The 72,089-nt window shown below is 35.2% G+C and overlaps 1 protein-coding gene and 1 pseudogene across 1 annotated transcript; one reads left to right on the top strand and one right to left on the bottom strand.

Moving 5' to 3' along the window:
• Positions 1–59,096: 59,096 nt before the first annotated feature.
• On the bottom strand, positions 59,097–60,110 carry LOC133834032 (uncharacterized). The gene is made up of 4 exons (XM_062263559.1): positions 60,032–60,110; positions 59,810–59,881; positions 59,439–59,704; positions 59,097–59,359 (listed from the first exon to the last, which is right to left on the bottom strand). The coding sequence occupies exons 1-4, from the start codon at positions 60,074–60,076 to the stop codon at positions 59,356–59,358; spliced, it is 387 nt and encodes a 128-aa protein (XP_062119543.1). The 5' UTR covers positions 60,077–60,110; the 3' UTR covers positions 59,097–59,355.
• Positions 60,111–67,647: 7,537 nt separating this feature from the next.
• Positions 67,648–70,967, top strand: LOC133780029 (uncharacterized protein At4g38062-like; annotated as a pseudogene).
• Positions 70,968–72,089: the final 1,122 nt, after the last annotated feature.

Raw genomic sequence — 72,089 nt, 5'->3', positions numbered from 1 at the left:
TTACAAAGAAACAATTTACCCAACTGGCAACGAGGATGATTGGGAAGTTCCCGAGAACATAGAGAAAATGCAAGTTGGGGTTCCCGTTGAAAAACAACCAGTTGGTCGACCGAAGAAGAATAAGGTGGGAAGAAGGAAGACAAACCGCACTCCATCGAATGGAGAAATCATTCGCAAAGAGCGCAAGTGTAGCATGTGTGGTGGTCTTGGCCACAATAGGGCTACATGCAAAGCTAGGCTTTAAACTCTTTTTCCCCATTTGAACTTGTTGTATTAATAAACTCTTTTTATTTGATTTTTCTTAAAAGTTATGTTAATGGTTCGATATGAAAATGATATTGCTCAATAACAATTCGATAACAGTTCGATATAGCTTGATATTAGCTCGATAACAGCCCATGAAAGTTATAAAAAAATGATAACAGTTCGAAACTGTACATGTAAAGACCCCGTATACAAGATCATCATGAAGGTAACAAATTTTGATAATTCGATAACAGTTCGATATAGCTTGATATTAGCTCGATAACAGCCCATGAAAGTTATAAAAAAATGTGAACAAGAAACTGTACATGTGAAGACCCTGTATATATGCAATCATCAAGGTAACAAATTTTGATACCACAAGTCTGTGGTCCACTTGTTCCTGAACACCTCCATATTTTCATCGCAGATAGTTTCCAATGGAAGACTGACCATTAGATGCTCAATATGCTTGACAGCATACACACCACAATCCCCATTGTAAAAAAAAAAGTAAACATTAAGTGCACATTACTATAATTTTAGTTAGAAACAAAATTAGTATGAAGATGATGTTTGTTACCTTCTCTTTGACTGAGTGAGCTCGTGATTCTGTTTGCGACTCCATGTGAACTGATGCGGCTTCTTTCCTGCTGATGGAATCTTCAACATCAAGCTATCAGTGAACAGTTTACTCTGCATTAACAGAGAAGGAAGCAAAAAGCACCATGGACTCATAATTTCCTTAAGCTTTGCGTCACTAATCACCGAGTTGTCCGAATCGTAAACAGTCAGAGTCCAACTAGAAATGGAAGCCTCAATGGAAAACCAATGTTGTTGTCCATAGTTTTGGCACCAATATACATCCTCAACTCCTCCCCAAGATGCCAGAAATTGCTGCTCGATGTCGGTCAACATGGACATAACGTCAGAATCCCAAGTATACTTTGTTTTGTCGGCTGCTTTCTTATACTGATCATATCGGGCAGGTATCACTTGTGAGAAATAACTGTTCATCACAACTGCATTCTGTCGATATAAATTGGGAAAATACTTGCAACGCATACGAAGCATGTGTTCTGCCGCATCAATATGCTACAAAGAGAGTACGATAAAAAAAATTAGCAAAGACCATCATAAATTGCTGCTATCGAGCTCCATCAAGCTCACATCGAACTACTATCGAGCTCCATCAAGCTCACATCGAGCTAATCTCAAACAGTAAATCCCAACCCTATTTTAACTCCACTATCGAACTACTATCGAGCTCCATCGAGCCAATCTGAAACTGTAACGCCCTGGATAAACAAGACCGTTACATTGTGTGTTTGAAATATTGCAATACTTGCTAATCAAGTCATTTAGTTCGACCTGTGTATCTAACGACACAAAAAGATTAGGTTAAAAAGGATTTTGGTTATAAACGGTTAAACTTTATTAAAACTGATGTTTGTTACATGGGATCCCAAATCAGGGTTTAAATAACGTAAATACAAAATTCTTAATTACAAATAAATGACCAAGCCACTATAATGGCAAAATATACGTTTTAGGTTCCCGTTCCTGTACAAATCCTCGACCGTGGTGGCCAAGCAGCTGACAATGTACACATCGCCCCTAGAGCTCTCCAACCCATGGCCAGCTTGCCTTACCTGCACCATGTAGCACCCGTGAGCCGAAGCCCAGCAAGAAAACATAATATCATAACATAACAGTATTAACAGCTAACAGTTCACAGAGCATAGTCCAATAACCACAAAGCACTATTTGGTACCATCGAGCCATAAAATTCACTCAAGGCAACACACTGATCAATAACCATTAATCCAGCTCCAGATACCCATTAAGTCACAGACAATAATTCACAATAAACACATATCAAGCAATAACTAGGGTCAATGCTCGTAGGCTGCACCCTCTATTTAATTCACTGCCTTTGGCTCGCTTAGGCCAACTCCAGTGACATGCCCACTGAATCCGGCCAGCTTAACCGAGCTCAGTGATTAATAAGCTGTCCTCGGATACTAGTGTTTGAGTCGTGCCATATGCGCAAGTGTGGATTTCGGCACCCTTAGGCCGTTACCACATGTCCCCGTGGCATAATACCACCTTATGACATTCATACGATTATAGGGAACTCTTAGTCCCAACATATTTACATGGTTTATTATAATCACATAACAATACATTCAAATATAGGGAACACTTAGTCCCATCCTATCGACATACACAAGTGCAGTTTTCTTACCTTGATTCCAGGTGCTTTAATTAGAAAGGACGACCCCCGAGCACGATCCATTTTTGAGCCCTAGCTTATTACCTAGTCACAACCAAGATAATGGATTCCATTAATATTCACATATAGGTTTTCATGTACAAAACTAGCTTCCGGGAAGTCGAATCCCACCAAGCACGGTGGTGAGATTGATCCCGAGCACCCTAGGCTCGATCCCCATACTTTAAAACCTTGAACGTTCAAGTATGCGTCTAAGGGCTGCGGCCCCTAAAGCTTAGCCGCGGCCCTGCCCTCAAAATAGAACCAAGGCCCTCCCTGAAAGAAGACACGCGCTGCGACCCTTGCTTTGGGTGCTGCGGCGCTCCCCCTTGGCCGAGCCTTCCTGGCTCATCTTCATCCTAGGGCCGCAGCGCTCTAGAACAGAGCCGCGGCCCTTCCCTTCGAACCCAGAATTTCCACCATTTCTAACACCCAAAACCTCATCCAAACCCATTATGAACAATCCCATTAACACAACTCAATTATCCCAACACTCTAGCATGCGTCCAATCAGTAAAACCCAGCAGAAATCTAGGCTAAAACCCCTCAACACCTCATTTTAATTTATGAAACTCTCACACCCAAGAACTTCAAAACCAGTCAGAAAATCTAAGAAATTCAAACATTAAAACCTTAATTCCAAACTCACCTTTGCTGCAGAATCAATCCCCCAAGTAAAACTGAGCTAACTCCCAAGTTCCAAGCCTCAATTCAACCCTTAAATGTCAAAATCCACAATCACTTCAAAACCCAACATAATCACAGAATTTAACTACAACAAACACACTCATAGCTTACCTTGGTGTTGATTCTATTCCTTGGATGATTCTTGAACTAAGCCCCAAAGATCCAGCCTCAATTTCTAGAAATTCCCAGCTTGTTTCCCTTTAGATTTCAGTGTTCCTTTGCCTTGTTTTTCCTTAAGAGAGAGAGAGAAGAGTATAGAGATAAAAAGAGTCGGTTTATTTTCCTCTAAGGGTTTCCTTAAGTTTATCTTATCTGCTAAGTTAATTCCCAAGGCTCGGGGTGCCGGAACCGTCCCCGAGGCCAAAACAGTAAAATTCCCCAATATTCCCGCCTAGACTTTCTAACCTCGAATATATCTCCATATATTTATTTTCATATCCTGATAGTCTAAATAACTACCCGATACCTACAATATCCCTGACTTATCCAAAGTCAACTATTAAGCCCCGTTGTGACTTTTCCCGCTACCTGCTCCCTAGGATCGCCTCGTGCCGATAGTTACAAATGCACACACCTGCACACGTATATATATTTATCAATCTACCCACATAATAATGGGGTCTCAAAAATTTATCACACACATTCACATTTATGCCCTAACGACCAAAATTATGATTAAGCCCTTACCAGCCAAACAGGGCCCGCATTACTTATCCAATACCCATATTCATGCTTTCTACCATTAATTCTCTTAACCTCCAATTATGCCCTCCCGACACACTAATCAAGGCCCTTAAGCCTTATTAGTAATTTTGGGTCGTTACAGAAACAATAAAGAACAACCCTATTTTAACTCCACTATCGAACTACTATCGAGCTCCATCGAGCTCATATCGAACTACTATCGAGCTCCATCGAGCTCACATCGAGCTAATCTCAAACAGTAAACAACAATCCTATTTTAACTCTGCTATCGAACTACTATCGAGCTCCATCGAGCTCATATCGAGCCAATCTGAAACAGTAAAGAACAACCCTATTTTAACTCCACTATCGAACTACTTGTTGGTTTTTATTGATCAAATCAGAGATTATACGCAGCGGAACAACAATCAAATTGTTAGATTAATCCCATAAGATTTCTAGATCTACTTCTTCACATGCATATATATATATTGAATCAAGGACATGAACAGAAAAATTACCTCAGGTCCTTCCTTACTACTATCTTTTCGTATGGCTAAATCCTCGAGATCTCACACCAAGATCTTCCAAAATGTTCTCAGGCACACAAAGAACGAGTGTGGGCTCGCTATACAAATAATAGGCAATAAACTATTTATCAGATGTTCTCAACACATGAGATCTGATAAAGTTTGGACCTAGGTTTTGTGAAGAACAGTGACTTTAGTTTTTGTCACTGTTCTCTTTCTCTGAGAGAGATTCCTAGATATTTTTCTATCCCTGAAAAGTTACGTTCTGTGAAAAACTGATATCCAATATTTAATAATATCCAATATATTAAAATATTTGTTATTGTAAACAAATTCAAAATAACTGATCAGTTATCAGATTTTTGTTTAAATAATAATATTTTAATCATATTAAAATATCTCATTATTTATTTAATATTTAAATAACTAAAATTGTGGAATCAAGAGACTGAGTACATCTCTTATGCGTGTAGCACAGTGCCTGTGCAATGTGCCTCACGTGTACCACATGCCTGTGATGGCATGTGATTTTTCCCAATTTTTATTATTATTTAAATATTAAAAATCCCAAAAATAAATTAATTCAAAATTAATTATATTTTTGTTAAATCAAATAATTAATTAATTCTTAATTAATTAATTACACATAATTAAACAGTAATTATGTTTGACACATAGAAAAATATTTTACTTATCACATAAGTCCTTTTTGCCCATTTTTTGTATTTTCCTTTGACAGTGTTTGTTTGAGCCATTTCGGAGACCATGGACCTATAACATTAAGCTCCAATAAATTGAAAATAAATAATTAAACTCTTTAATTATAATAGTTAATTTATTAATTATGATATTACTCTACTATAAATTCAGAATTGCACTCTTTATGTTATAGATATACTTTTACAGAAATATTTTTCTTAAGTCGTCCATTGATATAACCATCTTACAATAGTTCAACCCTCTAATTAATTAGTTCATAAATTAGAATGGAAGAATTACCATTTAACCTTTCTAATTTACTTCTTATTCCTTAAGTACCATTAATTCACTAGTGAATAATTAATCTATAATCTAATTATAGATTTGAGCTCAAAATCATTTAGTTCCAGAATTAACCCTTAAGGTAACTAATATACGATCCGTTAGGAAAGATTAGATTCCATATTGTTGATACATGTTCCCAGCCATCCATGATATTAAATCTCCAAAACAAAAGTCATTAGCCTCATTCTTTGAAGAGACCTTAACGAATGAATCAAAAGATTTAATAAACATGAACAGGAGTTCATGAACACTCAGGATTTAGGTTGATCTATAAATGATCATCAGTTATGATATGAATTACAAGTCTTTATTGTTAAATGGTTTTTGGATAAAGACTCTAATTCATATCGGTCCATGTCATATATAATCATATTATATAAAGCACATTTACCGAGATATCTTTCCACATCAATAATCTGAATCTAGATTATTTGTATCATTATGATACTTAGTAAACCGTACTTACAACTCCAATTAAAGAATTCCATAACTTTAATTTGTTGTTGTTGACTATTTTTATTCATTCATGTGATCTTAATTCTCTCGTACTAATACAAGATCACATCCACAATAATGAATATGGAATTTTTCTGATATTTTCAAAATTATTCAAACAATAATTTAACAATCTAAATATAACAATAATAATAAACTATTGCATTTATTTATTCACAGAAAAAACAAATGTCTTTACATGCTTTTAGGACACACTCCTAACACTACTATCGAGCTCCATCGAGCTCAAATCGAGCCAATCTGAAACAGTAAAGAACAACCCTATTTTAACATCCCTATCAAACTCCTATCGAGCTCACATCGAGCCAATCTGAAACAGTAAAGAACAACCCTGTTTTAACATCCCTATCGAGCTTCATCGAGATCACATCGATCCTGTAAACTCCCATCAAACTCCTATCGAACTCATATCGAGCTATCATCGAGCTCATATCGAGTCAGTAAAAACAAAACATGTAAAATTGAAAACAGTCCATAATTTCTACCACTATCGAGTCATTAGGTATAAATGGCTTACCCCATCATTGAGCCACGAATGGGGTGTCTTCAACGTCAGAAACCATGCTGGACCGTGACTCCCAGTCTTTACATCCCACAGGGTCTTGTTGGGCATGTCTCCAAGTAGCCACTTGCACATTGTCCTATACTGTTTGGGATCTGGCTTCTTGAGAGGGTCCAGCACCTGTGTAGCATCCTGTGTAGCCTCATCTGTTGGTGCAACTGCATCAGTGCGAGGTCTTTTCCTCGTGGGATCGATGTAGTCCTCAAACCAATCTGGCTTGCGTCTTTGACGTCTAGCCCTCTGAAACTGAACCCCAGCAACATCCTCAGGGTTGACAATAACGACTCCCAGAGTCCCAGCATCAGGTGTCACAATGATGGTAGGAGGCGTGGTTGGATCATCAACATAGTCTAGAGGAATATCCAATGACTCTGAGTCTGAATCTTCATTGGAGCCCCTCAGTTTCTCCTTAATAAATGTTAGGATCTGACTGACTACGTCCAAGATCACTGACTGGTTCTTCATGAAGGTCTCATGTCGACCCTCGACTCTGTCCAACCGCTCAATCAAGTCGGCGAGCTCAGGGGTTGAGGCTGAGGCTGATGTTGGGGTTGGTGTTGGGGCGAAGGCTGAGGCCGAGGCTGAGGTTGGGGCAATGGGAGGTGTGGGACCTGCAACCTCCTCCCCCAGGGCAGCATCAACAAATATCTTGGCTCCTTGAGAAACTATCTTCGCGGTTTTCTCAAAAGTCACATCCTCCTCCTCATCAGTCTCCGAGGGATCCTGGCCAAGCCCAGGATAAAGGGGAAGATCTCCCTCAGTCAAAGACAAATAATAGTCTTTTTCTGTTGGTCGAGGCTTCAACATTGAAAGGATAATCAACTGCAAACAACATAAAACATTTGGTTAACTCAAATAATGATAAAAGATAAGCATATAGATAAAAAAAAAAAGCATAACTTACATTCTTCTTCAATAATATCGGTGCGATGACGGACTTGGTGAAATCCTTGTTCCTCCGATGCGACCAACGAAGCATCCTCGGGAACATGTTTCCCGAGCTCACAACAAACTCCACCGCAAGCTGCTGGATAACCTCATATGCCCAGTACCGTAAGGCCGGGGCATAACCATACATACTGTACTTGGACTCTTTCTTGTAGAGTCCCAGGATTTACTTAGCTAGTTAGATAGTAGTAGTAGTAGTAATAGCTAATATTAGTTATAGTATGTTCATTACTATGGATTTTGGTTCAAGCCGGGACTTAGTTGGAAACTCCTAGCAATAATTATGGATTTTATAAGTTTAACCTATAGTTTAAGAATATTAATTATAACATAAGGTTTCATTAATATTGCTGGTTATTAATATGATGATTATTATAACCTAAGGTTTAGATAGAGCCAATAAGATTATGACACTTGTCATATGCATGATTATTAAGGAGTCATTATTTTAATAAGGGAAATATAAGACTTAGTCTTCACCAGAATCTGTTAGGAGCATGATATTTATTTAGATATTTAGACTCACAATTTTATTTATTTGTGATTTAGATAATTAAATAGATTTTTCGTAGCTTTAAGGTACTGTAGCTTCCAACCTATTTTTGACCCAGTTATGTTATGAATTTAGAAAAATAGTATTTCTAAAAAGTTGTAGATAATTTAATTAGCTTTCTAATGGTATAAAGATATTCTAAATCGGATTCCTGCAGCTCCAGATATGTTGATTTTACTGTAGGTTAGTTTAGAGTTACGGGATTTAGAAAGTTAGAAGATTTTTATTCCTTAGGATTCTATTTTAAATTTAAATTTGGATTATAATTAGAAGATTTTTATTCCTTAGGATTCTATTTTTAAATTTAAATTTGGATTATAATTAGAAGATTTTTATTCCTAGAACTCTATAAATAGGACCTAGCACCAAACATTTTTCATTCATTCATCAAACTAAGTTCAGAGGCTGCAAGTTGCTAGGTTATTGTGAGAGTGTAAACACTTGGGTTGGGGTTATAATCTTTGTCATTCTAAGCTTATTAGACACTTGGGAAGTAAGGTTCATAGAGTGTATTTCGGTTTCGAGGTGTAGTTCGGTCATAGCAATTCCAAAGGTATTCCTATTCTTAGTTCCTTTTCTGTATTGTTTCATTAGTTCTTATAGTTTTTTCTCTACTCAATTCCTAACCCAATCTTCTCTATTCTTGGTTAGGCATCTAAGTTCTTTGAACTTGAGATTTCTTGTTGGTAAGTATCTTCTCGATGGTTTAGTTCATTCCTCTTCATCTCTTTCTTTTAGAAAACCCACATCTCTATTAATGGTTTTTAGGAGTGTTCCAAAATCCTGACCTTGTTCTCATCATCCCGGTATTTTGGTAAGGAAAATAGGATAGTTTTATATGCTTATATGTTATGTTGATATGTTATGATAAGTTATGCTATAGTATGTTATGTTATGTTTCATGGTTATGATTTACCCTACCTCAGATATTAGACAGGGGACGTAGATGGGTTATCATAAACCTACCATGTGATCTAACTTACCTTAGATATTAGAAAGGGGACGTAGATGGTTTATCACATGTTTTAATGGCCATTATTAGTATAGTCTTATATAGTATATGTTATGATATGTTTTTAGCATATGTTATGATATGATTTTATATGTATGTTTATGTGGTTAGTAGTTTTTCCTTGCTGGGCATTAGGCTCATTCCTTTATGTTTATATGTGCAGGAAAATAGTTATGGCGGCAGAAATATTCTTGGCAGCTTGAGGATGTGTATTGAGGCAGGATGGAATCAGTGGATTGCGCGTTCGATTCGAGGATGAAGTTTTTAAGTCTTTTAGTTATGATTTCTATGTATTATTTTTCCGCACTTAATTTTGTAACCAATTTATTTAAGTTATGTTTTGTTTTCAAAACAATGGGATCCCATATCCTAAATGAATTTTTATGTATTTAACCTTTACTTTAAAGTTTTTAAATAAAGTTATGGTTATTTCATATGTGCGTTTTCTTAAGATTAGTATAGTAGTCATTAATGGTCCAAAGTCTAGAATAGTTGGGTCGTTACAGTTGGTATCAGAGCAACGGTCCATTCGCATGAAGTTCTCCTCGATACACACACTCAAAGCTCTGAATCTAACCGCCAATGTAAGTGTTTATGTTTTAGTTGTTTTGATTATGTGTTTAGTTAATGTTTTAGTCCTTATGTTTTCAGTTAATAATATTTGTAAATTAGTTTTTTTTTCATTTTTTATTTTATTTATTATCTTTGAATTTATGATTGTACATAGTGAAAACTTTTTTTTTTCCAAATAAATATCATTGTTATTTTTGAATGACATGTATGAGTTTGATTTTTTTTACAATCATAATAAATAATAAATTTAATAAATAATGACCAAGTTCGGTGAGGGTGGATACAAATCAATGGACCAGGTTCTATATTGAGAGTTTAGGGGGCCATAGTAGTGGGAACGATTTTACTGATCCCAGCCCTCCCTCAATATGGTTAACTTTGGAACAACGATGAGTTTTGAGCCTGAGAATTAAGTCATATAGGATGATTAGAAACAGACTTAGTAAATTATAAAGATGGCTTATTTTTCTAAGTTTAGAAACACACCCTAATTATAAAGAAGGCTCACATATTTTTTTTCATAAGAAGTCATAATTAATAGGTCCGAGTTATGTTTGCTTAGATTAAGTTTTGCCTTAGAGACTATTAGGATAAGTTCTAACATGTTCTCGACTGTTAGAACTTTTTTGAATATGTCGCTCAGAAGATTTGCTCGCACCAACAGAAACACCTCCAACACTGCTCCAATGAACAATGAAGCCCCTCCAGTTCGCAGAAGGGGAGTGCGTGCTACTGCCAGCCGCAACGCGCCGCCGCCAACAGTTGACAACACTGTGGAGATCGCCAGACTGCGACAACAAGTGGAGGAATTACTGCAGCAACAGCGACAACAGACTCAGACTCAGCCTCCACCTCAGCCGCAACCACTACCTCAGTAGATGGCTCAAGTACCCCATCAAGTAGGTCCTTATGGGGGATGGCCAATGGCGAACTATGCCCATACACAGCTCAGCACATGGAGCCAATCTATGAGCGATTTCATAAGTAACACGCTCCAAACTTTGAAGGGACAACAAAACCCTTTAAGGCAGAAGAATGGCTCAGAAATGTAGAGCCGATCCTAGCACATATGAATCTCGGCAACGCAGATCGCATATCCTGCGTTTCTTCTCTGCTTAAGAAGGATGCTAGAATATGGTGGGACTTAGTTCAGCAGACTAACGATGTCACCACCATGACATGGATAAGATTTGTGGAGCTGTTCCATAAGAAGTATTACAACTCGGTAGTCATCGCTACAAGGGTCGAGGAGTTCACTAGTTTGAAGCAGGGCAACTTAACGGTAGTAGAATATGCTCGGCAATTCAACAGATTAACCAAGTTTGCACCAGAGTTGGTTCCAACTGACTTTATGAGGGTGACCAAGTTCGTTAGAGGACTTAGACCAAAGATTGAATTAGGGGTTAAGCTAGCAAACCTGGGAAATACTACCTATGTCAATGTTCCAGAAACGACAATAGAAGTAGAAAGGCTTCAGGCGAATGTTAGTAGGGAGAAGGCTAGTAGGCCTGAGCCTAAACAGCAGGGTCAACCACAAAATGGTAAGAAAACAACAGCTGTCAGCATAGCAATAGTAATAGTAATGGTCAGAAGAGAAGGCATCCAAATGATAAGCAGCCCAATGGTGATAAAAGAGCACAGACAAACAATGGAGGCAATAAGTCGGGTTATGTAGAATACCCACAATGCTCTAAGGGCCAAAAGAAACATCTTGGGGAATGTCATGCAAACATCAAGGGATGCTTCAACTGTGGTTAGGAAAGTCATCGAAAGACGGAATGTCCACAGCTCAAGCATAAGGAGAAAATGGATTAAACGATGGTTCTAGACCAAAGTCTTTGACTTGACCCAGGGAGGAGCCAATGCTAGTAACAAGCACTTACAGGTCAGATTCCTACCCTCGATAGTATATGTTCTAGTATTGTTTGATTCGGGAACAACATACTCGTATATCTCGTTAGGAATGATAGAGAAATTAGACAAACCTTGTAGAACTAGGTTTGTGACATAGTTGCCTTCGGGTAAAATAGTCCTATCATCACGGATCGTACGAGGCGTACCGATCAAAATTGAGGACGTAAGAATTAGAAGGAGACCTGATAGAACTGGAGATTAAAGATTTCAACGTGATATTAGGAATGGACTGGCTAGCAAGGCATGGCGTAACCATCGATAGCAGACGTAAGCAAGTGATGTTCGAGACTCCTGACGGTCAGAAACAATGCTATATGGGAAAAATTTTAGGACTACATACGTCGCTTATTTCATCTTTCAAAGCTCATAGGATGATAGAAAAAGGATGTCACGCATTCTTAGCTAGCGTTACGGATGTAGTTTAGGGAACACCACTAAAGGTCGGAGATGTACATATTGTAAGAGAATTTCCAGAGGTATTTCCTGACGACTTGCCAGGATAGTCGCTGACGCGGGAAATGGACTTCACAATCGAATTAGTACTAGGCACCGAGCCTACTTCCAAGGCACCATACCGGATGGCTGCTACCGAACTCAAGGAGTTAAAGATGTAGTTAGAAGAACTCTTAGACTTGGGTTTCATTAGAACGAGTCATTCGCTATGGGGAGAACCGGTACTATTTGTGAAGAAGAAGGATGGAAGCATGCAGATATGTATAGATTATCGCGAGCTGAATAAGGTGACAAATAAGAATAAGTACCCACTACCCCGAATTGACGACTTGTTTAATCAACTCCGAGGGGTAACCATTTTTTTAGATTGATCTACGGTCCGGGAATCACCAGCTCAAGGTACGGGAAGAGGATATTCCCAAGACGTCTTTTAGAACTCGTTATGGACATTATGAGTTTCTAGTTATGTCTTTTGGTCTTACCAACGCTCCAATCGCGTTTATGGATTTAATGAATAGGGTCTTTAAGGACTACTTGGATAAATTCATCGTAGTTTTCATCGACAACATCTTGGTGTACTCAAAGGATAAAGTCGAGCATGAGAAACATTTAAGGTTAATCTTGCTACGACTGAAGGAGCATCAGCTTTACGCCAAGTTCAAGAAGTGCGAATTTTGGCTTTCACAAGTAGCATTTCTCGACCATATAGTATCCAAGGACGGGATTGTTGCAGACCCATCTAAAGTAGAGGCCGTGAAGTATTGGCCAAGACCAAAGAACGCATCCGAAGTAAGGAGCTTTCTGGGATTAGCAGGTTATTATAGGAGGTTCGTAGAGGGCTTTTCTAAGATAGCTACTCCATTCACCAACCTGACCCGGAAACAGCAAAGATTCAACTGGAATGATAGATGTGAAGAAAGCTTCCAGTTGCTTAAGGACAAGTTGTGCTCAGCACCAGTACTCTATGTACCGACACCCAACAATAAGTTCGCAGTCTACTGCGATGCATCGAAGCAAGGGTTGGGTTGCGTGCCGATGGAGAATGATAAGGTGATAGCCTACGCCTCACGGTAGCTAAAGGAGTACAAGCAATGCTATCTAATGCATGATATGGAGTTGGCAGCGGTGGTCTTTGCGTTGAAAATCTGGCGCCATTATTTTATTTAGAACGGTGCGAGATTTATACGGACCACAAAAGTTTAAAGTACTTCTTCACACAGAAGGAGGTCAACATGAGGCAGCGCAGGTGGTTAGAGCTAGTGCAGGATTACGACTGCGAAATCATATACCACCCAAGAAAGGCAAATGTAGTTGCCGATGCGCTAAGTAGGAAAAGTTATGGAAGTTTAGCAGCGCTAGCAGGAATAGAAAAGTCGCTACAACAGGAGCTGATCAATGCCGGAATGGAAATAGTTGTCGATAAGCTGGCTAATTTGTCTGTCCAGCCAAATCTGCTAGAAGATATACGGATTGGGCAAGGGCATGACGACACACTAGTGGCACAAATGGATGCAGTCAGAGAAGGCAAGGCCACAGATTTCTCAATATCAAGTCAAGGATTATTGAGATATAAGGATCGGGTATGCGTGCCAAATGACCAAATGATTAAGATGACGATTCTAGAATAAGCGCACAGTACCTCGTACTCAGTTCACCCAGGGTCGACTTAGATGGCACACGACATCAAGGCAATGTATTGGTGGCCAAGGATGAAGAAGGACATAGTAGAATTTGTGTCTAAGTGTCTAGTATGCCAGCAAGTGAAAGCAGAACATCAGTGGCCTACAGGCTTATTGCAACCACTTAGCATTCCAAAATGGAAATGGGATGATATAGCCATAGATTTCTTGACGAGTTTGCCACGAACAAGTAAGCAGCATGATTTGGCTTGGATAGTAATAGATAGATTAACCAAGTCAGCTCATTTCCTTCCTGTTAAGACTTCATACACAGCGGATCAATACACAAACGTTTAAGTCCAAGAAATAGTACGACTGCATAGAATCTCTAAGACAATAGTATTCGATGGAGGATCGGTGTTTACATCGAGATCTTGGAGTGAGTATTTGTTGTTGATAGAATTCTCCTACAACAATAGCTACCAGTCAACAATCGGGATGGCACTTTACAAGCTACTTTATGGAAGAAGGGTCGATCGCTGTTGCATTAGGACGAGGTAGGAGAAAGGCAACTACTTAGACCTGAAGCTGTTAGAGGAGCTCAGGATGTAGTAGCACTGATTACAAAGCGTATGCTCGCTACTCAAAGCCGTTAGAAAATATGTGGATGCCAAGCGGCGTGATGTGGAATTCAAAGTCGGAGATCAAGTTTTCTTAAGAATATCTCCTATGAAAGGTGTGAAGCGGTTTGGGAAGAAAGGCAAACTTAGTCCTTGATTTATAGGTCCTTTTGAAATATTGGACAAAGTGGGAGCAGTTGCATATAGATTAGCCCTACTGCCAGCTTTAGCAGATAGTCATAATGTATTTCACATCTCGATGCTGCATAGATATGTGTCAGACCCATCTCACATCCTCAAGTATGATACGATAGCACTCCAGAAAGACTTGAGTTACGAAGAACGACCAGTTAGCATCCTAGATAGAGGGATGAAATAGTTACGGTCCTAGAGTATTCCAATAGTCAAAGTCCTATGGAGTAATAGTTCTGAATAGCAGCCAACGTGGGAGTTGGAGGAGGACATGCAAGGCCGGTATCCGGAATTATTTGGTAAGTAAATTTCGGGGATGAAATTCTTTTTAGTAGGGGAGAATTGTAGAGTCCCAAGATTTACTTAGCTAGTTAGATAGTAGTAGTAGTAGTAATAGCTAATATTAGTTATAGTATGTTCATTACTATGGATTTTGGTTCAAGCCGGGACTTAGTTGGAAACTCCTAGCAATAATTATGGATTTTATAAGTTTAACCTATAGTTTAAGAATATTAATTATAACATAAGGTTTCATTAATATTGCTGGTTATTAATATGATGATTATTATAACCTAAGGTTTAGATAGAGCCAATAGGATTATGACACTTGTCATATGCATGATTATTAAGGAGTCATTATTTTAATAAGGGAAATATAAGACTTAGTCTTCACCAGAATCTGTTAGGAGCATGATATTTATTTAGATATTTAGACTCACAATTTTATTTATTTGTGATTTAGATAATTAAATAGATTTTTCGTAACTTTAGGGTACTGTAACTTCCGACCTATTTTTGACCCCGTTATGTTATGAATTTAGAAAAATAATATTTCTAAAAAGTTGTAGATAATTTAATTATCTTTCTAATGGTATAAAGATATTCTAAATCTGAGTCCTACAGCTCCAGATATGTTGATTTTACTGTAGATTAGTTTAGAGTTACGGGATTTAGAAAGTTAGAAGATTTTTATTCCTTAGGATTCTATTTTAAATTTAAATTTAAATTTGGATTATAATTAGAAGATTTTTATTCCTTAGGATTCTATTTTTAAATTTAAATTTGGATTATAATTAGAAGATTTTTATTCCTAGAACTCTATAAATAGGACCTAGCACCAAGCATTTTTCATTCATTCATCAAGCTAAGTTAAGAGGCCGCAAGTTGCTAGGTTATTGTGAGAGTGTAAACACTTGGGTTGGGGTTATAAGCTTTGTCATTCTAAGCTTATTAGACACTTGGGAAGTAAGGTTCATAGAGTGTATTTCAGTTTCGAGGTGTAGTTCGGTCATAGCAATTTCAAAGGTATTCCTATTCTTAGTTCATTTTCTGTATTGTTTCATTAGTTCTTATAGCTTTTTCTCTACTCAATTCCTAACTCAATCTTCTCTATTATTGGTTAGGCATCTAAGTTCTTTGAACTTGAGATTTCTTGTTGGTAAGTATCTTCTCAATGGTTTAGTTCATTCCTCTTCATCTCGTTCTTTTAGAAAACTCACATCTCTATTAATGGTTTTTAGGAGTGTTCCAAAATCCTGACCTTGTTCTCATCATCCCGGTATTTTGGTAAGGAAAATAGGATAGTTTTATATGCTTATATGTTATGTTGATATGTTATGATAAGTTATGCTATAGTATGTTATGTTATATTTTCTTATGTTTCATGGTTATGATTTACCCTACCTCAGATATTAGACAGGGGACATAGATGGGTTATCATAAACCTACCATGTGATCTAACCTACCTCAGATATTAGAAAGGGGACGTAGATGGTTTATCACATGTTTTAATGGCCATTATTAGTATAGTCTTATATAGTATATGTTATGATATGTTTTTAGCATATGTTATGATATGATTTTATGTGTATGTTTATGTGGTTAGTAGTTTTTCCTTGCTAGGCATTAGGCTCATTCCTTTATGTTTATATGTGCAGGAAAATAGTTATGGCGGCAGAAAGATTCTTGGCAGCTTGAGGATGTGTATTGAGGCAGGATGGAATCAGTGGATTGTGCGTTCGATTCGAGGATGAAGTTTTTAAGTCTTTTAGATATGATTTCTATGTATTATTTTTCCGCACTTAATTTTGTAACCAATTTATTTAAGTTATGTTTTGTTTTCAAAACAATGGGATCCCATATCCTAAATGAATTTTTATGTATTTAACCTTTACTTTACAGTTTTTAAATAAAGTAATGGTTATTTCATATGTGCATTTTCGTAAGATTAGTATAGTAGTCATTAATGGTCCAAAGTCTAGAATAGTTGGGTCGTTACATTGCTGCACCTTGGCGTCCTTCTTGGCATCATAGTTGGCCTTTTGCTTCACCATGTCCTTCTTACAAGAATGCAATATCCTCCTATAAGAGTACTTCCCCCATGGATAGCTGAAGAAGTACTCTACATTCTCAACAATTTTTAGAATATCTCGCCAAATGTGCAACTTGCCCTCAATGGCATTCAGAACCCCCTCAACAAACAAACATAGACCAAGCTTGTACACATCTTCCACAACCGTACAAGTCTTGAAAGCATGGTCCACCTGTGAGAGCTTTACTTTCTCAGCATCGTTGAAATACTCCTTTATCAACCGGTCGCTGAGATTACGCCCTTCCAACTCTTTTGGTGACGGGAAGGTACTGAAATCCAACCCCGTCACCAGGGCAAACTCTCCCATGCCGAATCTACAAGAATTCGACCCCAAGAAAAAATGCACATCATCTTCGTTGTTGCTGGCGATTTTCCTCAGCCACAGTTGATGCACCAAGACTCTGGAGAAATTAAACTCCAAAGCCAAAAAGAACTGCTTGAAAGGGGATTCCTTAGCCCTTTCAAGCAGCCCGAGCTCCAAAAACCTGGTCTTAATGTGATTTAAAGTACTACTACCCCGATATGTCACTCGACCAGGAAAGTGATCACTGAACGGAACAAGCAACTTAGGCATCTGCAACAACACATGAAAAAAATTTGGTAAGAAAACAGAATGTAAAACATAATCAGGAAAAAATTCAAAATAATTTCATCAAAAAACAGAAATAAGCTGTCATCGAGCTATAATCGAGCTGAAACATACACTATCGAGCCAGTGTCGAGCCTATCGAGCTAAGAAAAATATGTCTACATAAATAATCATCGAGCCTATTATCGAACCATTATCGAACCTGTCGAGCCCTATTTATTAATACCACATATCCATCGAGCCTACTGTCGAACCCTTATCGAACCTATCGAGCCCTTTTAACCTAATACCACAGATCCATCGAGCTCTTATCGATCCACCATCGAACCATTCAAACTACCCTATCGAACCATAATCGAGCCTATCGAGCTAGTTTCATATATTACCCATGGATAACATCGAGCTTCTATCGAACCTATCGAACCTTTTTAACCTAATACCACATATCCATCGAGCTCTTATCGATCCATCATTTAACTATTCATACTACCCTATCGAGCCTACTATCGAACCATAATCGAGCCTATCGAGCTAGTTTCATATATTACCATGGATAACATCGAGCTTCTATCGAACCTTCATCGAACCTATCGAGCTACTGGTTCAAACCCAGAAAAAACCATAGAAAAACCCCGACCAAAGAACTACCATACCCATTCCACACCACCAGATTCAAAGGAATCAAAACAACAAAAATAATCACGAGGGTTCAAGAATATACCTTAATGAGAAATGGGTTTGATTGATGGGTTCGACGACGATAGACTCGAGCTTCTTTGTCGCCGTTGGCTCGACGGGTTCGACAGGCCGATGCCAGCTAGGAGAAAGAGAGAGCCTGAGAGAATACCGGAGAAGATAAAGAGAGAGCCTTCGGATTGGGTTTGGGTTTCGGGATTAAGAGACTGAGAGAATGAGAGAGTTTGTGTGAGAAAAAATTTGAGTGGAAAAAAAATGAGAGGGGTATTTTTGGTACTTGGTGAAAGTTTAGCACCAATTTGAAAAATTTATTAGGGCTGGTATTATTTAGTAATTATACCCACTATTATGCATAAATAGTGAAATTTCCTTATTAAAAATAACTAATTTGTATCTTAAATGATTTTAAAAATAACGAAAATGTAGTTTTTAATAAATTATTCAAGGTAACTTGGAATTATTGGAGTAATTTTTTATACTATATGATAACTAGTTAATTTCTAAAATAGACTTGAATGTAAAGTAAAGATATCTTAAATCATAAAACAAATAAATTACATGAGTGATTAAAAAAGTCTATTAAAAGTTACCATGTAGTATACTAAATTAATTTTTAATAATAAACTATATGGTAACTTATTATACTATATGACAACTAATTAGTTTCTGAAATAAACTTGAATGTTACTAAAATGTATCTTAAATAATAAGTACCATAATATAACTTAAAAATAACTAATTAATATATTAAGATGTCTATAAATAAGTTTTGGAAATAACCAAAATGTACTAAAATAATATGATCTAAAAATAAAACTTTTAATAAAAAAAAGTGACTAATTAGTATCTTATCGACATTATAAGCAACAAAAATATAACTTTTTACAACTCAGAAAAAATAAAAAAATTTGGGAAGCGGGATTTTCCAGTTTTTTTTTTTTCAAAATCCGGTATGCTATGCTAACGTGACACCAGTATTTGTGTAAATAATTTAGTTGAAGGTATTTTTGTAAATATTTAAGATTCTATGTATATAATTGTAAATTTCCCATTGATATATAAGGTAATGAGCCGAGTCAATTTTATTACTGGATTCAACTAATTCGGCCCATATTCGAGCAATTCTGCATCTCGGCCTATGGCCTACTTTGTTTCCAACTTTGTAGAGTATTAAGTTTTTTGTTATTTAAATTTTTGTTTTTGAAAGAATTTCTTTAATCCAATTAATATATACGGTAAATATAATTTTTCTTTCTTCTAAATATTTAAAAATAATAATATGAATCACTCAAAAAAATAAAGATAAAACTTTAAATGATTTTAGGTAATTATTTCGAGAGCAATATAGTCTTTGATGATCATAGAATCTTATTAAAAAAAATTCACAAAAATTGATTATATAAAACAAATGATTTCTTACCATATTTCTTTTATTAAAATTAATATATAAACCAACTGATAACCACTTTCACTTGTTTGAATTGTGTAAACTAATAAATAATAATCAATAACATTTGTATATAATTTTCTCGCTGAAACTAGTAAACGAAACCAACTCACACATTCTTCAAGTCACTTAGTACCTTAATAAGTGATATGTATATACTAACGTATATCGTATAATATACGTTTGCTTAGTTTATAAAATTAAAAATTAATTAATATAAAAAGAATAATTATTATATGACATACAATGTGAAACTATCTTTATATGGAAGACTAAATAAAATGTGTTTAATAAATTAGCAAATTATTTATTTTGTGATAAAATAAAAATAAAATAGAAATTTTTTAAAAATTAGAATTGATAAAAATAAAAATGGCAAGTGTTCTTATTCATAATATGCTTGTATAATATTTCTTTTTATATGTGTAGTACATTATGGAAATCAACAGTAATTTTTCAATCCCATCATTTATAGAAAGTATAAAAATAAATTTTTTGATGATATCCCAGTTGTGTTAATCCATAAAAATTATATACACAAAAAGATCTTTATAATATGTATATAAAAAGAAAAAAAATACACATAGCACTTTAAATTTTAAAAAAATTGAAAAATATAGAATTTTATAAAAATTACAAAAGTACAGAAACAATTTGTAATTGACTGTTACAGTTTTTTATTGTGTCTGTAAATATTGTTTACAAAATTGTAACATATGGTTATAAATTTGTAAATGTTAATTACAAATTTGTAAACTTTGGTTAAAAAAAAACTGTACTGTTACAAATTTGTAAACTTTATTTAAAAAAAAAAACTCCGTATTTATGATTACGTCACTCTGTATTTTTGTAATCCGTATTTTTAGTATATTTTATAAATCTTAGATATTTTTATGAATTTTCCTATAAAAATAACAAAATAAAGAATATGTATATTTATATGTAATATTTCATATATGTTTGGACAAATAAAATATAAAATAAATAATTAATAAATGAAAGAAAAGAATGCAATTAAACACATAAATATTTTTCAATTATAGTTAATTTGAAAACATAATTTGATAGAGTGATTTTAGTACTTTAATATGAAATTTTAAAATACACTATTAGAAAAATTATTATGACTCATTTATTACTTTTCATTTTTAATATATTTATCTTATTTAAATGGCTTAAAAGCTAATGGTGTTAGAAAAATATAATAATAAAAAAATGTTAAATCTAACATAAAACAAGAATTTCACTAAATAAACACCTATAATATATAAGAGATACATAAAACACTTAGCAACCTAGAAATATATATATATATATTTATATAATTGTAGTCATTTCCTATAGTACATATAAAGTAAGGTACACAAAGAATAATATGATTAATATATAGAGAGTAATTTGAATAATTTTACGTAAATGCCTCATTTGGATGGTGAGATTGAATATGATTGAATTAGATCAATTTTATAATGTAATTTTGTTATCAAACTATAGAGGATGTTGAAAAAATAATCCAACGATCTAAATAATTCTCCTAGTTTGGGATAGCTTAATTTCATTGAAAAACTTAGGATAAGTTTATCCTATTCATTCATCATATGTATTTGCTTGGTAAGAAAAAAAATTGCTACATTTGCATCCAATATATTTTCTTTTAATTTAATGTTGGCAAATGATCAACTTATTAATTATTTTATATTTTTTCTCTTATTCTTTTTAATCCAATTCAACCCTATCCAAATTTAACCAAAGTGTAACTCAATTGACATGTAGAGTATAAGCCAATTGGAAAAAATGGAGTAACTTAGTTGATTGATAAAGTGTAACTCTATTGATATGTAGAGTGTGTTACCCAATTGATAAATATGGAGTAACTCAATAGATACATAAAGAGTAACCGGATTGAAATTGTTATCTGTTGACCATCATTTTGGGCAACGACCATATTACTAAATTACGATAAAAAGAAATTGTAAATCTTAAGAACAGAAAAAACATGTAGGAATTTTACGTGACTTGGCCAGAAGGAACAACACTTATGTACATGAGTCACTTATTAATTCTTTCTCAAACAATCAAGATTAGATGAACTATATTCGATTGAGTTTCTTAAGCATTGGGTTTCTTAAGTATTACTCATTTCATCGTTTCCATAGTTGTCATACTTATTACACATATAAATGGAGGAGAAAGACGAGAACATGGTATAGTGCCTCGAAATTTTACTTAGTTAGATAATAGTATCTTATGCTATAGTATTTTAATTTTCGTGATATTGGTTCAAGCCGGGAATTATTTGGAAACTCTTAAAGCTAGTTATGAATTTTATAAGTTTAGCCTATAGTATAGAAATATTAATTTTATCATAAGGTTTAATCATTGAAGCTGGTCTTAGAAATATTATTTATTATAACCTAATATTTAAATAGAATAACTAAGAATGTGACATTTATCCCATGTATGTTTATTAAGGATTTTAGATGAATAAAATAATCAAGGATAAGCCTAGGAAGTCTAGAACCTTCCCTCAGATGCTAGGATTTCGTATTACTCAGTCAAAGTGGTTTAAACAGCTTTAAGTGTGCTTAAAATGTGCAAAAATATGGCTTAGTACATAAGCGTAAGGCAATATATCACAGCTATAGGTGGCAATATATCACTTATGCTAATACGGAAAAACACGTCGACTTTGCATGAACGAAACCACGGACCCTCTGGAAAATAGGGCAGGCGATATATTGCCTATAGGGGGCGATATATTGACTCCATGAGCCATTTTTGAAATTCCGTGGAATCCGAAGCTAGAAACAGTCCTCAACAGCTTGTACTTGTTCTTGAACAATTTTGACCGAGTTCTGGGCATTTGTTGAGCAGAAAATGTCATTTTTATTCATTTATTTATTCATTTTAGTGGGAGTTAGTTTCACTCCTAAACTTTATAAATATGACCATTCACTCAGTCATTTGTATCATCTTTCAAACACTTCTCAGAGCCTCCAAGCTACCAATTTCGTTCTAGAGAGAAACACTATGATTTTGGGGTTAAAAGCTTTCAAATCTAAGCTTTTCTAAACACTTCGTAAAGTAAGCTATAGTGTGATTTTGGTGTTTGAGGTATAGATCGAAGCTCTAGCCATATAAGGTACTCTTAATTCTCAGGTCTAGCCTATTTCTATTCTTCTTATTCTTTTCTTTTAATTCAAATCTTAACTCGTTATAATGACTTTTGGTTAGGAACTCGATTTCTTTGAACTTAAGGATTTCGGTTAGTCTTTATTCCAATGGTTTAGATCTTCTCTTCATCTTCTTTTATTTAGGAAGCTTATGGTTTTAATGTTTGGTTTTAGGAGTTTCCGATCTTGCACTTGTCTCAAATATTTCGAATTTGGTAAGGAAAATAAGTTAGATTTTATGTGCTATGTGTTTGTATGTATGTTTTTTTTTATGTTTATTGTTAATTGGGAAATATGGTTGCTTAGATAGCAAATCCCAAGATTTTTATCGTTATCATAGACTATAATTGTGTCTAAACCTACCTCTAAAATAGTAGTTAAAAGGACTATAGAGGTTTTTATCACATACTATGATAATGAGTTAATGGTCATTAATATTCTAGTCCATTTTATGTTTTATGTTTTATGTTTTATGTTTTATGTTTTTTGTCTTATGTTTTATGTTTTAGTAGTTTTTCCTTACTGGGCATTATGCTCATTCCTTTTATTTAGACTGTGCAGGTAAATGAACATGGAAGACGGGACGGATTTGAGGTGGCTTTGGCATGTGTATTGGGCAAGGAACTAAAGGAATGAAGTGATGGGATCGATTGAGGATGACATTGATATTTTGAGTCTTTTAATTATGTCTTTATAATTTCCGCACTTAGTATTTTGAAATATCTTAAAGATTTTGTTTTCTTTCTTTTTATGTATGAACAATGAGATCCCGTACTTTTGGATTTTCTAAAATAATTTTTTATTATTTTATGTATGTATCCAAAAGATAGTAGTATGTCTTAGTAGTTTTAAAAGCCTGAGGTCTTTAAATTAGTTGGGTCTTTACAGTTGGTACCAGAGCCATGGTTCATATGCATAAAGTTCTCCTTGATACACATGCAAAAGGTATCAAAAGCTCCAGGACCTAACCGCCAATGTAAGTGTTTATGTTACGAATATTATACTTATGTTGAAACTAACATTTTAGTTAATATGTTTTCAGCCAAAATAAATGGAGCCATGACTTATCAAGATATTTGTGCCATTAAGGTATTAAAAAGGATTAGGGAGCCAAATGATACAATAGGTGTGCTAGAACGAATTACTCAAAGATTGGTCAGATTTCACAAGGAGATATCTCACTTTCAAATCACTAGGCAAATTATGATGAGAGTCATGGATCAATATGTCCTAGTAATTAGGCTTTTTGGAGATATGCCTTTTATAGTTTCAAATTTGAAATAATTATGGGAAGCTCTAGATTATGAGGATAACTTACCGGTAGCCACTAGATATTATTTTCTTATACTTAGGTTTACCTATAGGTTTGAGATTCAATTCACCAATGAACAAAAGAATAATATCCTAATGAATATTCCCCGTAGTAGATTCGAGGCTTATGATATTGATGATTATGAGGAAATAAATGATGATATTCTCGATGAAGGGTCAGATGCAGAAGATCCTGATTTTTAGAAATTTTACCCTAGTTATTATTAGTATTGTTTCTTTATTTATTTTGAATTATTATTGTAATAAGTGAATTTTTCTCCAAATAAATAAAGTTGTTATTATTATTTTTAATTGTATGTATGAAATTTGAATTATTTTTCATAATTAATTAAGAATAATTCAATAAATAATGGCTGAGTTCAGTGAGGGTGGATACAAATCAATGGACAGGGTTCTATATTAAGAGTTTAGGGGGCCATAGTAGTGGGAACGATTTCACTGATCCCAGCCTTCCCTCAACATGGTTAACTTCGGAAAAGTGACAAGTTTCGAGCCTGAGATTAAGTCATATAGGGTGGTTAGAAACAAACTTAGAAAATAATAAAGATGGCCTAATAACCTAAGTATAGAAACACACCTTAATTTATAAAGATGACTTACATAAATTTTTCATAAGAAATCATAACTAGTAGGTCCGAGTTATGTTTGCTTAGACTAATTTTTTGCATTAGGGTAAGTTCTAACGTGTTTCTCTAGACTGTTAGAACTCTGCTGAAGATGTCGCTCAGAAGGTCTGCATGCACTAACGACAATGCCCCCAGCACCACCAACGAGACATTCGAGACCCCTCCAGTCCGAAGAAGGGAAATACGTACTGCCACTATTGCTGCTAATGAGAACGCACCATCTCCGATTAACAATGATGTTGAAGTTATCCGGTTACGACGACAAGTGGAAGACCTATTGCAGCAACAACGACAACCTCAGCCGCAGCCGTAGCCTCAGCCACAACCTCAACTAGCGGCTCAAGCACCCCAGCCAGAGTAAAACGGAGGATATCATAATGGCGGTTATCCAAATGGAGGATATCCATACGGGGGACGGACAATGGCAAATTTTTGCACCCTATCCATCTCAGTACATGGAGCCAGTCTAGAGGCATTTCTGAAAGCGACACACTCGTATATCTCGTGAGGAATGATAGAGAAACTAGACAAATCTTGTGAAAGATTTAGAAATAGGTTTGTTACGGAACTACCTTTGGGAAAAATTGTTCTATCATCACGGATAGTACGAGGAGTACCAATCAAAGTTGACGCCACGAAGCTAGAAGGAGACCTGATAGAGCTAAAGATCAAGGATTTTGACGTAATACTGGGCATGAACTGGTTAGCAAGACATGGCGCAACCATCGAATGTTGACGCAAGCAAGTGACATTCGAAACCCCTGAGGGTCAGAAACTGTGTTTTATGGGCAAGGTTTCAGGTCTACAAACACCGCTTATCTCATCTCTCAAGGCCCAAAGGATGATAGAGAAAGGATGTCACTCACTCTTAGCAAGCATCACAGATATTGCACGGGAAACACCATTAAAGGTTGGAGACGTCCCCATTATAAATGAATTTCTAGAGATGTTTCCTGATGACTTACCAGGGTCACCCCTAACCGAGAAATTGACTTCACAATTGAACTAGTACCGGGAACCGAGCCTGTCTCAAAGGCACCATACAGGATGGCACCTACCGAACTTGAAAACACAGTTACAAGAGCTCTTAGACTTGGGTTTTATCAGACCAATCAATTCGCCATGGGGGGCACCGATTCTATTTGTGAAGAAGAAGGATGGAAGCATACAGATGTGTATCAATTACCGTGAGCTGAACAAATTAAAAATTAAGAACAAGTACTCACTGTTGGAAAAACAATCAAAGTGCACATCGAAATTGGCGTGGTGGGCCCAGTTTTATTAATACAAAAAATTTCCATCTCTCTTATAAACATTTTATATGTTCAAGAAAACATCCGGACAGAAACATTAATATGCAATATCATTAATCATGCAACATATATATAATTATACACATACTTATTGTAACGCCCTACTACCTTAATCGAGGTTTTTAAAGCAAAAGTGTAATTAAGTCATAATCAGAGTAAAAACTTTAGAATTAACTCTATACCATTGAAAATCATAAAAGTTTAACACTTGAGATCCCAAAATACTGTTTAGAAATATTTACAACATATAAATACAACCAAGTCGGCTAAACGACAAAATCTAGGTTTTATTACAATCATCTCCCAAAATCCACTAGTTGTGGCAGCCAGGCAGACCAAACATGTGCACACCGCTTCATGCCTGCTACACTCATGGTTGGTTGGCTTTCTCCTTACCCTTACCTGCATCACAAAGCATCTGTGAGCCGAAGCCCAGCAAGAAAACCCACAAACAGATAACATATGAAAAACATACACTAGGTGTATAAACTGGCCATCAATAGGCTAAACACATACGGCCTAGCCGTCCCAGGCACTTTACCAGGCCCTGGGTTCGCGGTCCACACCGTGAGGATATCCCAAGTATCCTTTAGGGACTCGCCCTGACAACTTGCACTCCACGTGCTCAACGCTGCTCCCGGCCCCTTGCCGTACTCGGCCTTGCACTCAACGTACCTAACGCCATTTCCGGCCCTTTGCCGTTCCCGGCCCCTGCCGAGCTCGGCCTACACCGTTTCCGACTCTTGCTGATCATTCACATAATTGCATTCATAGCATAATAAACAAGTACAGAATACTAGCAAATTCAATCAAAGGGCTACGCCCTGCAATTCAAACAAATTGGGCTCAGCCCTGCATACAAGCTCTATGGGAACAAGGGTTTTCTTACCTGAGTCCTAAGCTCTCTGAGCACCGCTATCCCGAGCATAGTCCTCTAACTTGAGCCTCGCCGAAACCCTAGTCACAACACATTAACAATATCCATCCATCAACTTCTAATCCATTAAATAACTTTGAGCCATATCTCTAACCTCCGGGACCTTGAATTCTATCAATCCGGGTGATAAAATTCATCTCGGGCCTTAACCATTGAGTTCCCAATGCCTAAACACACTTAAAAACTCAGATTGGCACTAAGAGTCGCGACCCTACCCACAAGCGTCGCGGCTAGCCTCGAAACAAAGGCTAGCACCACTCTGAAACCCACACGGGCCGCGGCGCGCATCACCAAACGCCGCGGGGCGCCTCAAGCATCTCGGGCTCCCATGGTCGCGCGCGCACACGGGCCGCGGCATGCCCTCCTAGAGTCGCGGCCCTCACCTCCAAACCCAGAAATCTTCATCTTTTTCCTTGCATTTTCTTCAAACCAATTCTCCCAAAACCAAACTAACAACTCTAGATAATCATCACAAGATTCTAGCCCAGTTTTAACATCAAAACCTATCAAGAACCAGCCCCCCAAAACTCATCCTGATAATCAAATCCCAATTCAAACTAAGCCTACATGCAACCTCAAAATACAACCTTAAACCAGCTGCAAAATTGACTCAAATCAACATATTAAGAACTTACATTGAAGAATTATACTTCTGTGCAAAATCTCTAAATCCCAAGCTTAGCTTCAATCCTTAGTTCTTGACTAATGGCCACCCAAAGCTTAATTCCCTTGAGTTTGTCTTAGAGAGTGAAAGAGAGAGGGAGATGAGAAGCTATCTATAGCTGGGAATGAAAGTGAATGTCGGTTTCTCCTAGTTTCTCAACAATTCCTTTACTTTGTTTTATTTAACTTAAGCTTTAAGGTTACCTCAAGGCTCGGGGTACCAAAACATCCCTGAGGGCAAAATGGTAAATTTCCCCGGTATTCCCTCCTAAACATTCTATCATCAAATATATCTCCAAATATTTATTTCCACAACCCGATAACCCCATAACACATCTAATACCCAAATTACCCCTTGACTCGCCCCGAGTTGGAATCTCAACCCTGTTGTGACTTTCTGGCTAACCGCTCCCCAAGACTGTCTCAGATTGTGCTGCACAGACATATCACATATATATAGCATTTATCACATTTATACTCCTAATATCCAGACGGGGCCCACATGCATATTTAACTCAACTAAATATGCATCACTATCATATATTCACATAAATTCACGTATCAACATATTAATTCATTTATTGCCCTCCAGGCACACTAATCAAGGCCTTAAGCCCTATTAGCAAATTTGGGTCGTTACACTTATATATATCATATGCACATTTATACAATATTCAAGAACATAAATATTTACCTCTTGAAGTCTATTATCAATGTCCTTGTGTCTTTTTGTATATTTATATCGATCTTCCTATCCAACGCTTTGAGTACGCAAACCATGATCTTCTAGAGTGTTCTCTACACCTCAAGATGTATGTGGGCACATAGATAACAAGGGTTTGAAATTTAGAAATCACAAGTATATCTCAACACATGAAAACTTGGATTATGGCTTGAGAAAGATTATAATAAAAGAAGAAGATGACAATTTCTTATATGACAAATTCTGAAACTTTTTCTGAATTCTCACTCTTGTTTTCTTCTCGTTATTACATAATATATATAGAGAGATTATATATTACCTTATTATTCCTAATAATAATAGTAATATATTAATAATATCATAATGATGATAGAAATTGATTTAGGTAAATATCTAACTTACCAAATTTGAAAAAAATCTATTTTCAAATTATTAATTAATTAAATAAAAAAAATAAAAACAACACATTTACTTTATCTGCACTGTCTTACACGCATGACACAGTCCCTGAACTATGTCATGCATGTAGCAATATTTCCTTTGTAGGGATATTGCATTTTTCGTTTATTTATTTGTTTAATTAAAATCAATCATTCCCACAAAATATGATATTATCTTTTAAGGAAAAGATCACAACCATATTTCAATATTTAAATTTTAAATTCAAAATTCAAATTGATGATCATCATTATCATCATTTTTTAAAAATAAATAAATCAAAAACCATTTTGACTTATCAATTTTGTTTTCTCTCACTCATAAAATAATTAATTTATATATATTTCAAAATTTTATATTTAAATTAATAAACATATTTAAAAAAATTTAATATTTAATTCCAAATTAATTATTCAACCTCAATTATCATATAATTGTATATTTGACCCGAAGAACAAAATTCTTCTCAAATTTCCAAATTACAGTTTTACCCTTATATCAACTCTTACCTTGATATCAAGCTCCAATAAATATTAGATTATTAACCAAAGCTCTTTGATTTAGTAATTATATTTATTAATCTCATGATTACTCCACCATAAGTATAAGATTGAACTCTTGATAATTATACACATATATTTACAGAGTACTTTACTAAAGAATAAAGTGTCAATTGATATAATCATTACATACAACCTTAATCCTCTATTAATGGTTCATAATCGAAAGGGAATAAAATTATTGTTTTACCCTTTTAACTATATCTTGTTCCTAGTGCACCATTGACTTTACTAGTGAAGGTTGTGTCACAATAAGTTTGTGACGTGAGCGCTCATAACCTTTTTAATTCCAAAAGTCAACCCAATAGAGAACCATTATACAATATAATAGAATATATAGATTCAATATCTGTTAAACTATGTCCCCAACCATATATATCATTGAGTCCCCAAAACAATTGTTCTTAGCCCAATCATTCTGACAAACCTTAACGCATGAATCAAAGGATCATATAACATTTATAAGAGTTCATAGTAACCTGAGGATTAAGATCATCGTGTATATGATCATCGTTTGATGTGTTTGATTAATACTATGAAATAGTGTTTAAACAAGTATAACAAATCACATTTGGTCCAGTTCTATATATCACTATATATAAAGTACCTTCACTAAAGTGTCCTACTACACTAGTGACCTAGATTTGGGTCACTTGTATTCATAATATTAGCGAACCGAAATAGCAGTAATTAATCTAAAGATTCCATAACTTTATTTTACTGTGAACTGTTTCAAGTTCATTATCTTAATCTCGATCCTCTCATACCAATATGAGATTAAGACCACATATTTAAACTTTAGAATTTTATAATATTTACTTAATATTATCAACATAATATCGGACATAGTCTATATATATAATAATTCAATTCAATTATATATTTCATTTAAAACATTTGTCAACTACAATTTCTTTAAGGGAACTATTCCCAACACTCGCTACCCTGGATCGACGACTTATTTGATCAACTCCGAGGAGCGACAGTATTTTCAAAGATTGATCTACGGTCCGGTTATCATCAGCTCAAGGTAAAGGTAGAAAATATACCAAAGATGACTTTTAGGACTCGATACGGACATTACGAGTTCCTAGTTATGTGTTTTGGTCTTACTGTAATGACCCAACTACTCTAGACTTTTGGACCATTAACAAAAACTATACATAAACACTAATCCTTAATAAAACTTTACAAGTGAAAAGACCATAACTTTATTAAGAAACTTGTAAAAATAAAAGTTAAACTTACATAAAATATCAAGTAGGATATGAGATCCCATTGTTTTAAAATCAAAACATGACATAATTAAAAAGAGATTTACATAATAAAATGCGAAAAAATACATGTAAAAACCATAAGAAACAAAACTACATCCTCGAATCGAAACGCTCGGCTCTTGAATCCATTCCGCCTCAATACACATTCTCCAAGCTTCCAAGAACCTTTCCCGCCACTAAGACTATTTTCCTGCACATATAAACAAAAAAGAGTGAGCCTAATGCCCAGCAAGGAAAAATCTAACACATAGTCCATATACATAAATTTCATAAAAACATAAAACATAACATAACACTTATATCACATACATACTATAATGGCCATTATTACTTGGGGTCCCATAGACTAAACAAATCATATGCCCATTAGATTAGTGGGGTCTTGCTAGCTAAGCAAGTCGTATACCCATAATCTATTTGGGGCTTGTTAGTCATATAGGTCATATGCCCAAGCCTACAAACATACTTAACATAACATATTTCATAACATAAAAACCATAAGATAACATATAAAAGCATATTACACATAAATCCTATCCTATTTTCCTTACCAAAATTACCGGGATATGAGGACAGAGTTGGGACTTTGGAACACTCCTAAAAACCATTTGTAACAGAGTGAGTATATTGAAGAAAAGAATGAAAGGAGTGGGAGGACTATACCATTAAGAATATACTTACCAAAAACTTATGTGCAAGTTCTTAGATTTCCTAGCCAAAATAAAGAATAAGATTAGAAGGCTGAGTAGAAGACAATGAGAACTTAAATAAAATAATTCCAATGAACTAGAGTGTGGAAATACCTTGAAGACTTGTAAGACCAATCTAAACCTTGAACCGAAATGCTATAAAACCTTACTTCCCAAGTGTTTGATAAGCTTATGATTCCTAACCCAAGTGTTTACACTCTCACACTCACCTAGCAACTTGCAGCCTTTGAACTTAGAGTAATAGATGAATAAATAGTTGGGAACTAGGTCCTATTTATAGAGTTTAGGAATGAAAAGATCTTCATTTAACTTGAATAAAAATAATGGCTTTTTAAGTGAAAATAATTTGAATTATCGTTCAGCAGAGGCTGAAGACTCGTTTAGAAAGGTGCTGGACTTATCAAGAGGTTGAAGGTTTGAATGGAGAACGATTTCAAAAACTTTCAAAATGTGCGGAGAGGGGCGATATATCGCCTGGGCCAGTATGCCCGAGGCAATCGTGCAACGTTTCGTGTTTTTCGTATCTTCGTGCTGCGATATATCACCCACTATAGCTGCGATATATCGGCATACGCTGATTATTTAAACACGAAATTACACATTTTTAGCTTAATTTGAATTGAGTAAACAACCTTGACTAAGCCCTCTAACGTTTTCAAAGCTGCTGACTGACCTTAGAGTATTCAAATTTTAACTTTAATAAATTTAATCCTCAAAATACTTAATCATTAATATACCCATACATAACATGTGCTATTATCTAATTGGTTCTTATCTAAACCTTATAGTATAATAAATATTATCCTCAATATCAATCATATTAATCAAACCTTAGGTTAAAATTAATATTCCTAACTATAGGTTAAACTTAGAAAATCTACAAGTACTACTACGAGTGTCCAAATAAATCCCGGTCTGAACCAAAAATCCACAGTCATAAAGATAATACTATTATTACTATTATACTACTATCTGCTTAGCTAAGTAAAGTTCTTGGACTCTACACTTACCAATGCTCCACCTGTATTTATGGACTTAATGAACTGAGTCTTCAAGGATTACGTAGACAAATTCGTCATGGTATTCATTAACGATATATTGGTATACTCCAAGGACGAAGTCGAGCACGAGGAACACTTAAGACTGACCATGCTGCGACTGAAGGAGCACCAACTTTATGCCAAGTTCAACAAATGCAAATTTTTGCTATCACAAGTGGCGTTCCTTGAGCACATAGTTGTTAGGAACGAGTTTCCTAATACGCAGTGGAATGGTGGTATGGTTGGCCCAATGTACAACAAAATTTTTGTAACATATTTAAACTACCTTTAAATATGCGGATCCATTAATACATACATTAATCATAAACAAGATAAGGATAGAATTCATACCTCTTGAAGCCTATCAAGTATCCTTGCTATCTTTTCGTATTTAGAACGATCTTCCTGTCCAAGCCGCTCCCACGTACTCACACCAAGATCTTCCAAAGTGTTCTCTACACCTCAAGAAATGTGTGGGCACTTAGAGAATGAAGGATAGTTTATTTGTGATTCTACTTGATGTACTCAACACATGAGATCAAGAGAATAAGCCTGAGAATTGGTTCTTTATTTTCAGGGAGAGAAAACTATCGTTCTATTTTTCACAGAGCGAATGTTCAGAGTTGTCTCACATCACTTATCTCAATAATTTTCTGATTAGTCATACTTAAAAGAAAATATTCAAATTTTAAAAAATAAATCTGTAACCATTTTACAATTTACTTTTTAATTAATAAATTATTCTATTAATGAAAAAATCCAAAAACCAATTTTTGAATTATCCATTAATTAATTAATTAAATAAATAAAAATGAAAATCCCATCCCTGAAAATGCTAGCCCTACACACCACACACAGTCCATGGACTGTGTGTGAACGTGTAGCTTCCTAATTTCTAGGGATATTGGTTTTTCAAATTTTATTTAATTATTTATTCAAATAACTTTGTCAGATAAGATCTAACAACCTGATAACTAATTCAAATTTGAATTCAAATTAATTATCTTTTTAATTAATTATCAAATATAATTAATTATTTGAATAAATATTAATCTTTTAAATTCAAATCCAATTTGAACTTATCAGATTATTATCTCCCACTCAAATAAAGATATTTAATTAATTCTACCAATTAATTAAATCCAAAATTTTCAAAAATAAATATTTAATTTATTATAATTTCAAAAATTATAATTAATTAATTAATTAATTAATTAAATTTCGAAATTAATTTAATTATTTAATATAATTTCAAAAATTATACAATAATTAAATATTAATTAATTTTGTTAACTACAACTAATTTGTAATTAATTAATTAATCACTATTATCATATAATTGCACATTTGGCCTGAAGAACAAATTTCTTCTTAAATATGTCTTCAAACTATTTTCCCTTCATATCAACTCTTACCTTGAACAGTGTTGATAGAGCCGCTATGGGGACCTATGGACCTATAATTCCAAGCTCCAATAAATTTGAGATTATTAATTAAACTCTTTAATTAAATAATCTTAATTTATTAATCTCATGATTATTCCACTATAAATATGAGACTGCACTCTTGTAATTGTAGACATTTCATTTACTGAGTACTTTATAATCATAAAGCGTCCATTGATATAATCATTGCATACAACTTGACCCTCTAATAATGGTTCATAATTAATCGGGAATAAAATTACCGTTTTACCCTTTTAATTATCTCTTGTTTCCTTAAGTACCGTTGACTCTACTAGTGAAGGTTAATTCATAACTAAATTATGAATTTGAGCTCAATAACCTTTCAGTCCCAAAAGTCAGCCCTTAAGAGAACCATCATTCAATCTCTTGCGAGAAGGTATAGATTCCATATCTGTATACTATGTCCCCAGCCATCTATATTAATGAGTTCCCAAAACAAAAGTTTCTAGCCTGATCATTCTGACAGACCCTAACAAGTGAATCAAATAACTCATATAATATAAACAGGAGTTCATAGTAACTTCAGGATTAAGATCTATTTGTATATGATCATCAGTTGATATATTTAATTAATACTTCGAAACAGTATTTAACTAAGTATTAATAAACATATCTGGTCTAGTTCTATATATTCTCTAATATATAAAGCACCTCCACTAAAGTGTCCTACCACACTAGTGATCCGGATCTAGATCACATGTATTCATAATACTAGTGGACCGTACTTGCAGTAATTAATCTAAAGATTCCATAACTTTATTTTACTGCGAACTATTCAAGTTCATTTATCTCAAACACACTCCTCTCGTACCAATACGTGTTTGAGATCATTTATATGAACTTAGGAATTTTCCTGATATTTACATAATATTATCATAGAATAATATAGTCCATAAAATATATGCATAACAAATTCAATTTATTTATTTATTTCATAAAACAATGTCTATTACATATGCTTTCAGGGCACATTTCCAACAATATCCAAGGATGGAGTTGCAGTGGACCCAACTAAGGTAGAAGCTGTGAAGGATTGGCCAAGAACTAAGAATGCGTTAGAGGTTAGAAGTTTTCTCGGCCTGGCAGGCTATTACCGGAGGTTTGTGGAAGGATTTTCTAAGATAGTCACTCCGCTTACCAACCTGATCCGGAAACAACAGAAGTTCAACTGGACGGATAAATGTTAGGAAAGTTTTCAGTTACATAAAAGAAAAATTGTGTTCATCACCAGTGCTTTGCGTACCGACACCCAATGACAAGTTTGTAGTATTCTGTGATGCATCCAAGCAAAGGTTGGGCTGCGTGCTGATGCAAAATGACAAGGTGATAGCCTACGCCTCAAGACAGCTAAAGGAATATGTGTTGGGGAATTATGCCCTAATTAAAACCCACATTCTTTGTAATCTCATTTTATTATCAATAAAAGAATAGAAATCATTTTTTGACTTGGTCAATCACTTTGCTCACATGTTTTATTTTCATGATTATTTGTTTAATATAAACTTCTATTAAATCCCGAGCATATAGCTAATCTTATTTATAGTGACGTAATCACAGTGGAATATAAATATGATTATATGTTCAAAATAAGTTAGTCCTAAGATTAGTCAGTGCACAGGATTTACTCTGACTTTCCAATCTATGATATGATTTACTTACACATTACAGTGTTATGTTCTTTCCAGAACATTAGCAAAGTAGATAAGATCGGATGTATTTGTTACATCGGACATGACCGATATTGACAATTGATAAGATAAGTAAACATACCGTTATTATCTATTCTAGACATATCATATAGTTGACCATAGGTCAATTCAATCTCAATTTTGAGTGGTTAGTATTCTAACTGATTGTATTATTTGAGTTCTTTGACTTGTTCGTTACCAGCTTACCCTACGGACTAGCCCATACTTACATCTTTGGAACTTGGTAGTATAATTGAGTGGGAGTGTTAATCATAGATACGAACATCTATAGCTTATGATGAAGAAGTGAAACGATGGTTTCCTTTTAGTTTGGTTCAAGGTGTTAAATGATAGAGATCTCATTTCAGTAATTAAATTAGTTTACTGAAATATCATTTACAAGGAACTAAGTGTTTTAAGGATAAAATACAATGAAGGGTAAAACGATATTTTAGTCCTATCTCATTGTAGACTGTCTATAGAGGATTGAGTGAAAATTATGGTTGTAACAATGGATATTTAATAGCGTATCTATATTTTTTATAGAGTGTTCTATGAATTCAAGAGCGCAATTCCGAGTCTATAGTGGAGTCACGAGGAATTAATAAGTTAGTAAATTTATTTGTTAGATTTATAATAACTTATTGGTGCTTGATTTCATAGGCCCATGGTCCCCATTGTACCTTGGATAAAATCATCTAGATAGTCTCAATTAATTGATTTAATCATCAATTAGAATTATCAAAGTTGACCAGGTCAATTTTGGATAGTTTCACAGAGTTGTGTAATTTTGAGAAGAAAAGAGAAATTATGGCAGATTTATTAATTAAGATAAATTGGTATCTAAATTAATAAATAAGTTTAAATCAAGGTTCAAATTATAAATAATTAATTTGATAAAGGATTTAAATAATTATTTAATTACTTAAATCATTAGAAAATAATACAGGCCTTGATTTTAAGTCTAATGGGCTTATAATCAAATGGGAAATTTCACGGGCCTAAAGCCCATGATAATTTCGACCTAGGGCTTCAAAATGGCTATTATTTTATTTATTTTTAATTAAATTAAATAGCCTAATTGAGTCTATAAAAGGAGTGCTTAGAGAGAAGTCAAAACATAAGTTTAATCACTGGTTTTCTGATAGTTTTAGATTCTCTCTAAACACAAGTCCTTTTCTAAGCCTCTTTGTTATTTTCTCTTCTTCTCTCTATATCTCTCTCATGTGTTGAGAATTGCCCACACTAGTCTAGGTGGTTCTAAGGATACATTGGAAGATTGTGAAGAAAATAGAAGATCAGTTCAGTTTCTTGATAATACTTTGCGACAGAGAGGATACAAGAGTTAGAGAAACTGAAGGAATGACTGTTTAATTCCGCTGCGTATACTGTAAGTATTCTATTCTTTGTTTCTCTTTGAATTCAATTTTAGAAACATGTTTTTGGCTATCTTGTATTAATTTGTTTAATATTAGGTCTACATGAAAATAAATAAAGATACTGTATAAAGCTAATCCAACAATATGAGCAACGCTATCCAACACACAGTATGGAGTTGGCAGCGGTGGTTTTCGCACTAAAAAGCTGGTGCCACTATCTATATGGAGAACGATGTGAGATTTATACAGACCATAATAGCTTAAAATATTTCTTCATAAAAAAAGAGCTCAACATGAGGCAGCATAGGTGGTTGGAACTAGTAAAGGACTATGACTGCGAAATCCTATACCATCCAGGAAAGGCAAATGTCGTTGCTGACGCATTAAGCCGGAAGAATTATGGAAGTATGACAGCATTATCCGGAATTGAGAAGCTGCTACAACAAGAGCTGATTAATGTCGGGATAGAAATAGTAGTGGGTCAACTGGCTAACTTGTCCATCTAGTCAAGTTTACTAGAGGATATACAGATCGGGAATGGGCATGATGACCACTATTACCGCATATGGCTGCAGTCAAAGAAGGCAAGACTACAAAGTTCTCTATATCAAAACATGGGCTCTTGAAATATAAGGGTCGGGTATGCATGTCGAATGACCATGGAATTAAGATGAAGATATTGGAGGAGGCACACACTACCCCGTACTCAGTTCACCCGGGGTCCACCAAGATGACTCACGACCTTAAGGCACTATATTGGTGGTCGGGAATGAAGAAAGACATAGTAGAGTATGTGTTCAAATGTCTAACATGCTAGCAAGTAAAGGAAGAACATCAGCGACCCGCAGGCTTATTACAACCGCTTTGTATTCCGGAATGAAAGTAGGAAGACATAGCCATGGACTTCGTGCCAGGACTACCACAGACATGCAAGTAGCATGACTCGGCTTGGGTTGTGGTGGATAGACCCACAAAGTCAGCTCACTTCCTGCCTGTCAAGACTACGTACACTGCGAACTAGTACGCAGACATCGATGTTCGAGAAATTGTACGACTACATGGAATACCTAAGACCATAGTATTCGATAGAGGTTCGGTGTTCACATCGAGATTTTGGGGAAGCTTGTAGCAAGCCATGGGTACCAAGCTAAGTCTTAATACATCATTTCATCCTTAGACAGACGGATAGTCCGAGCGTACCATACATATTTTAGAAGATATGTTGCACGCTTGTGTACTAGACTTCAGAGGATCATGGAGTAAGTATTTGCCACTTGTAGAATTCTCTTACAATAATAGCTATCAGACAACAATCGCTATGGCACCCTATGAATTACTTTATGGAAGGAAATGTCGGTCGTCATTACATTGGGAGGGGGTAGGAGAAAGACATCTGCTTGGACCCGAGGCTGTTAGAGAGGCACAAGACGCAGTGGAACTAATTAGAAAGCGTATGCTCACTGCTCAGAGACGAAAAAACAGTTATATGGATGCCAATCGACGAGATGTGGAATTCAAAGTCAGAGATCAAGTCTTCTTAAGGATATCGCCAATGAAAGGAGTGAAGCGGTTCAGAAAGAAAGACAAACTTAGTCCCTGGTTCATAGGTCCTTTTGAGATATTGGATAAGGTGGGACTAATAACGAATGGATTTTCCCTACCGCCAGCTCTAACAGAGAACCACAATGTGTTTCACATATAGATGCTGTGTATATATGTGTCAGACATGTCCCACGTTCTCTGGTATGAGACGTTAGCACTCCAGAAAGGCCTAAGTTATGAGGAATGACCGATTCACATTGTGGAGAAGGGGGTGAAGGAATTACAATCAAAGAGTATTCTGATAGTCAAGGTCTTGTGGAGTAATAGCACAGAACGGGAGGCAATGTGGGAATTGGGGGAAGACATCCTAGCAAGGTATCCAGAATTGTATGGTAAGTAAATTTCGAGGATGAAATTCTTTTAAGGGAGAATTGTAGTGCCTCAGAATTTTACTTAGTTAGATAATAGTATCTTATGCTGTAGTATTTTAATTTTTGTGATATTGGTTCAAGCCGGGAATTATTTGGAAACTCATAGAGCTAGTTATGAATTTTATATGTTTAGCCTATAGTTTAGAAATATTAATTTTATCATACGGTTTAAATATTGAAGTTGGTCCTAGAAATATTATTTATTATAACCTAAGATTTAAATAGAATAACTAAGAATGTGACATTTGTCACATGTATGTTTATTAAGGATTTTAGATGAATAAAATAATCAAGGATAAGCCTAGGAAGTCTAGAACCTTAAAATGTGCAAAAATGTGGTTTAGTACATAAGCATAAGTCGATATATTGTAGCTATAGGGGGCGATATATTGCCTATGCTAATACGAAATAATACGTCGACTTTGCATGAACAAAACCACGGACCCTCGGGAAAACAAGGCAGGCAATATATTGCCTATACGGGGAGATATTATATGGAGAGATATTATTTTTCTTCATTGGAATACGATTCAAAATATGACAAGCGGATATCAAGGCTTCACCCCACAAACTAAAATTCAATTTAGAGTGTAATAGCATAGAATTAATCATCTCAATAAATGTTCTATTTTTTCTTTTAGCTATACCATTTTGTTGTGGAGTATAAGGGGCTGTACATTCATGAATTATTCCATGCTCTTCACAAAACAAGTTAAATTCATTTGAAAAATATTCACCACCCCTATCACTTCTAAGCACTTTAATTTTCCTTTCAAGTTGATTTTCAACTTCTGCTTTATAAACCTTAAACACATCAAATGCTTCATCTTTATTCTTAAGCAAATATGCATATGTGAACCTATAACAATCATCAATGAAAGTAATAAAATATCTACTTCCTCCTCTAGTCAACATTCCATTAAGTTCACATAAATTACTATGTATCAAATCTAACAACTTAGAGTTCCTTTCAACACTAGGAAAAAGTTTCTTTACCATTTAGATTTAACACATAATTCACATTTATCATGCTCAACATTATCACAATAAATTAATCCACACTTGATAGCCTTTTAAATTGTGCTAAATCCTATAAGTGGAAGTCTAACATGTCACAAGTTAATAGAATTTGAGTCAAGCATATAACCAGAAGAAGAATAAACTTTATTGTTTACATGGTCAATAGAAGTACAAAGTTTTAACATGCCATCACAAGCATATCCCTTTCCCACAAAAACATTGTCTTTAGATAAAATGAGCTTGCTGGAATCTATCACAACCTTGATTCATGGCTTGCGAAGTAAATTTCCACTCACAAGGTTTCTACTTATTTATTGTACATACAAGAAATTGGTGAGTAGATAATTCTTGCCGGATGTGAAGAACAAATCAATGGTTCCCTTTCCTTCAACCTTGGACATTTTCTCATTTCCCATTTGTATCTCATTCCCTTTCTTTGAAGATTCAAAGGTCTTGAAAATAGTTATATCATAGGTAGTATGAACGGTGGCACAAGTATCATACCACCACCCACTCACCTTTCCATGAATGGCATTAACTTTGCTTAGTGTTGCCATTAGCTCATCTTGGGTTGAATTGACTCTTGCCTCATTGTTTTGGTTCCTCTTGAACCTACAATCTCAAGCAAAGTGGCCATTCTTTCCACACACAAAGTAAGGTCCCTTTGAACTTTTTAATTGTCCCTCATTCTTCATGGGCCCTAAGGATTTTTTACCCTTGCCCTTGTTCTTGCCAATTCTTTTGCCCTTGTTAGGAGGGTTAGCCACCACATTGGCCTTAGAAGTCTCTCCATTGGACTTCTCCTCATTCATATCTCTAGAACGAGATTCCTCCTCAATTATCAAGTGTTTGAGAATTTCCTCCAAATAAATCTCTTCATTTCTATGGAGAATTTTCTTTATATAGCCTCTCCAAGAAGGAGGTAACTTGGCTATGATGGCACCAACAAGAAATTTTTTCGGCAATACAATGTTAAGTGTAGACAATTTATTCATAATAATTTGCAACTCATGAATTTGAGGGAGAATGGGTTTATCATCATGAAATTTAAATTCCATATATTAAGTAATAAGGAATTTCTTAGTACCTTCTTCTTCCGCTTTGTACTTCTTTTCCAAGGCCTCTCAAATTTCCTTGGTGGTCTTGGTGTTGGTGTAGAGATCATAGAGCCTATCCGAAAGAGCATTGAGGATGTGACCCCTACATATCAATTCATCTTCTTCACGCTTCTTCCTTTCTTTGACAACTACTTGAGTATCATCTTCCTTGGGCTCTTCCAAGGCTTTTAGGTCTTTATCCAAGACATAGAAAACTTTCAAAGTGGTAAGCAAGAAGCTAATATTGTCTTGCCAATGAACAAAGTTAGTCCCATCAAACCAATCCAATCTTACAAAGTCTTGAGTCATGAATTTCAATGCTGAAAAGGAGTTAGATTCTTCCATAATATGCTATCTCAGATTATAGCGTATTATAATGCTGGGGTAGAGTAAGATAACACCACCTCAAAATTTAGAATCTACACAAAAAATGTATTGACAGAGACTAAATAAAGATTGAGAAAGAACTTGCAAACCCAAGTAGATCAATGGTCTTCTTCAACTTTGATGAAGCTTCAAAAACCCCAGGCAAAACCACCACCTTGAGCAAACCCTTTGAACAAAGCAAAAAACATGTAACGTCCCAAATTACCTAATAAGGCTTAGGGCCTTGATTAGGGGGCCATGGTGGAAAATTATGGAAATTATGTGATTATGTGATATATATGTGTATCAATATGTGATTGTGTGAGTTATCTTATAATATGACTTGATATGCATGTTTTGGTGTATTAAATATGCATGTGGGCCCATTTCTGATTTAAAGGGGCAATTTTTGTAATTTGGCCCGTTATGGGTATATTTGACATATATGTGTGGGACCGTATTATTTATGTGGATATATTTGGGTTACTCGACATGAGACGATCCTAGGGAGCAAGCTAGTGGGAAAGTCACAACGAGACCCATATTTGACTCGGTGCGAGTCAAGGGGTATATTGGGTATTTAGCACATTACTAGGATATTGGGTAATGAGAATGATTATTTGATGATATATTGGGAGTTAGTGAGATTCGGAAGGAATTTTGAGAATTTTGACTATTTTACCCGGGGGCTGTTTTTGGGACCCCGAGCATTAGGATTTACTTGAGGTTACTTAAGCTTGAAGTAACCTAACAGATATATAAAAATAGAATGTACGGTTCTTTCTCTCTCCCGTTCGTTCATTTGAGGCCTGTTAGCATTTTCAAAGGAAACTCGAGTTTTAGGACTCGAATTCAAGCAAGGTTAGAGTCATAACGATTCTAGGGAAGATTAGAAGCTTGTTAGACAGAGGATTTAACTGGGAAACAACTTAATCAGAGGTAATCCAAGCTTTAATTCTTTAGTTTTCAAATTTTTAAGCTTTGATTGGATTTTATGTTTTGATGAGTTTTTGAATGGTTTGAGACTTGGGTTTTGATGGTTTTGGGCCATGGAGATGTTTGGGAACTTTTTTTTTTTTTTTTGGATTTGGATAGGCTTATGAAGGGTTTTGAGATGGGAAAACGGAGAAAATGGCTGGGTTCGAGGTTGTGTCGTGGCCTTGTTCTTAGGTGTCGCGACCTATTGAACCCAGGACCAGGATGGGTTCTGCTTGGGAGGGCACGCCGCGACTCTAGGGGGCAAGTCACAGCCCGCGTTCTGAAGCTCAGGCAGAGCATTTTGGCTAGGTTGGGTTTTTAGTAGTGGAAACTTAAACCTAAGGGCTCAGGATCGATCCTACTACCCGATTTGGTAGGATTCGACGTCTGAGAGGCTAAGACTCAGTCCAGAAGCCTTTATTTACTCATTTTTAATGGGATTCTATATTATGGTTGTGACTAGGTTATCGCTAGGGGTTCAGAATCAGGATCGGGCTTGAGGGTCGTTTATTGGTAACCTGTGCTTGGACCAAAGGTAAGAAAACCACACCCATTACGTGATACATGTGATGCATGTGATACATGTGATTATGGCATGGCCTAAATGTTGAATGTAGAATTGATCAGAGCTTGAGTCTCTGTAAGTGTGCATGATTATGATTCTGGTTGCGATTATTGATTAAGCATGCTGGATTCTTTATATTTGAATTTTGACATATGATATATGTCTGTTTGCATTATCTTATTGAGAAAGCATTGACTTATTAGTCAAGGTCGACAATAGCGCTGAACGCTGGTAAAAAAGCATTGGCTTATTAGTCAAGGTCGACAATAGCGTCGAGCGCTGGTCGAAAAGCATTGACTCATTAGTCAAGGACGGCAATAGCGTTGAGCGCTGGTCATTTTGGTTAGGCTAACTAGAAGTGTCAGGTACGCTTATACAGAGGATATGGCTAAGAGACCTGAGGTGACTTAATAGTCACATATTCTAGCATTGACTTATTAGTCAAGAACGACCTTAGCACGTTGAGTGATGGTCAGCTCCAGGTACGCTTATACAGAGGATATGGCTAAGAGACCTGAGGTGACTTAATAGTCACATATCCTAGCATTAACTTATTAGTCAAGAACGACCTTAGCACGTTGAGTGCTGGTTAGCGCCATGTACGCTTATACAGAGGATATGGCTAAGAGATCCAAAGTGACTTAATAGTCATATATCCTAGCATTGAATCACTAGTCAAGGAGGCATTAGCATGGTGAGTGTTGGTCGTAAGGCAATGACTTATTAGTCAAGGACGGCATTAGCACGATGAGTGCTGGTCGTAAAGCATTGACTTACTAGTCAAGGATGACATTAACACACTGAATGCTGGTCGTAAGGCAGTGACTTGTTAAGTCAAGCATGGAAATAGCGCGCTAAGCGCTGGTCCATATCATCCAGCCTAACCAGGAGTGCATCATACGCTTGACTGATCTATTGGTCGGAGAAAACTTAGCGCCGAGTATGCTAAATCATCTCCAAAGTTGGTTATACAGAAGACAGGGCACCAAGTTGACTCCATGGTCATCTCATTAGGGCTGCAAGCCCTAGAATGATTCCATAATCATCTATTTATACCTGTATGCATGCATGAGTAGGGTTATTACTGCTAGACGTGCTTATTATGATTTGGTATCATGTTATTAGCTGCTTATGAGCATGTTTAAGTTTTCTTGCTGAGCCTTGGCTCACGGGAGCGATGTGGTGCATGTTATCCCCAAAAAATGGAGATCGATGACGTGGCAATAGAGGTGGCAAGTGGCAGTGCATGGTCCGTAAATGACACATTAATAGTCAATAAATATATTGGCTCCTTAGAGTTGTGATAAAGTGATCTGGCTTAGGAGTGACCCGGTAGACCAATGAAGAATTTTGACTGGCCAGTCAAGTGTAATGACCGACCAGGCATGACCTTGTCCGACCAGTCATATGATTGTCTGCCCAGGCATGACCTTGTCTGCCTAGGCATGACCTTGTCTGCCCAGTCATGACCTGTCTGCCCAGCCAAGTGCATGTCTGCCCAGTCAAGTGCATGTCTGCCCGGTCATGACCTATCTGCCCAGTCAAGTGCATGTCTGCCAGGTCATGACCTGTCTGCCCAGTTAAGTGCGTGTTTGCCCAGTGAAGGTTTGGCCGACCAGACTGAATGTGATATGGATCAACTAGATAGAGCAGGACTACGTCAAGATTCCCAGAAACGGCTTCAACAAGAATCGGTCTTGGCATACGCGGGAATCTCTCAATTTATCCCACGAATTTAGTGTACTGTTATATTTTGAATATTATTGTAATTTAAATATAATGAGAATAATAAAATATCCCGATTATGGGGATATCATCTGTACGATCATGAGCCTATAAATACAAGGCTCATAGCATCATAAAGGGGACTTTTTGACTTTTGGGGGAACTTTTGATTAAATTACTTATTTTATGGAGAAAGAGTACTTGTATTTGAGAGAATTCTTGTATTCTTGTAATCTGCACTGAAGAAACTCAGTTGATTCAGGTTCATCTGATCTTGAGTGCAGATCTATAATCACAACTCTAAGTGGATTAGGCTATTACAATCACATTGGGGCTGAACCACTATAAAATCGTTTGTGTCGTTTATTTTCTCTTGAAGGTTTTATCGTTTTTGACGTTCACACGTCGTTGGCCAAAAACGCGGTCAACAGTGCAGATAAAGGGAAACGAAAGCTTGACCATCCTTGACTTGGAGAGCTTAAGTGATGATGTGTACATATGCAACTGCTCGACCACCACGACCGAGGGTTTAAAGAGGAATTAGGGTTAAACCCTATTTTGCTGCTTAGGTCGGCTGGTTGTAACTCTTTTATTGTATTTAAACTTTTAAATATATTTTGGGATCCCATGTATATAGTAAACGTTTTAGTGAATCGTTTGTATCTTTGACCAAAAATTTTAACCCTAAACCGTTAATCACGTTGAGTTCACGATTATGGTCAAATGACTCGTTTAGCGAGTTTAGCACTATTTAAAATACACAGTGTAACGATCCCTGGGTAGTAGGGCGTTACAAAACACAAAACCAAGGCTTATACATGTTTCAAAACGCTGTCCTAATACTCTATTTCCTAGCCACCATGGATGCTTGAGGTCTTTTCTAAGAGGAGATGAGGATTGAGATTTAACAAGCCTTAAACTCTCAAAGTCAAGCACTTTCTTTGAGAGTTCTTGGAGAAAGCTAGAGATTCTTGAAGCTAGAGAGGGAGAGAGAGGGTAGAGAGAGAATGGAGAGAGTCATCATTGTTAGGAACGAGTTTCCTAATACGCAGCGGAAAGGTGGTTGGTTGGCCCAGTGTACAACAAATTTTTTTTGTAACATATTTAAACTACCTTTAAATTTGCGGATCCATTAATATACATACATTAATCATAAGCAAGAAAAGAATAGAAAGCATAACTCTTGATGCCTATCAAGTGTCCTTGCTATATTTTTGTAATTTGAATGAACTTCCTATCCAAGCTGCTCCTAGGTACTCACACCAAGATCTTTCACAACATTCTCTACACCTCAAGAAATGTGTGGGCACTTAGAGAATAAATGATAGTTAATTTCTGATTCTACTTAATGTACTCAACACATGAGAGCAAGATAATAAGCCTAAGATTGGTTCTTTATCTTTTTCAGGGAGATAGAAAAGTATCGTTCTTTTCTTTAGAGCAAATAATAGAGTATCTTCTTATTTTTTGATAAGTCTAACTTAAATAGAAAATATTTAAATTTAAAAAATAAATCTGTAACTAATTTACAATTTATCTTTTAATTAATTTATAGACATTAATGAAAATATCCAAAAACTAACTTTTGAATTTTCCATTAATTAAATAAATAAAATTGAAAAATCTATCCCTGAAAAACTGTGTAGTGCACGCCACCATGTGTGTCGTGTACCACCCTATATTTTAGGAATATTTGATTTTTCCATAATTATTTAATTATTTATTCAAACTATCTTATCAGATAAAAATCCAACAACCTGATAATTAATTCAAATTTGAATTAATTATATTTTTAACTAATTATCAAAAAAAAAAAAATTATTTGAATAAATATCAATCTTTTAAATTAAAATCTAATTTGAACTTATCAGATTATTATCTCCCACTCAATTAAAAATATTTAATTAATTCTATCATTTATTTAAAACCAATTGAAATTAAATAATAATTTCGAAATTAAATATTTGATTTATTATAATTTAAAAAATTATAATTAATTATTTATTTAATATAATTTCGAAAATTACATAATAATTAAATATTAATTAATTTTGTTAATTACAACTCATTTATAATTAATTAATTAATCACTATTATCACATAATTGCATATTTAGCCCAAAGAATAAATTTCTTCTTAAATATGTCTTTCAACTAATTTTCCCTTTATATCAACTCTTGCCTTGAATAGTGTTGATACAGTTGTTGTGGGGAACTATAATTCCATGCTCCAATAAATTTGAGATTATTAATTAAACTCTTTAATTAAATAATCTTAATTTATTAATCTCGTGATTACTCCACTATAAATATGAGACTGCACTCTTGTAATTATAGACATTTCATTTACTAAGTACTTTATAAAATAAAGTGTCAATTGATATAATCATTACATACAAATTAACCCTCTAATAATGGTTCATAATTAACCGGGAATAAAATTACCGTTTTACCCTTTTAATTATATCTTGTTTCCTTAAGTACCATTGACTTTACTAGTGAAGGTTAATTCATAACTAAATTATGAATTTGAGCTCAATAATCTTTTTGTCCCAAAAGTCAACCCTTAAGAAAACCATTATTCAATCTCTTCTGAGAAGATATAGATTTCATATATGTATACTATGTCCCCAGCCATTTATATTAATGAATTCCCAAAACAAAAGTTTTTAGCCTGGTCATTCTGACTAACCCTAATGAGTGAATCAAAGAACTCATATAACATAAACAGGAGTTCATAGTAACTTCAGGATTAAGATCTATTTGTATATGACCATCAGGTGATATATTTATTTAATACTTCGAAACGGTATTTAACTAAGTATTAATAAACATATCTGGTCCAGTTCTATATATTCTCTAATATATAAAGTACCTCCACTAAAGTGTCCTACTACACTAGTAATCCGGATCTAGATCACATGTATTCGTAATACTAGCGGACCGTACTTGCAGTAAATAATCTAAAGATTCCATAACTTTATTTTACTACGAACTATTCAAGTTTATTTATCTCAAACACAATCCTCCCGTACCAATACGTGATTGAGATCACATAATCTAAATAGTATTTATTACGTGGTTGAGATCACATCAGTTGATATATTTATTTAATACTTCAAAACGGTATTTAACTAAGTATTAATAAGCATATCTGGTCCAGTTCTATATATTCTATAATATATAAAGTACCTCCACTAAAGTGTCCTACTACACTAGTAATCCGGATCTAGATTTAGTGGACCGTACTTGCAGTAAATAATCTAAAGATTCCATAACTTTATTTTACTACGAATTATTCAAGTTTATTTATCTCAAACACAATCCTCCCGTACCAATACGTGGTTGAGATCACATATATGAACTTACGAATTTTTCTGATATTTACATAATATTATAACAATATAATATAGTCCATAAAATATATGCATAACAAATTCAATTTATTTATTTATTTCTTAAAACAATGTCTACTACATATGCTTTCAAGGCACAATTCCCAACAATCATGTCTTCCAAAACATAATTTTCACCCATATATAGAGTAGGTGTAACACCTCAATTTCCTTATTAAGGTTTAGTGCCTTGATTAGGGGGCTAGGATGACAATAGTTGATTTAATTGCATTATTATGTGATAATATGCATGATTATATGAATTATGTGAGTTATATTATATTATGACTGTGTTTGCATGTTTAGGTGTATTAAGCATGCATGTGGGCCCGTTTCTTACTAGAATCACATTTTTGTAAATTTGGCCCATTGATGACATATTTGAATATATATGTGTTATATGTTGAGACCACATTATTATGTGGATACATTTTGGTTATTCGGCACGATGCGATCCTAGGGAGCAAGTTAGTGGTTTAGTCATAACCGGGTCAAATACCTGGCTCGGGGTAAGCTTAGGGGTATTTTGGTAATTTAATGCATTACCGGGATTGATTGGGTAATGGGGAATTATTTAGTGATTATTTGAGGATATTGGAGGTAACGAGAATTATGAGGCATTAATTATGAATAGTGGGAAAAATGTGGTAAAATACGACCTTGCCCTTAGTGGGCTTTGAGAGGAAAGTTTGGACCTAAAAGCATTATGGTATTTTATGCCCTTAGATAGATTTAGTCACTAGAACCTCAGAAGTAACCAAAAGAAACACTCAGCTCTCACATCACTCTCCCTCTCGTTTCTCTCTCCCTCTCTTGAAGTGCTTGGGGTTCCTTAAAGTTTTGAGGAATTTGGTTTGAATTGAAGGAGTTTGGAGCTAAGGTTGGATTAGGTGCAACTGGGAGGTCAAATTGTACTACTGAGGTAAGATTCCTAGCTCTATCTTGTTTAGAATTTTGGTTTTGACTTGGTTTTTGAGGTGTTTGAGCTTTTGGTTTGAGCTTTGAAGTAGAGTTAGGTTTTGACTTGGTTTTTGAGGTGTTTGAATTGCTTATGATGCATTATTGAGAGTCTTAGACTCATTTGGGACCCTGGCGCAGGTTTGGGGTGAGATTTTGGGAGTTTTGGCTAGGAGAAAATGGTGGGAAAACCCAGATTTTTCTAGGTTAGCGCAGGGGATCTGTTCTTCCAAGCCGCGGCGTTGAGGCTGTCCAAGGCAAGGCGGCCCTGGCTGGGTGCCATGGTGCTTGTTAGGTCGTGCCGCGACGCTAGGTCATTTTTAGGGGCCTTGGTTTTGTAATTTTAGGGCATAGGCCCAGGGGCTCGAGGGACGATTTCACCACTCCTCTGTGTGGGGGAATCGGAGATCCTGAGAACACGAGATTAGTCCTGAGGTTCAACTATGGAATCGAATGGTAATGAGAACGTTATTTATAGGTTGTGACTAGGTTATTGCCAGGGCTCGGGAGAGGATCGTTCTCAGGAGTCGTGCTTGCTTGCCTATTTTCTTGCGCTTGGACCAAAGGTAAGAAAACTACACCCAATACGTGATGTATGTGATTAGAGCTTGGTCCGATTGTTAGATATGATTAAGATTAGGACTCGGGCCCCTGTATATGTGCATGATTATTCTTATGCCTATGATTGTTTGATTAAGCATGTGTGAATGTTCTGTATCTGGATAATTGTTAAATGGTGTATGCTTGTTAGCATTATATGATTGAAAAGCATTGACTTATAAGTCAAAGGGAGGCAATAGCACACTGAGCGCTAGTCGATAAGGTTAGGACTAATTAGGAGCGTGACATACGCTTGGCCGACCCTATGGTCATTGGAAATTAAAGCGCCAGGAACACTGGGCCAGCTCTATGGCTGGTTATACAGAGGATAGGGCACTATGCCCCGGGGTGACTCTATAGTCCCATATCCTAGGGCATTGGGCCCCAGTATGACCTATTAGTCAGTTATTTAGGGCAATGGGCCCTGATATGATGCTGTAGTCATTTATTTGAATAGTATGCATGCATGAGTAGGGTTATTACTACTAGACATGCTTATTATGATTATGTAATATGTTATTAACTGCTTATGAACTTGTTTAATTTTTCTTGCTGAGCCTTGACTCATGGGTGCTATGTGGTGCAGGTAAGAGGAAAGAGAAGCTAGACCAACCATGAGTTGGATAGCTTTGGTGGCGACGTGTACATATGCGGCTGCTCGACCACCACAGCTGGGGTTTCTCAAAGGAACTACGGTCATACCCTATTTTGCCGCTTAGGTCGCTGTTTTAATTTTTGAGTTGTAATTACCCTTTTGGAACTGTAAATGACCTTGTAAAAGTTTATTTTGGGATCCCATTACTCACGTAACGTTTTAATGAAATGACTATTCCTTTCGTCCAAAAATTTTAACTCTGAGCCATTAATCACATTTAGTTGCACGTTTATGGCCAAACGACTCGATTAGCGAGTCTAGCACTATTTAAAATACACAATGTAACGGTCTTGGCTATCCAGGGTGTTACAATAGGCATCGTTAGTAGGTCTAACCAATATGCTTAGACTTATAAAACACCTCATTAAGCATTTCACGTAACTTGTGCGTACTACAGTAGGTGACGCGTCGCATGCATGCATGTGATATATCACTTGCTAGACGATATGTCGCCTACATGCAGGCAAAGCATCAGGCGATGCTACGCCACTTGGGTGGCGACGCATCGCCACCCTTGCTGTTTTTTGACATTTCAAAAGGTCAAAAAATTGTTCCAAATGCTAACAAAAGTTTTGAGAACCCTTAGATACCTCCATGCATCACTTTGGACCTAAAAACACATTTTTAAAGTGCTTATAATTGAAGCTCAAATTTCACATCTTCACTATGTAAAATTTATTAAGCGTTTATACCTTGCTTGTATTTTAACACTTATCTTTGTATTTAACCAACCATAACAAAATGTACATGCATGTTTATTTCTTTTTGTAGCTTTCATATTTTCACTTTCTTTTCCTTGGGCCATAGAGGATGATGCTGCTGGCATCTTTTATAGGGAAATTATTCCCTAGTAAACATTCATTATATAGGGACTTAAGCCTCTTTCATAACTTATTGGAATGTGTAGGTGTAACGCCCTGGTTACTCCAAGACAGTTATGGTGAACAATGAACCATGAATTTAACTCGCTACCCGAGTTCTTTGGTTAAAAATGTGCTTCTAGGTGTTATTAATAGGTTAAGGTGGAAAACCAATCAAAAGGGAAGGATATATTTTATTTAAAACATAAAACTGTTCATGGGCCCATCAAAATATTTACAAGTTATTTACAACTCAAAATGACCATTACTGTTTAAATTTACAACCCGTCGACCTAAGCGGCAAAAATAGGGTAAACCCCTTAGTTCCTCTGAGAACTCCTTGGCCGTGGTGGTCAAGCGGCTGCATATGTACACAGCACCACCTAAGCTCTCCACTCAAGGCTGGGTGAGCTTTTCTTTCCCTTTACCTACACCACATAGCACCCATGAGCCAAAGCTCAGCAAGAGAACACAATAACGCATGAATATAATATAAAAAATGATCATAATAATCATTCAGGACTTTCAGTCCAAAATAGAGGAGTGACAATTAGAAAAGTCACTAAAGTGGGTTCCGTTCCCATTAGCCATGTGACGATAGGGTCACTTGGGCTTTACAAATAAGTGATCCTTTCAATAGCTTATCAAGATAGGTGCTCGATGAACTAGTCACCAATATAACTTACCGCATGACCATAGAGTCATAACCTTGGGATTCCGCTCCCTAGCCACGTGACAATCAGTCACCTAGGCCTTTGGCCCTGGCTCTGAGTAACTAGTCCTAGACTAGTCAAGCGCTTATAATTTTCATCGACCTTAGGGTCGGTCCAGCATTAATGCTCTTAGAGTCATTCAACGCTGATATCAATTAGATCTAATCTTTTATCGGCCCTGCATTCTTGACACTTATGCCGTTTCTGACTCTCAGGTCAGTAATACGCGACCAGTGCCGATTCTGAATAATCAATGCCATACACAAGTAAGCAAGATTTGCTAAGCATTTAATATGCAATCAATGTTCACATATAACAAACAACATGCCTCTATAACAACCATGCATGTCATATACATAGGGTGCAGTTTCCTTACCTCTGGTTCGAGTGAGAAATAGAACAAGAACGACCCCTGAGAACGATCGACCTTTTGATTCCTTAGCGGTTACCTAATCATAACCAAATATTGCCTCCATTAATGAAAATCAACAATGAAAGGGTCCATATCTAAACCCCACTCTCGGGACCTCGAAACGTACCCATACGATGAGTAGATTCAATCCCGGGCCTTAAGGATTGAAACCCCGAGCCAAAAACCCTTAAAAACACTTAAAACAGGATTCTGAAGGAACAGAGTAGCACTACTCACTAGCGCCCCAGCGCTATTCTCAGAACAAAAAACTTCCCATCACAACCCTGGGTAGCGCTGTAGCGCCCCCTTGTGGGCGCTGTAGCACTACACCCAGCCAGATCAGCCCCTGAATCCTCTTCCTTCGACTCCTTCAGTTCCAACTCGATTCCAATGCTTCCAAACCTCATTTTTGGTGCCAAATGAACCCAAAAACCATCCCCACAAGCCCTAAGCATCACAACCACAAGAACCCTAGCCAAAACTCCCAACAAAACAAACCATCTAACCTAGAAATCTCAACTGAAAACCAAAACAAAAACAGAGCAAACCAGGAATTTAATGGCTAGAAACTTACCTCAAATTCAGCTTATGATGCTCTTCAATGGGGGAACACACTCCCAAGCTCTCAAGACTTATTTCCCAAGCTTGATTCCTCAACTTAAGCTCAAAAATCCAAGAAGAAAAAGGGAGAAAATAGGTACGGGAGAAGGTGCTTAAGATGCTCTATTTTCCCCCTTCCTTCTACAACCTTCAATGGCTTAAATCTATCCTAGGGGTGAAAAGACCAAAATACCCCAAGGTCAAATAAAGATTTCTAAAGGCTCCCAAAGGCAAAATCGACATTTTCCACCTATTTCGTGAATCTTAATTAACTCTCTCCAATTCCCATTATTCTCAAAATACTCAAACACCAATAATTCATATCCCATTACCCTTTAATTCTCGGCAACGCTCTAATCATTAAAATCACCCCGAGACTCACCCCGAGCCTCGAACTTAATCTCACTATGACTAAACCGCTAATTTGCACTCAAGATCGTCTCATGCCGAATAACTCGAACAAATCCACATTATAATGTGGTCTCAACAATATGTCACCGACATGCATACAAATATACAATTACGCCCTCAACGGGCCAAATTACCAAAACACCCATGTAATGAAATGTTGACCCATATGCATGCATTTAACATCATATTATAATATAATTCACATAAACATGCATATAATCATTTAATGGCATAATAAAACAATTATGGCCCTCCCGGCCTACTAATCCAGCCATTAAATCGCATTAGAGATTTCGGGGCATTACAGTAGGTCTCCCAAGCAACACCCCTATTTAAAAGCTTTCATTATCTTTATCAGTAAACATTTAGCATGCTCATGTATAGAACATAAGTATAATACACTCATGAATAACTTATGCATAATAACAAGTAAAACATATAAGAAATAAAAATGATTGCATTATAGATGAAGATTCTACTTACCTTGAGTCTTGCTACAACTACCAAAACTGTTAACATCCTGATAAAAATACAAACTATTGACTTACTTATTATCTACTTTCTATTACTATTATTATCTTTCTCCAATTTTATTAAGTCTATAAGGCCGGACGTAGGGTCACACTATAATGTGTTAGGATTGGTTAAAATACAAAGTCCAAGTGTTCTTATACAAGCTAGGTGTAAAACAATAAATGATTTCACATAATGAAAATGTAAGATTTGAGTTTTTATTGTAGGTATTTAAAAATTATATTTTTGGGTCCAAAGTGATACATTGAGGTAATAAAGGATGCCCAAAAATTTTGAGAGCATTTAGAGGTGTTTAATGTCAGTTTTGAGAATTTTGACCTCCCTAGGTGGCATTGCCTCGCCACCTTGAAGGGGTTGAATCACCTACAACCTTAGGGTTTTGGTGATGCCCAGTAAGCGATGCATCACCTATAGACAGGCTACCATCAGTATAAGAATTATAGCCTCAAGTATGATTACAATATGAAAAAGGCTACAATTTCCAAACATGGGCAATGACCCTAGCTTTAAAAGGCCAAAAAGAAATGCCAAATTGATTACACATGCACACACTTATGCCCGTTGACTAGACTGTGTAAGAATGTTGTAAGACTCATACACATAATGAATTGATTAAAATATTTTTTGTGATTGGTATATTCTTTTTTCGAATTATGGTTATCATTATCACTTAGTATTTTAATTATACTTCATTATTCTAATTTGTGAAAAAAATTTAGTTATCCTATTTCTCTTGAACATGACTTGGCATTTACATGGACACATATTGTAATGCCCCGAAAGTCCTAATAAGGGTTAGGACCTTGATTAGGAGGCCGGGAGGGCCATAATTGATTTATCATGGCATTAAATATTCATATGCGTGTTAATGTGAATTATATTATTATATGATGATAAATGCATGCATATGGGTGTATTTATAATGATAAGGGCATTTTGGTAATTTGGCCTGTCGTGGGCATATTTGTAAATTGGGTGCATGTTGTAATTTGTGAATGAGATTTTATTATTATGGAGATATATTCGAGCTCTTCGGCATGAGACGATCATAGATTATGAGTTAGCGGTTTTGTCATAACGGGGTCAAGTTTGGGGTAATAGAAATGTTTATTTGATGATAAATTGGGAGTATTTGAGATCAGGATGGAATTCTGGAAGTTTTGACTATAATGTCCCCGGGGGTGTTTTTGGGACCCCGAGCCTTAGGATTTATTTGAGGTTACTTAAGCTTGAAGTAGCTTGTCAGATAAGAACGTACGTTAGAAAATCTCTCTCTTCCTTCCTGATAGCCTATTTTACCGTTCGAAGCTTTCTTAAAGGAATTTCGAGTTCTAGGAGTCGGAATCAAACGAGGGTCGAGGCATAGCAATCCTAGGAAAGATTAGAAGCTTCTTAACTGAAGGATTTGATGGAAAACAACCCAATCAAAGGTAATCTAAGTTTGAAGTTTTGAGTTTCTAAAGTTTTTAAGCTTAGAATTGGACTTTGTGAATTGTTGAGTTTTTGGTTGGTTTGAACCTTGGGTTTTGAGGGTTATGGAGTATTGGGAAGCTTGGGAACTTTGATTTGATGATTGGGGAATGTTTAGGTATGATTTTGGAGGCTTCAGAGTGTTAAAATCGAGTTTGGGAATGGCCCAGGGTTGGGGGCCGCGGTCCTAACTCGAAGAAGCAGGTGTCAGGAAATTGGTCTTGCTGGGTGCCGCGGCCCTTGGCTCGGAAAATTCTAGGGGCCGTGGCCCAAGGTGCCAGGGCCGCAGCCCTTGCCCTGTTTTCACCCCGTTTGCTCGTTTTGACCCCGGGAACTTAGCTATAGGCCTCGGGAGTGTTCCTACTACTTGGATTAGTTTGGATGGTTGTCCCGGAGGCTAGATTTTGGTTTGGTACCCTATGTTGTTCATTTTATTGATGGTGTCCCATATTTGGTTATGATTAGGTGACCGCTAAGGGCTTAAAGGTTGATCGTTCTCAAGGGTCGTTCTTATATTGGTTCTAGCTCGAATCTGAGGTAAGAAAATTGCACCCTGTGTATACGTGACATGCATGGCTATTATTGGTGCATGTTGGGTTATTAAATATAATGCATATGATGCATGAGGAACATGTGATTAGGACATGCTTTATATACTGAGTATGATATCGTTCAGAGCTTGAGCCTCTGTGTTCGTGCATAGTCCTAATTGTACTAGTACTCTTTAGGTAAGCATGCATAATACCTTGTTATGAATATTGGATATGTGATATATGTTTGGTGGCATGGCTTACTTGTGTGTGGCACTGACTTATTAGTTAGAATCGGCAGTGGTGTTAGATCCATCTGTGAGACTGTGATTTATTAGTCAAGTTCACAATGAGTTGAACACTGGGCGTGTTTTGCTGACCTAAGAGTCAGAAATGGCATAGCGTCATGAACGCCGAGCCAAATGAAGATTAGATCTAATCTATATCAGCAAGAATGACTCATATGGGGTATTAACGCTGGACTGACCCTAAGGTCGATGAACTTATAAGCGCTTGGCTGGTCTGAGACTGGTTATTCAGAGCTAGGGCATATGGCCCGGTGACTGTTTGTCACATGGCTAGGGAACGCTGTTCCAAGGTTATGACTCTAAGGTCATGAGGAAGGTTATGTTGGTGACTATTCACCATACACCTATCCTGTTCAAACTTATGAAAGGCTCACTTATCAATTAAGCCTGAGTGACCCTATCGTCACATGGCTAGAGGGGGTTGTACCCACTTTTGTGACTGTTGCGACTGTCACCTATTTATTGGGGCTAAGAGTCCTGGATGATTATTATGATCATTGGTTGATGTGTTATACTCAACATTATGTGGATCTGTTTCCTGTTGGAGTAGGGCGTGTGCCTTATGATCCGATGACATGTTATAACTGTTCATGAGCATATTAAGTTTTCTTGCTGAGCTTCGACTCACGGGTGCTATGTGGTGCAGGTAAAGGCAAAAGAAATCTGGACCATCCTTAAGTTTGAGAGCTTAGGTGATGAGGTGTACATATGCAGCTGCTCGTCCACCACGGCCGAGGTTGAGAAGGAACTAAGTTTAAACCCTGTTTTGCCGCATAGAACGGCCTGTTGTAAATGTTTTCTTGTAGTAGACTCTGAAATTATAATTTTGGGATCCCAACATATATATATTAAATGTTCTAATGAAACGTTACATCTTATCCAAAGTTTTTAATCCCTAAACCGCTAATCATACTTAGTAACACGATTTTGGCCAAATGACTCGATTAGCGAGTTTAGCACTGTTTACAAGGCACACCGTAACGGTCCCTGGAGTTGGGGCGTTACACATATGGTATGATAATTTATCTTTTTATTTTCGGCAATTTTAAGAAAAATAATAAAAAATATATTTTTTTTTTCTGACCGAATACTAAAGAAAAAAAACAAGTTTGAAAAATAATGTAGTTTCCCAGAATATTTACTTAGCTAGCTAGATAGTAGTAGTAGTTAGTATTAGTTTGTAGTATGTTAGATTCTATGGATTTTGGTTCAAGCCGAGACTTAGTTGGAAAATCATAGCAACAATTATGGATTTTATAAGTTTAACCTATAGTTTAAGAATATTAATTATAACATAAGGTTTGATTAATATTGCTAGTTCTAGAAATATTATTAATTATAACCTAAGGTTTAGATAGAATTAATAAGAGCATGACACTTGTCATAATTATGTTTATGAAGGATTTAAGTATTTTTGATGAATAGTTTAATTAAAAGAAAGATCTAGAAGCTCTAGAAACTTCCAACAGCTGTTAGGATCACGTTTAGACTCAGTCAAAGTTGTTTACTCAATTCAAAATATGTTGAGAAAGTGCAAATACGTGTTTGATATATCAACGTATTCCGATATATCGCAGCTATAGGGGCCGATATATCGCCTACGGAAAATACGTCGACTTCGGATGAACAATCGAACGGGGCTCGGGAATATGTGGTCGTGGTTTGTTTCTCTCCTAGCAGCCATGAAGACCCAAGGCCGTGGTTCTACCTCTAGACCTGTGAAGTCTCAGATGGAAATAGTTCCCTCTACTACTCCACCTGTTCCAATGCCAATCCCCGCTGTCTCACCTCCTGCAGGCCATTAACCCAAAACCACAACAAGAAAGAAGTTTCTTGCTCTTCCAAGTCCTGAGGGATCTACTTTGATTGGGGCTACAAGTAAAGGAGTTACTTTTTACAGCCTTGATGCTTAGCAAAACCAAGCCTTGGCGGTTCCACTCGCCTCACCCGAAGGTCAAGTAAGATCCAAACCTACCTTGCCTTCAAGTCCTACACAATCTGTCTCCACTGAAGTCGTGTCTAATCTGTCTGAACATGACTTTGAATCATCGTTATCCTCTGATGTGTTGACACCCAAGGCAAAGGGCAAACGCAAATCCAAAGCTGCTGGATCAAAGAGAACCAAAAAGGCCAAAGTGGCTCCAACAAAAGGTACTAGCAACATCTCTGATTCATCTCCTTTATACAAATTCAAATTGAAGGTAAAAATCAACCCACCTCCTTGCACCTCATCGGAGGATGTCTCTCCTAAAACGGAAGACTCACTGCCTGAGTTGGACCCTTTCTTGACCGAACCAATTCCTGAAGATCCTCATGAAAATTTGGAGGAGGAGACTGAATCTACAGAAGACCCATAAGAAACCACTCATGTTGCATCTGACCCAAAGGGCACAACACCATTGGCATTTCTTGAATTGACTACCAAACTCACTAAACAAAAAGGTGCCCCTGTCCGTACTTCTAGTTCCTCTTTCAAGGCTCATGCTCTTACTTTCTTTTTCAATGGCAATGAGAAATATATGAAATTTTATGAGCATCGTCATTTTATTAGTGAACGTAATTTCCTTTTAGCTCGTCATTGTGTTTTTGGGGTTTTACTTACTTTAGAGGACACTACAAGAAAAAACAGTATTCATAACACTTAAAAAGTGTTATCTGGGACTATTGATAACACTTCTGAAAATGCTAACGTAGCCCATGTTATTAAAAGTCCAGTCTTTTCTATAACATTTTTTGAATGTTATGTTCGGTGTTATCTTAAACTATTCAATAACACATTTTTAGGTGCTATAATATTCAAATAATAACATTTAGATAGAGTTTTTTATTATAAATTTGAAGTTTAATCTTGTATTTTTTTCATAACACTTTTCAACTGTTACATTTGATTATTTTGATAACATTTTTAGTTTGTTATATTATATAAACCATAACGATTTTTTACGCTTATAATATGCTTTTAAATCATAACATATAGTAATAAAATTTTAAATTTTATTTTGATAAGTATACTTATATGGTTTTTTTTTAATTAAAAGATTTTCATTATTGTATTTTGATAAAAATATTCAAAATTAATCATAAAATGTAATTCTCAATAGATTGATAAACCATAAGTATTACATTAAACAATAACTAATTCAAACCATGAATGTGTCTACTTCATGAGATCTTAGTTCTAACTTAAGTTTGAAAGCATAACATAATAAAGTTTTATAATCTTGAACAATTTTTACTTCAAAAATGAAAAATAGAAACATTACAAGATACACAAAAGTAAACCATGCGTGAAACTTGCTCCATCCTTCAATTCATCATCATTTGTGCACTTGTCTTTGTTGCGAGTCCATTTGTTTAGCTACAACAAAATTTAAATAAGTAATGCTTCAACTTAAAGTTATAGTAAACTAAAAGAGTACATAAAAAACGTTAATTACCTAATTATAACTTTATCAGCTGGCCATGCAATTATACTACCTACAGCATCTTCTATAGTAGACATAATTGTTGAAGGCCTCCACAGAAATGCATCATTCTTTCTCACAAGATCTATCCCCACTTTCATAGCATTAGGCCCAAGAGGAACATGGTGAACCTCATCCTTTGGGTCACTTGAGATAAAATAACCTTCTGCAATAATTTCTCCAGATCCAATCCAATCTAATATTTTGCATTTTGAGCCAAATGTGTGGTTCTTGACACTCTAACAATATATCAATATAACAAATTCAGCAACAGTAGATGATTTTAAATTGAATATTATATGTTTTAGATTTTATCATTTTCATATAATTAGTATCATAATTACCTGAGTGGAATGAACATGAGAATTTGATTGAACATTGACATTTGATTGCTCCTCGCTCTGAGAAGATGTATTCTATTTACAAGTAAGATAGAAAGACATGAATTCAACATCAAAATTAAAAAAAATACAAAAGTAAAGACTAACCAAAAAATTAAACATGAATCTTAGTTATTATTGCAATTCATCCACATGAAAATATAGTTTCAGCATCAAAATACTTACTTGATTTTTCATTAAAGAAACAATGAGTTGCTCCATGTGTTGCATTTTGTCGTTCAAATTTTTGCATTGACCTTCTATCTTTATCAAATGGTCATCTCTTTCTGACACAATTTACAACTTTGACCGAGTAACTCCTCTTCCGAAAGCTCTCAAGTATGAATTTTTTTCAGGACCAAGGACTTTTGTGAGGATGTCTTCATTAACACTTGTAGTTGAAGACGTAGCAGGAACTTTCTTATATTCTTCAACCAAATCCTTCAAAAATAAATAGTATCAATAAATGTATTCAAACAAATGAGTAAGTTAAAACTAAAGTCACATGATTTTGAAAGGGCAAGGTGTATACAAAAGCTTCAGCCACTTCTGAATTTACTGGTTCGCCATTTTTCTTCTTATGTGCTTTGGTCCAAACATCAACTCTAGAAGGTGGTGTATTGGTTTCACTATGGTTCATCTATCAAAATAAGAAAATAAATTAAAAAAATATCTAAACCAAATTCTATAATAAAACAACTGTAAATATGTTTGGCTTTACCAACTCATCAATCAATCTTGCATAACCTTTGCGACTACAAGTGTGGGGTAGTTGCTTTGTCCGTATTTTTTTGAATTTCTCGCTTGTAGCCTAAGAATATAAAGTTAATAGAGACATTAAACTATAAATTTTAATCATAAATATATTTGGTTATAAGATGTTAAGAATAAAATACCTTAAACTCAGCACTATTTTTTTCCTTAACAAAACTTTTCCACTCATTCATAGATTTAATATTATCAGGCTTTAGTTTCAATCTTGCTTCTTCATTTGGTGCATTTGTTATTTTAGTAACTAGCCTTGATTTCGAAGCTCTCCAAAGATCTGCCATACTTTTGAATATATAGGTCTTTTGCCAATCTTTGTCAACCTTATATCTTGCCTAGTAAAATTAATAATAGGTTAGTATTAATGTAAATGAATTTCAACAAATTTCATGTTCAATGCATAAAACCTGAGTATATATACCTGAATATATTTCCATAAGACCTCTTTCATTCCTAGAGGAATCTTCCTCCAATCTTTTATTGTTACTGGTACAATTTCTCTAACAAGTGCACCCAAAAATGAAGACAAAGATATTGATGTTGCACCTATTGGTTGTCCCTTTGAGTTAAACTTAACTTCCAAACGACCATCACTGTCTATTGCAATAGACTTCATTTTACTAAGGCCTCTAGTTCTCTTTTGGGTAATAGGTGCAACAACTTCTTCAGGTAGTTCTTGTTCGTCAGGCAAGTTTTCAACAATTGTTTCATTTGGGTTTTCTGGGATTTGTAGGCGTTGTGATTTTGTTGTGGCTGTTGGTGAGATGGCATGGTCATTTGAAGGACTAATTTCTACTTCAACCACTCTTTTAATAGATCCCCTAGTGGCTGTCTTTGAAGCTAAGAATGGAGAAATTAGGTCATTAGTAGGTGGTCTCACTATTTTTTCAAGAGAGTCTATTGGTTGTTCAACCTCAAATAGATTTTTAAGAGATCTCCTTGTCACAGGGGAGATGGGTACTTCTTCTTCATCAGAAGAGTCATTTCTTACAATCATTCTACGTGTATTTTTCTTTGGAGACACATCCTTAGTATATCTCTCTTCAACAACCTTATCCATTTCCAAATTTAGTCTAAAGCTCTTCCTCTTTTCATTGAGGAGTTTAACTAATTTTCCTGTAGGTATGTGTTTTGGCCTCTTTCCTTTTGTAGATGGAGGTGACATATCTTGTACTTGGCAAACTCTTTGACTAGTTTCTGATCAACCGTTTCTATAATTAGTAAGATTTTTGATGAGTTGCAAAAATCATATATAACAACATATTATCAATTATCACAAAAAAAACATATAATAAAAGTCAGAAAGAAAGAAATAAATAGTCATTCTTGGCATCAAAGACATGTTTTCAAGAGTTCTTCGCTAAAAATACACAAATAAGAAACAACAAATTAATGAGCTAAAGTATAAACTGAAATTTCCATTGATTACAACTTTGAATGTCAAGTGCAACATCTTCTACAATTTACAAAAAACACAACAATAATCAAACTAATATACCCTCACAATCATCTCTAACATATTGTTCATCTTCCACTACATTATACAACCTAGATTCAGTAACTTCAGACATTACAGGCATGAATTCTTGCTCATCATAATTTTCCATGTCATAAAAACCTCTAGGGGGTGCCCTAATCACCACATACCAATTGGAAGAATCATGTTCTCTTGAGTAGAAGACTTGTTTAGCTTGTGAGGCTAAAATAAAAGGGTCTCTACCAACAGACCATTGACTTTGGTGTAGATTAACTAAAGTAAGACTATCCTCCACCCTAACACCGTTAGGGACATTTGCCCAATCACATTTGAAAATTGGAATCTGAACTATATAGTAATCTAACAAGATTATCTCCCTTATAACCCCATAGTATGAAACTAAATTAGGAACTTGAGATACATCTTTGGCACTAGATCTACACATAGTTGTAGCTTCAATTGAGACACCACTATTCTGTGTGGACTTCTCAATGTCATGTACATGGAATCTTTGACCATTGATAATATATCCAGTGTAAGAAGCAGCATGTTTTCTGGGTCCATATGCTAGCCATTTCAACAAATCAGTTTCATCACAAGTTGAGGAATGCATAGGAACCTATACAAATAATAGTATGACATTGTTAATTTTCTTAATGATATTTAAAACAACTGATATGAACCAGTTAGTTTGCATTAATTTACCTTTTCCTTCATCCATGTTGAAAAAGTTTGTATATGTTTCTTCCAAAGTAATCCACTATTTCTCTCATATATTTTGTTTGTTTTTTTCAACTCCTCTAAGTGAATCCTAATTTATAGGACCAATGAGTTAGTATTACTACATTTTTAATAAAAAAAAAAAAATTTCTAATATCAGACACTTACTCTAGAAAAGGCTCCACAACAGATGTATTTAACAGAATGTATCGATGTGCAATTTCTAACAACTCATCTGTCAATATAATTTCTTTCCTCCTAGAAATTGGACGACCTTCAAGTATCACATCATTTGACCACTCTTCATTTCGACCTTCTTTTGTGTTTAGTTCAATTGAATGGTCAGTGAATTCATTACAAAAGCTCACACACTCATCTGCAAGATAACACTCTGCAATACTACCTTCAGGCCTTGCTCGATTTCTGACATAATCTTTCAATATCTTCATGCGTCTATTAATCACACAATTGCTCATCATTAATAGAATGTTCACATAAACTAATAAGAATAAACAAAACAATTAAGTCTTAGTGATTCACCTCTCAAATGGATACATCCATCGAAATTGGACTGGTCCACATAGTCGTGCTTCTCGTCCGATATGAACCACTAAGTGAATCATGACATCAAAAAATGATGGTGGAAAGAATCTCTCTAGTAAGCATAAAGTTTCAATAACATCATTTTCTAATGTCATTATGCTTTCTCTATCAAGAACACGTTGACATATTCGATTAAAGAACGTGCATAATCTTATTATAGCATCTCTTGGACCCAATGGCATCAATCCTTTTATAGCCACCGGTAGTAATTGTTGCATCAAAATGTGGCAATCGTGTGACTTAAGGCCCATGAGCTTGCATTGTTCCATTGAAACACAATTTCTAATATTTGAACTATATCCATCAGGTACTTTCAATGAGAACAACCTTTTACAAAATAATTCTTTCTCAAGCTTTGATAGTGTGTGTAAAGCTGCAGGAAGATAGGTTCTAGTCCCCTTCTCTTGTGGGTGTAATGCACTCCTAATACCCATATGTTGCAAATCCAAGCGAGCTTTTAGTCCATCTTTACTTTTTCCAGCAACATCTAGCAATGTATTACAGATGCTTTCACAAACATTTTTCTCTATGTGCATCACATCCAAATTGTGACGAACATACAATTCCTAAAAAAATTGCAAAAGAAATAACTAATGAAATTCCTCCAAAAACAATAATTTACACAAAAATTTTTTAGAGTAGTAAGAATGTGCTAACCTTCCAATAAGGTAACTGAAAAAATATGGATCGTTTTTTCCACATTTCTTTTGAATCATTTTGTTTCCTTTTCTTTGAAGTGGATTTTCCCCAAACATTCACAAAATCTTTAAGGTGTTCAGCAATTGTAGTCCCATTCATGATTCTTGGGGGATTTCCATGCTCAACTTTTCCATCAAACCAACTTCTTTTACTCTTAAATGGATGGTCTTCTTTAAGAAATTTCCGATGACCTCGATATGAAAACTTCCCACTATGTTTTAGCCACTCTGAATGAGTACCATAACCACATAGGGGACAACTAAAACATCCCTTATTTTTACAACCAGCAAGGTTCCCGTATGCTGGAAAATCTTGGATTGTCCACATCAAAATAGCCCGCAACTTGAAATTTGTATTGTCCAATGCATCATGAGCATCAACACCCTCATTCCATAATAATTTCAAGTCCTCTACGAGGGGTTCTAAGTATATATCAATATCATTCCCAGGTTGTTTAGGTCCTGGAATTAACATTGATAATAAAATATTCTCCTGTTTCATGCACAACCATGGGGGTAAGTTGTACATGACCAACAAAATAGGCCAAACACTATACTTAGAACTTAAATTACTAAATGGGTTAAATCCATCTGTGGAAAGGCCAAGTCTAATATTTCTCTCTTCATTTGAAAATGATGGCCATTTATCATTGACTAGCTCCCATGCTGCTGAATCCACTGGGTGACGCATTTTTCCATCGCAACTTTTATTGTTGTGATGCCATCTTAATTCCTTTGAAATTATTTTAGACATGAACATCCGTTTCAACCTAGGGATTATAGGAAAGTGCCTCAAAACTTTTGCTGGGATACCATGTCGAACCTTTTTAGTCAGCTTATCTGACATCCAACGTGAAGTTCCACATGTTGGACATTCTTGCAAGTTTTCTTTATCTTTTCTAAACAAACAGCAATCATTAACACACGCATGAATCTTTTCATATCCTAAATCAAATAATCGAAGAAATTTTCGAACCTCATACATAGACTTGAGGATCATATTATCTAAAGGAAACATATCATTCAAAAGTCTTAACAATTCATCAAAACTTTTGTCAGACCATCCATTGGTAGTTTTAACCTTATACAATGCAACAATTGACGATAACTTAGTATATTTAGTGCATTGTGGATATAATGGAGTGTCTGCATCTTCTATTTTTTCCATAAAAGTGTCATCATGACCTTCTGGATGACTTTCAAAATCACAACCATCAATATTTGTAGCCCTAAACAAGTTGTAAGAATCAAATGTTTCCATTGTCTCTACATCATCATCTCTTGATAATTCTCCCCCATGATGAAACTAGATTTTGTATGTTGGATCAATCTCATAAATGACTAAGTGTTCATACAAAATGTTAATACATTGGTGACTTAAGTTTCGACAAACTTTGCATGGACACAATAACTTTTCTGGATAACCAGCTAGCTTTTCTGACATTTCTACAAAATTCTTAGCGCCTTCTCTATACTCATCCGAGGCTCTACAATTCAAAGACAAGTTCATATTTATAATATATTAGTAACAAATACAGTAAGTTACTAATTTTACTAAGCTAGCACTAATTAAATCCCTAATTCTTATTACCTATTGAAGCGTAGCCAATTTTTATCCAACATGATCACCAATTTAGTTGTCCTGTTCTAACCAACAAAAAGCAAAATTTTGATAAGTCCATGTAATGGTAAATACAAAATTGTATCAACCAAAATATACTATATGATTTGATTTTTAAAATTACTTGATTTTGAGTTCAGAAATGAATTTAAGCTGTTTATTTAGTCTTATTGCTAAACTTGAGATAATTCTGGCATTTCCAATCCTCATCTCAAAGAAATATTATATATATTTATATATATAAAGAGTATTGTCAGTTCAAGAATTTGATATCTATTTCAATATGGTAGTTTGAGGGAGCTTCTGATGAGGGAAATAAAGGAGTTAGTATATGGGATACATTTACAAAACAACCAGGTGAGAAGTTCAAAAGCCCCGAAAGTGTCAACTGTAATTGTAGTCATGCATATTCTTATCATTGATTGAACCTAATAAAAAAGCACTCATTGCAATTCTTATATGTTGCTTACTTTTGTTATAATAATAACAATAATACACTGTTCTTTTCTTCTTTAAATATAACGCCATTCAGATTTTAGATCATATATGCTAATCCGATATAGAAAACCACTGAGCTATCCAGCCATGCATGCACTTTTGGTAGTTTCTAGAGGACATTTTGGCATTAGTGTTATTCACGTGTCTTATATTTTATAAAGATACACTATGACTATGTATGTTTTGTATTCAGAAAACACAAGAGGAAAGAAAAAAAAACAGAGGCAGAATAATAAAAAGTTGTTTGATTGGTAGCCGAAAAAGTGGAAGAAAAAAGTTAAAGGGGTGTTGTTTGTTTTTTGGTTCATCGATCTATGGATAGGAAAGAAAAATGAAGGAACTTTTCTAATTTATTATTCATATAAACCCATTATTTAGTTCTGAATTTTATAATAAATCTATCTCTTAAGTCAACATACAATAAATAATAAATTTAAAAAATCATAAAGTTAATTACTTAATATGTATGTGTTTTTTATGGTCATTTAAGTTTGTTTTGTTATTATTTAATTTTACATTTTACAACTTTTGTGTCAGGATCTTTTTGGCTGCTTTCCTTATTAGTCTTTCAATTTTCTGGTTCAAGCAGTCACCAATTTTTAGTTCTCCCAACTTGGTATGTTTCTGATTTTGTTTAACTATGAGTGTACGAGACTCTTGAGCTAAGGGATGGAGGATAAGACTCTTGTGTTCCTTTTTTGTTTTGATAAGTAAAGGTAGCCATGTTTTCCTATATCATATTTAAATGTGATTATTTGATTTTTATTTTTGCTGATTTTTCTACAATGTGATTAAATGTATTTTATTATTGTAATAACAAAGATGCAAAGTATAAAAGGAGTTGTTTTAAGCAGTTATGGATTATGGTTTTAGTTCACCTTAAGATTTTTCAAGTTCACTTTGTATTTAGTTGATTGATGACTAAATTTCTATGGTTTCGATTTTCCCCACATGGGTTTCAATTCTACTTTCAAATTTCTATGGTTTTTGAAGTTTATTAGATATACATCAAATAACTAACAGAAAATCAGAAAACATTCCAGCCATATTTATTAACCAACCATCAATTATTATCAATTCAAAATATTCAATCAACACACAAGTTTTCTTCCTTATCTCGCCGCAGCACACAAATTTCTCAGAACCTACTTCACTAATACACACAAGTTCTCAACCTTCCGTTATCACCGCAGCACACAATAATAATAATCTCAGAACCTACTTCACTATGGATGAATATCTAAGATATTCAAACTCCTCTAACATTTGCAAAGTATTTTAACAAAAATAAAAGAAAACATACCTCTTGCAAACTGCTGCAAATAAAGTTCCCTCCAATTCTGAATTTCTGAAAGAGTTAAAGAAATTTAGAAACTTGTGTAGAGAACCCAATAAATCAAAAAGTCATGTCACAATTATGTTCAACCATGTAAGTCGTAACTTTTCATGCTAACATATATGCACAGACTGTGAATGTGAGGAGCTTATATAAATTAAAAATATTCCATAAGCAAAATATATAAACTTAAATCATATGATTAGCTGAGTTTGATTTATTATATAATAATACTAAAATTTTAGTTGGGATTTTGCATCCTGGTAATCATTGAAAACATTGTCAAATCTGCTTCACTGAGAAGAGGAACGAAGAAATTGCATCTCTAAGACATGCACTTGAAAAAAAGGAGATACTTCGTAAAGAGATGGAATATCAGAAAAGACAAATGGAGCAAGAAATGCAGGAGGTACAGGTTTCACTAAAAGAATTTCAGGAAGCTCTAATCCAAAAGGCTTCAGGTTCACCTTCTGTGGCAAAGTTGCGAAACAAGCTCAAATGTTCAGAGCTGATGCACAAAGAATCTACTGAAAATCTGAAGGCTAGAGAAGCTGAATTGAAGTCCCAGCTTGAAACATTGACACAGGAATTGGAAAATTGTGGGTCTCAGTTGGAAAGTAAAGACACAATGTTGAAGGAGCTCAGGATGAAGTTGGAGCAAGTACGTGAAGACTTTTCTGTAAATCTCAAGGCTAAAGAAGGTGTATGGAACTCTCAACTGGAAAAAGTCATAAATGATTTGAGCAATTGTATGGCTCAGCTAGAGAGTAGACATGAAACCATAAAACAGCTCAGGGTGGAGTTGAATCAGATCCGTGAAGACTCTGCAGCAAGTATCAAGGCTCAAGAAGATGAATGGATACACCAGCTAGAAAATAAAGATGCAATGTTAAAGGAGCTAAGGATGGAGTTGGAGAAAATGCGTGAAGACTTCACTGCAAACCTTAAGGTTAAAGAAGATGAAAGGAACTCTCAACTGGAAAAGGTTACAAATGATTTGAGCAACTGTAGGTCTGTGTTAGCAAGTAGAGATGCAACTATAAAAGAGCTCAAGGTGGAGTTAGAACAGATCCATGGAGACTCTACAGCAAATATCAAGGCTCAAGAAGCTTTAGAAAAAGGAGTTACAGTCGCATCCCCTGTGGACTTATTTGACACTACATCATTAGCATTCAAAAGGAGTTCTTGAAGAAGTGTATCTTCACCTTCTTTCTTCCCCCCAAATCCCACATATATGAAAAACAGACCAGAGATAACAGACACAACAGCAGAAACAAAGGACTGAGCAGATATGGAGACTTGTTTTTTGTATAGAACAAAGTCTACTATAAGGCAATAGCAAGAAACGAATATGTAGAAAATCCACCAAACTCTCAATAAAAATGGAAACTTTGAATGACCGGAGTTAGAAAATTTGGTGTGCATGTAAATAGAGACTACACCCCAAGCAAGTGTTCTTATGACTAAATCCAGAAGGGTCACTAAGCTTTCATCAGACCAACCATTCCTATACCAGTAGATGTAGCTCAATAAGCACAGCACTAGATTAAACGCATAAAGACCCAGACAAGCCATTAAAGCTGGTTTATAACACAAATACTTTGTGTTATTAAGCCTCTCCTTTGGACCCTCATGATGACTCTTCTTGAATTTCTTGCTAACCCATGTAAGAAGCAACAAGAATAACAAAATGAAATGTAATGAACTAGAAAACCCACGAAGGAAAACAGGTTTTAGGAGAAAATGAGCACTTAAATACATTTGTAATTTCTTATTAGTTTTAATTTCTTATTAGTTTTAATATTTTACGTGGATTTTTATTTTTATATTAAAATAATTGAGCAATTATAATTTATTAGTTTAAAAAATCCAACCAAAAAAAAATATACAAATTACCAAATAATAATATTTTTTCATTTGCTAGTAGAAAATAATTTATTAGCTACCAATTTTGAAATATTTTGCCACCAAATTTTATTAGTAAAACAACATTTAATTTATTTTATTAATAAAATTATGTAATTTGCTACCAAATTATGGTAGCAAAAAAAACATAGTGGATATAAAAGTAAATCATTTTGCTACTAAATACAATATCTTTTACTACTAAATATTTAGTAGCAAATAAAGAACATTTGCTACCAAATATTTTGGTACCTATAAACTTTTAGCGACGGGGTATTAGCTACGAACTAGCTACTAAAAATTTTTGGTAGCTAAAAGTCTATTAGCTACCAAAAATATGTTAATGACTACCAATTTTTGAGTAGCTAAAATACTTTTTTATTGTAGTGGCACCAGGTGGAGTTACTAGAGCAGAATCTCAAAACAAGAGAAGCTGCTGCTAACTCAGCTGAGATGAAAACAGCCATGTCCTTGGAGTCAGAGAAAGCAAGCTTTCTCCAAACGATAAGAGAGAAGGATAAGATCCTAGAGCAGCTCCAGAAAGAAGTTGAATGGCTGGAGCAAGAATCATTGAGAAGAGAACTTGAGGAAGTTTTGCTCTCAAGAATTGTAGCAGAAAGAACAGTTGAGCATGAAAAATAGCTTATGGAACAGAAGAACCAGAGAATAAATGAGTTGATGCAGCTTGTGGGATCATTTGAAGATAAATTTAATAACTCGTTAATTTCTTTCTCTTCAGAGCTCGCCAAGAAACAGGCAGAGATTAATCTGACACATAAAGCGTGGGAGAAAATAACTGCTGCCCAGATTATGGCTGCACTAGAAATTAAAGAGAAGAAGCTTATGATTGCTGAACTTGAGGATGACATCCATAATGTAAAGTAGAAACTGGAACTGCAGCAAAACTCCATGCGTGTTTTGAAGAGGCAAGCAGTTGAAGTTGAAGCGGAATTGGAGGCAAAAGAGTTGGAAATGAAGAATATGGGGTTTCAATTCTAGACAAAGCTGAAAGAGTCAGATGCTTTGATTGAAGAGCTCAAGAGTGAGAGAAGAAACTTACTTGAAGATGTCACTAAGTTATCATCAGAAAGAGAAAACTTGTTGGGATTGGTTGAGGGGTTGAGTGACAAGATTAGTGAGATCTCCAGTTCAGACAAACAACTAATGGATCTGTTACAGACAACAATGCCCTCTACTGAGGATGAACACTCTAGCTATCTGAGTGAGAATGTGAATAGTCCCATTGCAGTGAAGAAACTTGAAGCAAATTCTGACATAAGATCCCCATTTAGAGAAATCAACAACTAGAAATATCTATCTTGCTCATGGATAAAGGAATGTTGCTGATCTTGTAGTGTAGTAAAAGTATGGATTCTTGTAATTTCTTCTTTCCCACTACTTTAGCTAGCTTGTGTGTGACTGACTCATGCTAGTGCAAGTTTTTTGTTCTTACCACAAATGCATCTTGGTCTATGATTCAGTGCATGTATTTTTTCAAAAAAAAATACTAAAATTTTAATAGAGTTTTGGGTTATTTGGATCAGTTTATTACCGTCGTACTTAGTTTGCTCTGGTAATTGTATTATTGAAAATCTCCTTCGGCTGAACAAATAACTCTTCCTCCGGCATGTACTAAATTGCCCTGTATCAATCGTATGTTAAGAACACTAAAATTAAACAACAAGCATAAAATGTATATTTATATATATGTAATAATAGCCTTTATAAATTATAAAGTATATTACCATACAATATTCAAACAACTAGCTTAGGTATTTTGCATTAATGACTAAGAAACTTAATCGATTTTCTTTTTCCCAAACAATTTGATGGCACTGTTTCATTATTAAAAAAGAAAAAGAAAAAGAAGCTATTGAATTTGTTTGGTGTATTGAGTTGAGTAATTTCAGTTTAAACCAAATATACTTACAGATTCAATACTACTTGATGAATAACTAGGGGCTTGAAATTGTAAACACTTGAACTTTCAGGCATTTCAAAATGGTTCAACTCTATTGTCATAAACTTCCATGCACTAGTCTATGTATCTCATAGATTTCTCTCATGTAATTTGTTCATCTCCACAAGGTTATCATTTATTCTTCCCTTAAAGCATCAAAGCTGATATCATCGGCAAAAAAATATTCAAGAGCTTGCTGAACTAAGAACTAAACAGAGTTCTAAAGAAATTTAAGAATTTAAAAAAAAATTATATACTTGTATGTATATATGTATTACACACTAAAAAATAATAACAGCATAAATAGTTGCAAGTGAATCACAAACCTTCTTAGCATCTATTTGACTTTCCAAAACTCTGGGTGATAAGGTCCTCGCCAGGGAAGAAGATCTAGACCAATCAAATAGAGAGGCTTGACCTCTAAGTAGCCGTCTTAAATGATCCTGGAAATACAGTTCAACAACAATTGAGACCTTCCTTCCATTATATGAAATTTTTAGTTAAGAATAGCAGCAAAAGGTTTAGCTCTGGAGGAACTAACCAACAAATGAGAGAAGTCAAGTTCCTTGTGTGTCACTGAAAACTCAATATTGAAAGGTGCAATCTGGGGATGGGCAAAAATTTTTTTTGAAGAATGAGATAAGGTGATTAGTGGAAC

This window comes from Humulus lupulus, chromosome 5, assembly GCF_963169125.1.
Source record: "Humulus lupulus chromosome 5, drHumLupu1.1, whole genome shotgun sequence".
Lineage (NCBI taxonomy): Eukaryota > Viridiplantae > Streptophyta > Magnoliopsida > Rosales > Cannabaceae > Humulus > Humulus lupulus.
The sequence above is the reverse complement of the archived record's forward strand: the minus strand, read 5'-3'. Positions and strand labels throughout refer to the sequence as shown.

Coding starts and splice junctions, on each gene's coding strand:
- LOC133834032 (XM_062263559.1), bottom strand. CDS start 60,076: ATGCAACACATGGAGCAACTCATTGTTTCTTTAATGAAAAATCAA. Junction 59,882..60,031: donor TTTCTTTAATGAAAAATCAA/GTAAGTATTTTG, acceptor ACTTGTAAATAG/AATACATCTTCTCAGAGCGA. Junction 59,705..59,809: donor CTCATGTTCATTCCACTCAG/GTAATTATGATA, acceptor ATATATTGTTAG/AGTGTCAAGAACCACACATT.